General features: G+C 45.0%; 1 protein-coding gene across 2 annotated transcripts; it reads left to right on the top strand.

The window, feature by feature from the left end:
- Positions 1-13,197: 13,197 nt before the first annotated feature.
- LOC130355212 (protein spinster homolog 1-like) lies at positions 13,198-40,502 on the top strand. Of its 2 annotated transcripts, none has more exons than XM_056555192.1 (2): positions 13,198-13,213; positions 38,921-40,502. In XM_056555192.1, the coding sequence occupies exon 2, from the start codon at positions 38,946-38,948 to the stop codon at positions 40,458-40,460; it is 1,515 nt and encodes a 504-aa protein (XP_056411167.1). In that variant the 5' UTR covers positions 13,198-13,213; positions 38,921-38,945; the 3' UTR covers positions 40,461-40,502. The 2 variants fall into 2 exon arrangements, with proteins under 2 accessions (XP_056411167.1, XP_056411166.1); XM_056555191.1 differs by lacking the exon at positions 13,198-13,213 and adding an exon at positions 37,844-37,939.
- The last annotated feature ends 31,587 nt before the right edge of the window (positions 40,503-72,089 follow it).

Here is a 72,089-nt window from a genome sequence, read left to right as displayed (position 1 = left end):
TTGTTGACCGGAGGACATGTATGGATCTAGGCATAGAGATTGAAGATCTTGCTGGAACACAAACTCTATTCTCCTTATTATCTGAAAATGATAGAAATAGTTCTAAAGGTCCTGTTCACCAACCTTAGACTCGAAAATCGAAGATTCCCCCCGGAAGGTAATACAACGAACATCGAAATTTTTTACCAACTAATGTCACAAGATCTTGAAAAGCTAGAGGCTAACGGAAAAATAAAAAACACCAGAATTATACAAGGGATGGAAGCATTATTAAATTTACAAAGAGATAAAGACATCATTATAAAACCCGCAGACAAAGGGAAACATCGTTATCCTTACAGCAACACAATACAAAGATATTTGTTTGACTATAGTTGAGGATACAAGCAATTACGAGAAACTGAAAATGGACCCGACAACCAAATATCAGGGAGAGCTGTATAGAGTCCTGCAAGGGGCAAAAACTGCTAATTTAATTGATGAAAACTAATGTCTTTTTCTTTATCCGAATTGCCCAAATATAGCTACTTTCTATGGCCTGCTCAAGGTCCACAAAGGTTTACATCTGCTCAAATATAGACCCATTGTCTCAGTGGTCAATTCTATATGCCAGAATGTAGACATATATGTGGATCGGATCTTAAGATCCTTTGTGACAGCTCTTCCCTCTTACCTACGTGATACGACTGACCTACTGCTCAAATTGAAAGGACTAACATTGGAAGAAACTTGGTATATGGCTTTGATTGACGTAGAAGCCTTATATACCTCTATTCCACATAGAGTCGGCCTACAAGCTACCGCGCATTTCCTTGATACACAAAGCAGTTATCTACAACAACATAATCAATTTGTTATAGACCTCTTGGAGTATATACTTACAACTTTTTTTGTATTTAATTCCCACTTTTACCACCAGCTCAAAGGAACAGCTATGGGGAGCCCCTGTGCCCACAGCTATGCCAACCTTACTCTGGGCTGGTGGGAGGACAGCAGGGTATTCACTGAAGAATACAGTCAATGGACTAAGTCTATTATTTTATGAGTACGTTTCATCAACTACATTTTTATTGGCTGGTCGAGCTCTAAAAGTGATTTCAGAAACTTTGTCTCTTAAAACAACAGCAGTATTGGCCTATACTTCACCTCAGAGATTCAGAAAGATGTTCTTCCCTTCTTAGAGGGTACCATCAAAAGAGGCATGAATAGGAGGATAATGACCTATCTCTATTGGAAACCAACAGCTGGGGACACACTCCTGAGATGGGAAAGTTCACATCCATAACCACTACAGTGAGGGATACCGAAAGTCCAATTCCTACGATTATGGAGGAATTGTTCCTCGGATGAGGAATTCCATAGAGAAGCAGTCGAATTATCGGACAGCTTCAAAGAAAGAGGCTACCATATCATATGCCTTGAAGAAGCAGTCAGTGAGGTTGAGTCGCTATGGGGTGGAACGACCTGGGGGTTACCTGCCGCTGCAAGTCCATCCCACTTTGCAGCGGGCTCTGGTGAAAACCAGTAACCCCTTAGATTCTGTTCCCCTGGTACGGCCCACGCCATCACCTCACTGACACAGAGGATCCACCACCCGTGCCCTCTCCGCATACCAGTCCGGATCCTGACACAAATAAAATACTTTACAGATAGAGTGGAGCAGGGTTTCTCTGACAAGATAATGGTTCTGCCTCACATTGTTTATTATGTAGATTTCTTTTGCACAGTAATGACTTACAGTATGCAGGTAGGGACCACAAACTATTACTTTTTTTGTAGATTTAGAAATGGCTAAAATCATTGTGAGTTAATGTTTGTATCTATCATCCTTTGCCACTTGCATCTGCCCCATAGTGCCAATCAGCTGCATACATGGCTCATTTAGCACCATAGGGCACAGGGAAGCAACAAAAGATGCAAGCATTAAGTAAGAATCGTTTTAGCTAAGCAGCTGCTGAGACTGTTAGAATAAGTTCCCTTTTGGAGTCCAACAAGCTAGATGTTTGGTGTGCAGCCTCAGCATCTAGTTCAGAGTATACAAAATTACACATTGCTGCACCCAAAATGAGTCAGCACTCATATGCTGGACACCTCTTGGTTTGGGGTAGAGAGAGCTTTGTACATACATATCAGGAGAACAGGGGTCCTGTACCCATTATTCAGCAATGCTTTGTAGCCTCTGTCCCCCACAGATTTGCTTTAGTGCAGCCCTTTCAATTAAAGTCAATAAGAATTATGGAAATAACCAAGCAAGAAGTCTGTAATACTGTTGTAATACAATACCTTTATCCAAGGATGAGCTTTGCTGTAACAATTTGTTTTTTCTGCTCCATCCTGTTAGCGAGTGTAAGGGTATGTTCACACAAATGAATTGTCGCGGAATTCCACGGTGTGAACCACTAATATTAGTGTCAAAGGGTCTTCCATGGACCCGTTCACACTGTGGAATTTCAGCAGCCGCACAGTCCACAAGCGGAGATTCCTCTTAAATTACCCAATGAGAACATACCCTTAGTGGACGGCTTGGCCCTCTGGGCAAGTGCCAAGTGCCTAGTATGAATGATGGTTAATCTGGGTCTCCTTTATATAAAAAAAATATTGCTTAGTGCTATACATAGATTGTAATCACTTGTATCTTTTCCTGTTACAACCTAATTCTTATATCTCATACATATGTTTTGGAAAAATGTAAGGAAAGCAATTTAACCCATGAGTATGTTTTTGGAACAGGGGTGGGAAACCACAGGACCTGAAAAGGAACAAGGACCCTGAAACTGATGGCAATTGTTCTACCCACTAAGCCAGGTAGCCAATGGCTATGTTCACATGGTGTAATGTCTGTCAGAAAAATTCCACTCTGGCATTCCGCAGGCTGCAGGCTATGGCAGAACATGCCTGCACTAGGACCACTCAGAAATGTGCCATCTCCTTAGACGGCAATGCATTTCTGAAAGGATTGCGCAGGAAGAATTCATATATCAATTCTTCCTGCGAAAGCCGGAAATAGAATTTCCACAGAAGGTGTTTCTGCATGGAAATTCTGCCATGTGCACAGTGCAGCAGAATCCCATTGAAAACAATATTTTTTTTTGCCTGATTCCACTTGGAAAATTTGTCACGTGAATGAGGCCAATTGTTTACAAATTTGAGTTGTTTTTTGTTGATGTCTATGGAAGACACTATGGAACCACTACTAAAGGCAAACCAGTACTTGGATTGATGCCTCTTAAAATCTACAATAATTTGTCCACCCTGCACAAAGTCCATTGGTTTCTTAATCTGGCTGCAGATATATAAAGTATAACAGTGATGCATGAATAAGGCAAGGTGGGAATTCTTTTCGGTTATTTCTTGTGAATTGTTATTTATCTATTTTACATTATTCTTCCTATTTATTGGTATAGGCTTGTATTAGATGCACGCTTCACTAACTATATAAAGGATTTCACTCCTTCATGTTAAGTGGTTTATTTTTCAGCCTACAATGGATGGTTCTGCACACAGCAAGCTGTTTTTCTTTTATGGCCTGCACAAACTGTTCTGTGCACAGCATGCCACGGTGTTGCTTTTTTAACATACCCAGCTCCATGGTCCATGTATCACACTGTGAAAAATGTTTCAAGTTGGCAGTTTTGACATTCAGACCATTATTTTAGAACACTAGAGAGGCAATATATGGGTAAAAATCTAGGGGGAATTTAGATATTTTATGTTCACTTTTTATCATTTTAATGTTTCTTCCATGTTTTCATTCTGAGCTGGTAGTCATCTACATTAAATTTAACCACTTATATATATTAGCCAACCACACTTATAATGGAGTACCAACCAAAGAAAGTGTTTTGTTTAATTCATTTTTATTATTTTTATTTTTATTTTTTATATATCCCGCCAACATATTCCATAGTGCTGTGCAGAGATTGTCACTTACATTGATCCCTGTCCCCAAAGAGTGTGGAAGGAAACCCATCCAAACACAAAGAAAACGTACAAACTCAGCAAATGTAAGCCTCGGTTGGATTCAAACCCAGTAAGACAGCAATGCCACTGAGCCATAAGGATTTTAGCTGTACAGCGAATTACCCTGATAATCTGTTGGGCTGACAAAGTATAAGCATCAATCTATTGTCCAATAACTTTATCAGCATAACAAGTACAATGTCTAAGGGGGTGACATTGGTTGTTTGCAAATATTTGAAAGCATGAAAGTAGATAAAAAAATTCAATGACTAGACAACTAGAACGTAATTGACCAATACTAGAATCTTGCGTGAAACAGTCGAGGAACAACCTAACACATACCTGTTTTTAAAGATACATTTTTTAATAGCCTCCTTTTAACCATACATTACATTAAGCACGGTTCCAAACAGCCGCCATGTAACCTTGTCATGTGACCACTTCATTTCTATTGATCTATTGCAGTATTTGTACAAAGTCAGATCGATTACTCTTAACTGTGAAATATATCATGTACAGGTAGAAAAGAAGGCAATGTATGGACTTAGACAGGGCTGTAAAGAGGGTTTAATGATCATAAAGAAAGGAGAACGTTTAATGTAAATAGACCAGAAAGTTAATTAGTTTACCGTATTTTTCACCATATAAGACGCACCCAATTTTAAAGGGTGAAAATCTAGGAAAAAAAAGATTCTGAACCTTCAACCATGCCAGGAGTTGTAGTTTTGCAACATCTTGAGGTCCGCAGGTTGAAGACCACTGGTATAGGAGGTAATACTCATGTGTCCCCGCCGCTCCGGACCCGTCACCGCTGCCCTGGATGTCGCCCTCCATCGCTGTCGCCGCGTCCCCGGGGTGTCCCCGTCGCTCCGGAACATCTCTGCTTCCGGGTATCCTCGCTCTCCGACGCCGCCATCACGCCGCTTCACTCGTGATGACGATGAAGGAGAGCACCGGCATAGAGCAGACACCGAGGAGGCAGGTAAGGTCCCTCCCGTTGTCCTGTAAGCTGTTCGGGATGCCGCGATTTCACCGTGGCGGTCCCAAACAGCCAGACTGAGCAGTCGGGTTAGTGTCACTTTCGCTTCAGACGCGGCGGTCAGCTTTGATCGCCATGTCTGAAGGGTTAATACAGGGCATCACTGCGATCGGTGATGTCCTGTATTAGCTGCGGGTCCTGGCCATTGATGGCCGCAGGGACCGCCGCGATAGGACAGGTTTTAATGTGTATTTGCCGTATAAGATGCACCAACTTTTCCCCCCGAGTTTTGGGGAAGAAAAAGTGCATCTTATACGGTGAAAAATACGGTATATCAACATTACAGGCAATACTAAAATAACATCTATCAAACACAACTCATTTAAAGTTTCCTGTTTCTTGGGATACTTTATTAAGGACCTTTGGGTTACTTTAGAGCGGATTTCTCTGTTCAACATTCTAAAGGAGACAGCGGAAGAAGAAAAAACACTATGGAGGACCTATCCTTCATTGCACAGGTAATTCACACATAGGCATGTGTAATGCTTAAAAGAAACCTGAAACAGGGGTAGCGTGAAACTCTGCCAGCTACCTTATCACAGTAATCTATGATTTACTCTGTTTCAGTGAAACCAGAGTTGCAACTTTATCCAGGAAGGTCAACCGGCCATTATTGTTGGATATCTTTCTCTATACGCCAATAGGGAGAGATCTGTCAATCTGGGCCTGTGGACCGCCCCGATGAGCTGAAGCTGTATTCCTGGCCAAAGTTTCTACCTGATTTGTGGCCGTAGCACTTCACCGATATATATATATATATATATATATATATATATATATATATATATATATATATATGAACGGTACATAGGTTTATATGTAATTCTATAGAAACCATTTATTTCAATAAAGATATATACAGAAGTGTAGTGGACAATGCATTTCTGAGGGTTCCCCCTCCTTCATCAGGTCGAGGACCAACCAAAAAAAAAGTTCTTAACAGTGTTGCGCCTGCATGTGCAACACATAAAGGTGAGCAGTTTCATCTTTCCTTAGGGGTTCTGTAACCACCCGGTAATGGCACTATCAGCACCATCTCTGTCTTTATTTTCTCCTATATTTACTCCACAAAAGGGTCATGGCCTAGGTTTACCCCTTGATGGCCTTGGGGACACTCCCAATAAAAAATGTTTGCATTTTTATTTGTGGGGGAAATTGCCAAAAAAATTCATTTTTCAAAGTTTTATTTTTTTCTGTGGGTCAATATGACTAAAACAATACCCATATTTGCATTTTTTTTCTATTACTATACTGCTTTAAAAATTAAAAAATAAATAAAAAACTTTTTTTTCCACAAAATGAGTGTGCTTAAAATTGCCATATTCTGAACCCTATAACTTTCTTATTTTTCCATATATTGGACTCAATGGGGGCTAATTTTTTGCACCGTAATCTGTAGTCTTTAACGGGACCACTTTTGTGTGTAAGTGACTCTTTGATCACTTTTTATTCATTTTTTTTCTGAGATGTGATGTGGCCAAAAATCACTAATTTTGGACTATGGTATTTTTTTTATGTTTAAGCCATTTACAGTAAGGGATCATTAACATTATATTTTAATAGTTCAGACATTTCCTCATGGGGTGATACCAAATTTGTTTATTTATTTATTTTTAAATATTCTTTTATTTGTAAAATGTGAAAGGGGGGGTTACAATTTTTTATATTTTTAAATATTAGCAATCTTTCAATTGCTATTACTGTTTAGTGCTATGCAATGGCATAGCTCTGATCAGTAATATTGGCAATTTACTTATACAGCCTGTCGGATTGCAGACAACAGAAGAGGATCCCAGAAGAGCAGCATGTAGGGGGGTAAGAAACTTCAGGCCACCATCTTCACTCATCTGACCCCTGCAATCACGCTGTGGGTGGTTTGATGAGTTTCTACAAAGCCCCGGAACTGCTTTAGATGCCATGATCAGCATTGATCACAGCATTTAATGGGTTAACATCAACTTGACCGCTGAAGTGCATTATTAATGATAAGGTCCTTGTCTATGAAGCGAGCGCAGCTCCTGCTCACGGCTTCAGAGGAAAGGGCTTGACTTTAGATGCACCAAAAATGCACCAATATCTGGCACAAATATTGATACTAGTAGTCTAAACTTAATCTGGACAGTCTTCAAATGTGCCAGATTAATCAATCAGCCTCATATATGTGATATGGCAAATATTAAACTGTTTTAGTAAATCTGAGCCTTTGTGTCTGATTCAAATCAATGGGGGCTGAGTTTCCAGTACCAGACACAAACCCATTTACTCCAACTGTGCTGTTTCTAGAACGAAGCAGACATATTTTTTAACTCACACAAACCCTTTAACAATTCGACCACATTTCTGTTATGTAAAATAATAATAATCTTATTTTTACAATCCTAGTAATGCAATTAAATATTTTCTATTCCAATACCACTACAATGGATAGACATACCTTATTAATCTAAAGAGAGAACATTAATATTATTCATACCCAATAGCCGCCTGTTCATTTAAGCATTAAAAAAAAAAAAGGAAAGAAAAGAAGAAAAAGTATGAGATTCCCTTTCTACAGCTTAAAAATAACATGCAAGGATGACTGACAACTCTCATTCCCCAGTCTGTGTTCATTTTTAATTTCTATTTTGGACACAAAACAGCGATAGCCTTGAAGCAACCGCAATGAGCTTTAGTTGAAAAATAAAATCAGTCTTTTGTTACGAAGCAATGGATTAATACTGCCATCTAGTGCTCAGAAAAGAAAGGGTTCATGTTGGGCTGGATCTTTACAGAATGCGTTGCAGAATCTGTTTGCTGTATGTGCTGAGAAATCATCTGGCACATACATATCCATAGGTCCGCATTTACCAAAAATAGACCAGAAGAGTGTCCTTTTTGCCTTTCGTTAGGTATACCTTTTTCTGCTGCAAAGTAAGTGCAAATGATCCAGTATTGTGCATTCTTTACTATACATAATACATAGGCAATTGCTAGCTATATTATATTTCTTTTTGTTTAGAGCCAAAACCCCATGAGGCAAAACAGATTTGCCTATGGGCACAAGATAAGTCAGACCACCAACTACATGCAATCCTGTGTATACAGATCAGGTTTTGCCTCTGTGGCTAACTTCCTGTGCACTACAAACCTTCATCATCACCTATCAGATCCCACCTAGCAGGTCAGATCCCTTGTTTCCCCACCAAGCTTTATCTGTATGTCTGCCATGCATAGATTTCTGCTGAAAATACGGCACTTCTACCTTGTCATAGTGACCAGGAGTACAGTGATATAGTAGGTGAGTTCATACAATGGACAGATGCAAAGTTATACACCTCTATTGGCTACTACTTGTCTCTTTTGTGTAAAGATTCTGTAGTGTGTCCTGTGAGATGCAGCTTCCCACTAATCTTCCTGTCTCTTTTTGAAAAAGCTGATGGGGAAAACACCCTCACAAGGAAACAAATACGGCAACCGTATTGCAAAAACGAGGTGTGAATGCAGCCTAAAACAAGTCAAAACGAGGCTCAGTAGTGTGTGGCCTCCACGTGCCCGTATGATCTCCCTACAATTCCTGGGCATGATCCTGATGAGGTGGTGAATGGTCCCCTGAGGGATGTCCTCCCAGACCTGGACTAAAGCATCCACCAACTCCTGGACAGTCTCTGGTGCAAAGTGGCATTGGTGGATGGAGCAAGACATGATATCCCAGATGTGCTTAATCGGATTCAGGTCTGGGAAATGGGCGGGCCAGTCCATAGCATCAATGCCTTCCCCTTGCAGGAACTGCTGACACTCCAGCCACATGAGGTCTAGCATTGTCTTGCATCATGAGGAACCCAGGGCCAACTGCACCAGCATATGGTCTCACAAGGGGTCTAAGGATCTCGGTACCTAATGGCAGTCAGGCTACCTCTGCAAGCACATGGAGGGCTGTGCGGCCCCCGAAAGAAATGCCACTCCACACCATTACTGACCCACCGTCAAACCGGTCATGCTGGAGGATGTTGCAAGCAGCAGAACATTCTCCATGGCGTCTCCAGACTCTGTTATGTCTGTCACATGTGCTCAGGGTGAACCTGCTTTCATCTGTGAAGAGCACAGGGTGCCAGTGGCAAATTTGATAATCTTTGGTGTTCTCTGGCAAATGCCAAACGTCCTGCACTGTGTTGGGCTGTAAGCACAACCCCCACCTGTGAACATCAGGCCCTCATACCACCCTCATGGAGTCTGTTTCTGACCATTTGAGTGGACACATTTGTGGCCTGTTGGAGGTCATTTTGCAGGGCTCTGGCTGTGCTCATTCTGCTCTTCCTTGCACAAAGGCGGAGGTAGCGGTCCTGCTGCTGGGTTGTTGCCCTCTTATGGCCTCCTCCACATCTCCTGAGGTACTGGCCTGTCTCCTGGTAGTGCATCCATGCTTTGGACACTACGCTGACAAACACAGCAAACCTTCTTGCCACAGCTCGCATTGATGTGCCATCCTGGATGAGCTGCACTACCGGAGCCACTTGTGTGGGTTGTAGACTCCATCTCATGCTACCACTAGAGTGAAAGCACCGCCAGCATTCAAAAGTGACCAAAACATCAGCCAGGAAGCATAGGAACTGAGAAGTGGTATGTGGTCACCACCTGCAGAACCACTCCTTTATTGGGGGTGTCTTGCTAATTGCCTATAATTTCCACCTGTTGTCTGTTCCATTTGCACAGCAGCATGTGAAATTGATTCTCAATTAGTTTTGCTTCCTGAGTGGACATGTTCCCTTCATTTTTTTTTAGCAGTTTATGTCATAGTGATGGGAAAAGCGCTGTGGACTGAACAGGCTTGCACTTTGCTGGGCTGACGATTGAAACAGCACATAGATGGCATGTGATAACTATAATATAGTCAAGCAAAAGTAACTACAAGTCCCAGAAAGGCAACAGGCTCCCAAGGGTTACTCTGCATCTCCTCTGTTCTGATCGGTATTGTGAAGGATTTTATCAACATACCTGCCTCAGTAAAAGATTTTCCATAACCCTGCATTCCAGCGGGTGCAGAAAATGAAAAGAGGGGGAGAAGAAAAGTTTAACAGGTGCGGTTGCTGATGGGACAGCTACAGGAATCAGTACTAGAGGAAGTCCATACCTAGCCTGCAGAGGACAAGGTGATTGTCGACAGAAGCCAGGTGAGAGAGGGATTATGCAGTGGTCCTCCAGAATGCTTTTGACATTGTCCAAAAGTTAGATGAGATACCTCCCCCAGACAGGGGGAACAAAGTGTTAATGGACAGATTCAAAGAAGCTGTCTATGCCAAATGGGATAAGGCCCAACTCAAAAAAAAAAATTCTTCCCTGCGTTTCAAAGACTTGCTGTTCAAGTGATCAATCAGAGACTGCGTCAGAGGGTGTCACTGCTGTTTCTACCCCAAGTCAGGAACCCATAGGGGTTGTTACCACGCCTGTCCAACCCTTTTCTCCTGCTCCGCCCCCAGTTCAGGAGGTACAAACTTCCCCTTCTACCACTGAGATCCAAAAGTATGAAGCAGGACCTAGCAGAACTGACTAAGGCGGTTTAAGGAGCTGGTGATTAGGCCTACCCCACCATCACGAGGGTCCTCCTTGTCCAGAGACTTATTTATAGTGTGTACATACGGTGGTTTACCCATTGTCCCAGAAAACAAAAATACCCTCAGAGTATTCAAGGGCCTTGCCCATGCCGCATGAACTCTCTTATACCCTTTTTCCTCTCTTCAGCCTGTGAAAGACATTATGTACGATGCCCCAGGACTGCTTACGCTACTGTTACTGTTTGCACTAAAAACATATATTCCTAATTTTGTTTATAAATTACCTTGCAACATTCAAGAGATATGCCTGGCATCTTACCAAGAAGTCTTCCTGAAATTTTCAAACAAAGCCTATCCACCTTAAAAATGTTACTCAGGTATAAAGTGTATTTAGTCAGGATTGCCTAATGATAGGAAATGTATAATCTAGACAGTCCTGTTATTTAATCAATAATGTCAAAATTCAGCATTTTTCTTAGTGAAAAAGGCTTCATGCCAGACAGTAAAAATGTTTTCAGTCAAGAACCAGCAAAATGTGATGTAATCAACGCACAATGTCTCAAGAAATGTAATGTTTTTTTAGTCAGAAAATGTATTTTCAGTCAGCAATGCAGTAGTTAGAAATGTCTTAGTAATATAATGCAGTGTCAGGAGGCATCTGGAAAATGTTGTATTTGATAAATGTCTATTGTTGTGCACCCGAGATTTAACCTGTTAAGGACGCAGGGCGTATCCATACGCCCCAGTATTAAAGTCCTTAAGGATGCAGGGCGTATGGATACGCCCTTGGGAATTCCGGTCCCCGCTGCTAGCCGGTTGGGGACCGGATCGGGATGCCTGCTGAAGTCATTCAGCAGGCACCCCGGCACATCACCCAGGACCCCCCACCCCCCCACCCATGTCGGTGATCGGAGAAAATCGCATGTCAACTCAGACATGCGATTTTCTCCAATTCCAGGCTGATCGGGTCTCTGGTGACCCGATCACCCGGAAAATAGGGATGATCGGAGTTGTCAGTGACAGCCCCGAACAGCCTAAGGGATAGGAGTGAGGTCGCAGTGCTGTGAAATCCTCCTATCCCCTGCCATTAGTCAGAACTGAGTTCTGACCAATGGCAGCGCAGGACAGGGGGTTGCCATGGAAACCCCCCATTCCGCCCACCCCTGGATGTCGGGCAGAACGGGAGGAGAAGATGGAGGCCTGTAACTTAGGAGAAGATGTGTGGGGCCTGGCGATCATCGCAGACATCCAGCGGAGATCACGGCTCAGGTAGGGAATCGACAGTGGGGGGGGAGAAATGAAAGTGAAAGTAATGTGATCTTTACTGTGGCAACCACTAGGAAGGCCGGACTGCAACTCCCAGCATGCCCAGACAGCCAAAGGCTGTCTGGGCATGCTTTGAGTTGCAGTTTTGCAAAATCTGGAGGGTCACAGTTTGGTGACCACTGTTACAGTGGTGCCCAAATGGTAGCCCTCCAGATGTTGCCAAACTACAACACTCAGCATGCCTAGACCACCCAGGCATGCTGGGAGTTGTAGTTCTGTAACACCTGTCCCTTCATATTTTGCAATTTTCATGACATTTTTGAAAATTGCTGCTCTACTTTGAAGCCCTCTAATTTTTTCAAAAAGTAAAAACATGTCCATTTTATGATGCCAACATAAAGTGGATATATTGTATTTGTGAATAAAAATAACATTTATTTGGAATATCATTTTCCTTACAAGTAGAGAGCTTCAAAGTTAGAAAAATGCAAAATTTTCAAAATTTTCATGAAATTTGGGGATTTTTCACCAAGGAAGGATGCAATTAACGCCAAAAATTTACCACCAAAATGAAGTAGAATATGTCACAAAAAAACTATCTCAGAATCAGAATATTCGGTAAAAGCGTTTTACAGTTATTAACGCTTAAAGTGACGGTGGTCAGAATTGTGGAAAAAGGGCTCAGTCCTTAAGGTGAAAAAGGGCTCAGTCCTTAAGGGGTTAAGGTGTACCTTGTATAATAAATTTGTGCACAGGAGGAGTCTGTTTGTCACTTGTTGTACCCTTTGGTGTGGCCATAGCTGTACTCATCTTTCTGAATTTCAGGAAGAAGAAGCTATAAGCCAATGGGCCCCGTAGCACAGGAATTTGGAGTAGAAAGCCTCTGGCAGCTTCGGCCCGACATATATCAAGGTGCCTTGTAAGTGAAAAAATGCACACAACTGGAGGAAGGGCAGTGAGTTTGTTCTATGTGAGTCTTGTTCTCAGTGTGTATGTTGGTGCATGTTTAAGTGTCTGTATGTTCTAAATGTTTGTGTGTCCCTATATCCAAAATTCACTTTTACAATGTGAAAAGGTATTCTAAAGAAAAAATGTGATGCTACTCTACAGTGTAATTCATGGCACTTGGAAATAATCAAATGTGGTATACATCAAAGACACCAACTTTCCAGATCAACCTTTTTTCAAAAAGAACTTATGTCTTGTTCCTTATCTCAGGACTCAGGAGATAATATTTGCACTAATGCTATGTTTTTGCATTCTAATACCTTCAGCAACCTTTACACTCCAGGACTGTATGCCGAGGATGGCTTGTTTCAAGAGGGGGAGTTTGTGGTGACCCAATACAGGATCTTGTCCTGTCCAGTAAATGTTCCCTCAGGAACCTCCAGTGTCACTGTTCTGGGCCCCCTGCTCTAGGGTAAATGTTATTTTGTTATGCTGCTGTTTATTTTGTGTTATGCATATGTTTATCAGTGTTAATGTAACCTTAAGGGGGTACTCTGCTGCTCAGTGCTTGGAACAAACTGTTCTGATTGCTGGTATCGGCAGCAGGTGGCTCGAAATGTAATAGCCCGCCCCATCATGATGTCACGCCACACCCCCTCAATGCAAGTCTACAGCAGTCACACCCCTTCCCATAGACGTGCATTGAGGGGGCGGGATGTGACATCATGAGGGGGTGGGGCTATAATGTCACGAGTTTGTTTCAAACGCTGAGCAGCGGAGTACCCCTTTAAAGGGTAATTCCAGTGGAAAACTTTTTCTTAAATCAACTGGTGCCAGAAAGTTAAACAGATTTGTAAATTACTTCTATTAAAAAATCTTAATCCTTCCAGTACTTATTAGCTGCTGAATACTAAAGACGAAAATCTTTTCTTTTTGGAACACAGAGCTCTCTACTGAATCACGAGCACAGTGCTCTCTGCTGACATCTCTGTCCATTTTAAGAATTTTCCAGAGTAGGAGAAAATCCCTATAGCAAACATATGTTTCTCTGGACAGTTCCTAAAATTTATTTATTTATTTAGCGCCTACAGATTCCGCAGCGCTTACAATTATGGGGTACAAACAAAGACAAGTATCAGACATAATATTACACAATAACTATTCAAACAAGAGGTGTGGGGATATATTGAGGATATGTTGGGGATATATTGAGGATATGTTGGGGATATGTTGGGGATATGTTGGGGATATGTTGGGGATATGTTGAGGATATGTTGAGGATATATTGGGGATATGTTGGGGATATGTTGGGGATATGTTGGGGATATGTTGGGGATATATTGAGGATATGTTGGGGATATGTTGGGGATATGTTGGGGATATGTTGGGGATATGTTGAGGATATGTTGAGGATATGTTGAGGATATGTTGGGGATATGTTGGGGATATGTTGGGGATATGTTGGGGATATGTTGGGGATATATTGAGGATATGTTGAGGATATGTTGGGGATATGTTGGGGATATATTGAGGATATGTTGGGGATATGTTGGGGATATGTTGGGGATATATTGAGGATATGTTGAGGATATGTTGGGGATATGTTGGGGATATATTGGGGATATGTTGGGGATATGTTGGGGATATGTTGGGGATATGTTGGGGATATATTGAGGATATGTTGGGGATATGTTGGGGATATGTTGGGGATATGTTGAGGATATGTTGAGGATATGTTGAGGATATGTTGGGGATATGTTGGGGATATGTTGGGGATATGTTGGGGATATGTTGGGGATATATTGAGGATATGTTGGGGATATGTTGAGGATATGTTGAGGCCAATTAGAGACTGTTATAGGCCTGTCTGAAGAGATGTGTTTTCAGGCCACGTTTGAAACTATGGATGTTGTTGTTGAGTCTGAGGGATTGAGGGATAGCATTCCAGATGGACAGAGATGTCAGCAGAGAGCACTGTGATCGTGATGTCAGCAGAGAGCACTGTGTTCCAAGAAGAAAATAGTTTACTCTGTAGTATTCAGCAGCTAATAAGTACTGAAAGGATTAAGATTTTTTAATAGAAGTAATTTACAAATCTGTTTAAATTTCTGGCACCAGTTGATTTAAAAAAAAAAAAAAAAAGTTTTCCACCGGAATACCCCTTTAAGAGAAGTCAGAGAAGTCATGCAGAGTAAACCAGGTGATCTTGAATGGGATACCCCCGCCTTTATCCTTAGAAGGCCTGAGAAGAAGTCTAAAATCTACAGCCTTGCAATTTTTCAAGAACCCCATCGCACACGTACAGTCTCAAGCTTGATGATAAGCTAGAAGCTCTGGGGGAATATTCTTTAGTCACTCTAAAGTCAGCGTGGGTTGTCACAAGCCTAAAGCTAAAGTATGAAGTCTACAGTAACCATAATATAGTCAAGTGAGGGTAACTACAAGTCCCAGCAAGGCAATACGCTCCCTTGGGTTACTCTGCATCTCCCCTGTTCTGATCTGTACTGTAAAGGATTTAACCAACATTCCAGCCTCAGTAAAATAGTTTTCCGTAACCCTGCATCTGTGGTATTGTTCTTAGCGCTTGGCCCAGGAGAACTGTCTAAACCTTGGAATGTGGTTGTTAATGTTACCCTGGCATCACGAACTGTGCATTACATCATTCACACCGCAAGCACCACATCTAAAACATCACATGCATTACAAGTTACAAACATAGATATTGCATTATGGTTTAAGTAATTGTGGTAGCCCAATATGGGATGGTGTTGCCCCGTACCTTTCCTGCCCTGTCAGGCAGTGCCCCTAAGTGTCTCCAGGGCCCCCTGTAGTTTTTTTCTGATTTGTATATATGTTGGATATTAAAAGATGTGTTGTACCTTTAATAAAATGTACCATGTGATTGTTAACCAGGAGGTACCAGTGACCAGCTGACTCCCAGAGTGACCTATGGGCTCTCTGCTAGTCTCCCCCATATAAGCCCTGGGTGGAGCTAGCTTCTCTCTTGCTTCCTGCTGAGGTCCAGTCAAGTGGTGCCTAGAGTGTGTGTCCAGAGTAGTGGAGGCCTCAAGTCAAGTCCTGCCGCCACAAGTCAAGTGCAAGTAAGATAAAGTCACCATCCTGTCAGTCACAAGTCAGTCAAGTCATCCGTCTACCCAGTATGACCTGCACTAAATTCTCCAGTCCAACTACAAGTCTCAACAAACCTGCAAGGTCTCTGTGTCACTGGTCACCTCATTGGTCCTTGGCTGTACTGCATAGACTGTAACAACTGTCTACCCTCAGTAAAGCTACCGTTGTCCGTAACTTGGCATCAGTGTCTTCATTGCCCCCGTGCCTAGCCCAGGATCCAGCGGTATACCTTCGGGTGGTTAAGGATAAACCATGCCCTGGTGTCACAAACACAAGGGGTTAATGCCATCTGCCCCTAGGGTAATTACATCTGCCCTGCTCCTCACACCCTTATAGCAGATTATTTTTCTTTCATGCAATTGCTTTAATTCAATCTCATTTTGATTAACCCGTGGATCTAGTTGTCATGTGATAACACACATCACAATGGGCGTATACTTTCTATTGCACTGATGGGGGGTTGCCTCATCTGGAGTCAGTCTCATGCCCTGCTGTAACTAATATAAGCATGCTCTCTTTTGTATTGTATCTTGTACTATGAGTAAGAGCTCTAAAATCTTGAAACACGTTGGTGTTTTTTTTGTTTTTAATTAGAGATGAGCAAACTTTTCAAAAATTCGATTCGGCCGATTCGCCGAATTTTCCCGAAAAGTTTGTTTCAATCCGAATTTATTCGCGGCGAATCGATGTAAAAAAGGCTATTTCTAGCCTACATACAGCCTCTATAGGGGTATAGAACACTTTGCTGTGTCCTAAAATGCATATGGAGTGTGCTGGGGTAGTGAAATAATACTGTTATTCAGAATAGCATGCAGATTGCCGGCATTGCTCTTAGAATAACTGCCGCACCGCAGCACAATGACAGAGCCTGGTGGTGGCATCAGTGTCAGGAGACCATATAGTGACTGAATGACATAGCGTGGACATGTTGGCAGCAAGAGGAGAGCATTTAGTGGCTGAATGGCACAGCGTGGAGTTGGCTGATGCACTAGTACACTACACACCAGGGCTTCACAATCCCCCCCAAAAAAACAATCCAATATATGAAATTTTTGACAAAGATTTCTCATTGGTAGCACCCGCTATCCAAAAATTTGAAATTAACAGACCCAGGCCCCACCTCTGCGGCATCAGTAACCCATATATTGCCTGAAGGACACATCCTGGAGTTGGCTGATGCAACAGTACACACCAGGGCTTCACAATCCCCCTTCCAAAATCAACACAATGAGAAATTTTTGTCAAAGATTTCTCATTGGTAGCACCCGCTATCCAAAAATTTGAAATTTCCAGAACCAGGCCCCATGCCTGCGGCATCAGTAACCCATATATTGCCTGCATGACACAGCCTGGAGTTGGCTGATGCAAGAGTACACACCAGGGCTTCACAATCCCCCCCCAAAAAAACAACACAATATATGACATTTTTGTCAAAGATTTCTCATTGATAGCACCCGCTATCCAAAAATTTGAAATTTCCAGACCCAGGCACCACCTCTGCAGCATCAGGAACCCATATATTGCCTGAAGGACACATCCTGGAGTTGGCTGATGCACCAGTACACACCCGGGCTTCACAATCCCCTCCCAAAAATTTTGAAATTTTTTAAAGAAATACCTTTGTGTAAGAAAAAGCGCATATCCAACAGTTCACAAGACTCTATAATGCAGGACGGTGAACCACCCAAAGACATTCTTCTCAAAGATAAAAAACCACACAATGTTTGAATTTTTTTTACAAAAACTAATTCAATATGTGTGTAAGCGCATCTGTCTCCAAAAGATCAGATCACCAAAGGACTTTTTTCGCCCAAAATGATGAAGCAGAGTTAATCCCTGTCCGTATTTTTTTTTTTTTCATAAAAAAATCACACGCAACAAGCGTTCCATTGTGTTACGATTAGCATTCTGGAAAATTCTATTTTATTACTGATAAAATTATCAGTAAATAAAAAAAAAAACACTACCCAAGAGTGTTTAATTACCCCATACATTGCACCAGGAGCAGTCAAGAGTAGGCCTCAGCAGTACCCAAGAGGCTTTAATAATATCCTACCATTGCCCGATGAATTGCGAGATCGAGCAATACCAGGTGTGTTATGCCCTCTGATTTCCGGGGCCGCAGGCGCGCTCCACTGAACGGATTGGCGTGTCTCTAACTTTCATCGACCGGTGCTGGTAATCCGCTAACTCCCGTAAAGGTAAGCTGCCGCGAAGCAGGTGGTCTCCCCCGGGCACGTTTGGCTCCAGAATTTCCACTACTGCCACACCACGCTGACTGCCAATCGTGCTACCGCCTTGCTGACTCAAGGGCAACCTGCAACTCTCTTCTCCCGATGATGAACCCCCCTTCTCCTGAGATCGAGAAATAACAGGTTTGTTATGCCCCCAGATGTCCGGGGCCGCAGGCGCGCTCCCCTGAACGGATTAGGGTGTGTCCATCTTTTTTTGTAGCACCCGCAATCCAAAAATTTTTAATTCCCACACCCAGGCCCCACCTCTGCGGCATCAGGAACCCATTTATTGCCTGAAGGACACAGCCTGGAGTTGGCTGATGCACCAGTACACACAGGGCTTCACAATCCGCCCCAAAATCAACAAAATTGTATACATTTTTTATTTATTTACAACTTTGTGTAAGCACAAGCGCATATCCAACATTTCAGAAGACTCTATAAGGCAGGACGGTGGACCACCCAAAGACTTTCTTCACAAAAATAATGAACCACACAATTGTTGAATTTTTTTTTTTTATTGAAATTCCTAGACCCAGGCCCCACCTCAGCTGCATCAGTAACCCATAGATTGCCTGAAAGACAGCCTGGAGTTGGCTGATGCACGAGTACACACCCGGGCTTCACAATCCACCCCAAATAAACGCAAATTTTTTTGAAATTGTCTGACAAAATACCTTTTTGTTAAAACAAGCGCTTATACAGCAGTTCAGAAGACTCTATAATGCAGGACGGTGGACCACCCAAAGACATTCTTCTATAATATAATAAACCACACAATATGTAAAAAAATTTTAAATAATTGAAATTCCAAGACGAAGGCCCCACCTCTGCTGCATCAGTAACCCATATATTGCCTAACGGACACAGACTGGAGTTGATTGATGCACGAATACACACTACACACCCGTCACTCAGGCTTCACAATCCACCCCAAAAAAAACACAATTTTTTTTTTGAAATTGTCTGACAAAATACCTTTTTGTTAAAACAAGCGCATATACAGCAGTTCAGAAGACTCTATAATGCAGGATGGTGGACCACCCGAAGACATTCTTCTCAAAAGTAATAAACCACACAATGTTTGAAATTTGGTTAAAAAAATTACTGCATGTGTGTAAGTGCATCTGTCTCCAAAAAATCAGATGGCAAAAGGATTCTATTCGCCAAAAATGATTAAGCAGAGTTAATCCCTCTCCATCTATTTTTTTTTTCATTAAAAAATCACACGCAACAAGCGTTCCGTTGTGTAACGGTTAGCATTCTGCAAAATTCTATTTTATTACTGATAAAATTACCAGTAAATTTAACAATAACACTACCCAAGAGTGTTTAATTACCCCATACATTGCACCAGGAGCAGTCAGGAGTAGGCATCAGCAGTACCCAAGAGGCTTTAATAACCCCTTACCTTGCCCGATCAATTGCGAGATCGAGCAATAACAGGTGTGTTATGGCCTCAGATGTCCTGGGCCGCACTAGCGCTCCACTGAATGGATTAGCGTGTCTCTATCTTTCAAGGACAGGTGCGTGTTGCACGCTGAAACCAGTTTGTGATAGGGATCTGTGATTGCAATTATTTAATCTTAAAACGAGGAATTACCAGTAAGTGAGGGTCATAAGCTGGCGTTTATTAAGTCCTTGCCCTTTGTACACACCGCCCGTCTCTATAAGCGATTGAATTAGTTAGTGAGTTGGTTAGTGAGGTCCTCGGATCGGCCCAGGAGGGGTAGGAGAAGGCCCTGGCAGAGCGCCGAGAATTTAACGATCATTGTCGAAATTTGCATTAAGCATGTATTTAGCTACTGCTAAACATCCAAAAATGTAAGGCCCAAGGCCAGAGACACCAGGGAGGCAAGTAGTTCCTGAAAGACACAGAATGAGTCTGGAGCATGCATTTGCAGTACCCAAGAGGTTTTCTTAACCCCTTACATATAAAGATCAATGTTTACATTTGCATTAAGCATGTATTTAGCTACTGCTAAACTTCAAAAAATTATAGGCCCAAGGCCTGAGGCACCAGGGAGGCAAGTAGTTTGTGAAAGACACAGAATGAGTCTGGATCAGTCATTCGCAGTACCCAAGAGGGTTTCCCAACCCCTTACATTTAAAGATCAATGTTGACATTTGCATTAAGCATGTATTTAGCTACTGCTAAACTTCAAAAAATTATAGGCCCAAGGCCAGAAGCTTCAGTTTTCCCCATATTAGGAGCATAGTTGTCCCCCAGATTAGGCAGCAAAGATGTCCCCCAGATTAGGACCATAGTTGTCCCCCAGATTAGGCAGCATAGATGTCACCCAGATTAGGAGCATAGTTGCCCCCCAGATTAGGCAGCATAGATGTCACCCAGATTAGGAGCATACTTGTCCCCCAGAGTAGGCAGCATAGATGTCACCCAGATTAGGAGCATACTTGTCCCCCAGATTAGGCAGCATAGATGTCACCCAGATTAGGAGCATACTTGTCCCCCAGATTAGGCAGCAAAGATGTCCCCCAGATTAGGAGCATACTTGTCCCCCAGAGTAGGCAGCATAGATGTCACCCAGATTAGGCAGCATAGATGTCACCCAGATTAGGCAGCATACTTGTCCACCAGATTAGGCAGCATAGATGTCCCCCAGATTAGGCAGCATAGTTGTCCCCCAAGCAGCGCGGGCCGGTCACAGCCAATTAAAGGGCCGTATGTGTCAAGCGGGCCATACAATCCCCAGGTCTGCCCCAGACCACAATAGAGAAAATGTTGTTGTAGGAGTATGGTCAATCTACTCAGACCCATCTGTCATTGGTGGCTGGAAATCCTGGCTGATCCATCCCTGATTCACCTTGACAAACGTCAGTCTCTCCACATTTTTAGTGGACAGACGAGTTCACCTTGGGGTGACTATGGACCCTGCTGCACTAAACACCCACTCTGATGGCACACTACTGGCCGGGCAGGACAGCTTTTCCATGGCAAACTCCGCTAGTTGCGGCCATAAATCGAGTTTGGCTGCCCAGAAGTCCAGCGGATCTTCAACGGTTGTTGGCAGGGTCATGTCGAGGTAAGCCACCACCTGCTGGTTCAGGTCCTGCTCCATGTCCACCTGCTGCTGATGAGTAGCTTCACTATGTGGCTGAAGGAAGCTACTCATCAGTGACTGTAGACTCAGGCTGCTGCTGATTGAGCCGGTACTGCTCCTGCCACCCCTCCCCTCCCCAGTAGCCGTGGCAGTGGAAGGTGAGCGCAGAGGGCCCCCCGAGTCAGACCTGCGAGTGGATGGACCATGTGGCCGATAGGCATCGGCCAACCGACTACGTTGAAGCTCCCTGAAGTAGGTCAGTTTGTCCTCCCTCTCAGTGGGTGTAAAAAAGGCCCCCATTCTGGGCCTGTAGTGAGGGTCTAATAAGGTAGAGATCCAGAAGTCATCGCGCTGACGAATTTTGACAATTCGGGGGTCACTACGCAAGCAACTCAGCATGCATTGTGCCATTTGTGACAGTGACTCGCTGGGACTACCTGCCTCCATCTCCACTGCATACTGCCACGGTGTGTCTGGGTCCTCTGTCTCGCCTCCCTCGTAATAACCCTCCAGCTCCTCTGGCTGCTCCTGCTCCTCCTCTCCTGTCCAATGACCAGAAACACCGGCCATCTCATCCACCGTAAACTGTGCTCCGCTCTGCCCCTCATCATCCTCCTCCAGTTCATCCCCCACAGGACTCATGTAGCCTTCTGATGTAGGCGCAACATCTCCATTGCCGTGACCAGCCATGTTTTCAATCATTTTTTGGAGTAAATCTAGGAGTGGAATTACGTCGTTCATGGCGTAATTCGAGCGACTAACAAAAAATGTGGCTTCCTCAAAGGGCCTCAGCAAACGGCAGGTGTCACGTATGAGCTGCCACTCGTTCACATTGAAGTTACACAGGGGAGTATCATCAAAAAATCCGTGATGGCTTTTCTTTGTTCGTATAGTCTGTCCAACATATGAAGGGTGGAATTCCAACGTGTGGCAACGTCACAAATGAGACTATGTTGTGGGATACCGTTCTGACGCTGCAGCTCAAGCAAAGTGTGCTTGGCGGTGTCTGAGTGGCTGAAGTGCATGCACAGTTTCCTTGCCATTGTCAGGACGTCTTGCAAATGGGGTGAAGACTTGATAAATTTCTTGGCAACCAGATTAAACACGTGTGCCATGCAGGGCAAATGGTTCACACTTCCTTGTCGCAGCACGGCCACAATGTTCTTCCCATTGTCGGTCACCATGGTTCCCAGTTCCAGATTTCGTGGAGTAAGCCATACTCGGATTTCTTCCCTGATGAACTTCAGCAGTTCCTCCCCTGTGTGACTCCGTTCGCCAAGGCAAACCATGTGCAGGACGGCTTGACACCGCTGTGCCCTACACACGTGGTACGATGAAGGGCCACCGAGATTTGGATGTGCAGTGGAGGCCGAGGACACGGGGGAGGAGGAGGAGGCGCACACTGTAAAAGGGCCAACTGCCTGGGAGCGAGAGAGTGGAGGAGGAAGCGGTGTGACCTGTCCAAGTTGCTGTTGTGGCTGTGCAGGAACAACATTTACCCAGTGGGCCGTAAAAGACATGTATTGTCCCTGCCCGTAGTTACAGCTCCACACGTCGGTGCTGCCGTGCACTTTTGAACACACCGACAGGCTCAAGGACTGGCCCACCTTCTCTTGTACAAACTTATGCAGGGCTGGTACTGCCTTCTTCGCAAAGAAATGACGGCTTGGGACTCTCCACCTCGGCTCGGCACAAGCCATCAATTCCCTGAAAGCTGCAGAGTCCACCAGTTGGAAAGGGAGGGACTGCAACACCAGCAACTTGGACAGGAGCACATTCAACTTCTGCGCCGTTGGATGAGTGGGCGCATACTGTTGTCTCTTGGACATGGCTTCGCCGATCGATTGTTGGTAGAATGGCTGACTGCGAGCGGAGGAAGCATGTGCGCAAGAAGGAGGGTTTGACACAATGCTCCCTTCGGCTGAGGTGGTGGAGCCTTGGCTGGATGACGGAGGGAGTGGATGGCCACTGGGTGATGCGGCAGGCTGGACCACTACCTCGGAGCCATGGTTATCCCAGGCCGCTTTATGGTGGCAAATCATGTGTTGACGCAGAGCCGTGGTGCCGAGATTGGGACCCTGGCCACGCTTCACTTTCTGCCCACAGATTTTGCATGTGACTACGCTAAGGTCCTCCGGATTCTTTATGAAGAACAACCACACCGCAGAGTAGCTGATTTTCCCATCCGCAGTCCGCACTATTTCACCGCTATTGGCGCCGTCTTCAGAAACCCCTGTTCCACTACCTCCCTGAATGGTAGCTTGCAGCGAAGCAGGTGGTCTCCCCCTGGCATGTTTGGCTCCTGAATTTCCACTACTGCCACCACCACGCTGATTGCAAATCATGCTACCGCCTTGCTGCCTCATAGACAAAGAGCAAATCTCTTCTCCTGATGATGATGAAACCCCGGCTTCTGCACCCGGCTCCCAATTGCGATCGGCTTCATCATCATCAAAAGATGTGTGCACGTCACTGATGTCCTCCTCGTGTTCCACAACAGTGTCTGCCTCAGGACCCTGAACAATTGAAACACCGCCTCCCACGTCACTCTCCGCATCACTACTTGGCCGCCTTGCGGAGCAAGGGACGCATGTCTCCTCACATTCTTGGCTGCCCATTAGATGCTGACTGTCCTCTATTACATCGTCCTGACTAAATAATGGAGCTGAACCCAAAGCATGAGATACTTCTTTGGGAGAGGGAACAGCATAGGACAAAGGCAATGGGATTACGGGACTGCTCCCTGGCCATGCCAACTCAGGGTTGTGTCTGAGGAACCCACCGACTCTTGACTGGGGTTGTCAGATGTCGCTTGTGATGATGGGGATGAGTGTGCAAAACAATTGACGAAGAGAGATGGGTCGACGACACGACCGCTGGGTGTTAACGGGAGCTCAGGCCTATTGCTGCGACTCCTCCTGCCACTCGCCCCAAGTCTGCTGCCAACTCTGCCTGACGTATGTAGGCCTCTGCCCCTTCTCTGTGCACGTCCTGGCACTTCCCTGCCTGACATACTTAGTGCGTTTATGAGGGTATAGAACAGCAGCAGGCGATTACTTACTGCTGTCCTTTCAAAGTATATAGGCACTAGACAGAATAACAGTTACTAAATAGTACACTCCTTTGTTGTATGTATGCCCTTTGCAATGATGAGCGCACTGTTAAGTGTATACACCAGCAGGTGTATACTAATGTGTGGAAAAGCACTGAATTTAGCACCAAGACAGAAATACAGGTACGAAATAGTACACTACTTGGTTGTATGTATGCCCTTTTTTTTTTCTTTAATACACCGGCAGGTGTATAACGTGTGGTATAACACTTAATTTAGCACAGAGACAGAAAAAAAGGTAGTATATGGTACACTATTTGCTTTGTGTTTAGGCCCTTTGCAATGATAAGGCCACTGTTAAGCTTATTTGTACTCAGGAAAAAAAAAAAATCCTTTAATACACCAGCAGGTGTATAACGTGTGGTATAACACTGAATTTAGCACAGAGACAGAAAAAAGGTAGTATATGGTACGCTATTTGCTTGTATGTAGGCCCTTTGCAATGATAAGGCCACTGAAAAAGTGTATTTGTACTCAGGGAAAAAAAAAATTTATTTAATACACCGGCAGGTGTATAACGTGTGGTATAACACTGAATTTAGCACAGAGACAGGAGTAACAGGTGAAAAATGGTAAAAAGGCACTAAAGTCCACACTGATATGACTTATTTCTGAACAGCAGCAGGACCCAACAGTGCAGCACCACCCAAAAAAAATCCAGGGATTAAACCCTAAATTGCACTCTGTCACACAATTCTGAGAAGCAGAAGATTTGTGGAGCAAAAAAACTCAATAGAGCTGACAAATGAGGAGATAAGATGCTTCAGAAAGTTCAGGCAGCTTGGAGATCTGTATGAGGCAGCTTGGAGATCTGTATGAGGCAGCTGACAGCTATCTGCCCCTCTCTGCTGCAATGCTCAATAACGTGAATAGGAGGTTTAGCTATCAATGATCCTTCTCAGTGTAACAGCACAGCTCTCTGCACTCCTGCCTTTCCCCAATGCTGATGTGACTAGCAGTTGCAGTGTAACGCCGTGGTATGAGCTATTCACACACACGCAGTCCCGTCCTCTCCATCTGAGTGCATAGATGAAATGAAGAGAGGCAAGATAGCCACCGATTATATAGGGGCTGTGACATCACAGGGGTCAGTGAACACTGATAGGCTGCATCTCACATGTGATTCAGGGTCAGCCCGCCTACCTTCATTCCCGCCGCTGTTTCCCACCCTCCCATAATCCCCTGCCCCATGTACTCACATGTGGATCCGCCATCTTAGCTCTACAATAGCCTGGAACGCTGTAAAATGGAGTTTAATGAAGTGATTCGTGCAATAGAATCGCGGCGATATTCATATTCGTTGCGAATCAAATTTTTCATGAAATTCGTAACGAATTAGGGTTTTCAACTTCGATTCAACTTCGATTCGCTCATCTCTATTTTTGCTTTCCATGTTTTAAGATGATCTAATTAAAAGTCTACGATTTAACTACATATGTTGGGGAAGCTGGAAATCCTTTCTTTGTTGCTGTTTGTAATATCAACAGAGCCTTACACTCCTCACCTCATTTTGTGCCCATGGAAGCTGTAAAACTGACATACGAGGACTACCTTGGCAATTCAGAGAGCTGGTAATGATTTGTGCCTTTACCTAATAAAATATGCAAAGCAAAGCCACTGTTCTATCAGGCAAAGGAAATACGTCTGCCCTGTCTAGCTCATTTTACTGCGTAGCACATGGCCCAACATATGAGTGCCATGTGCCATGTGAACTCCCACAATGCACTGTTTGGTGGTGACAGGCGTTGGGGAGACTTCTGAATTTACATTTCTGTCTGATCTACTAATTAGAGATGAGCGAATCGAAGTTGACGAACCTGAATTCGTAACGAATTTCATGAAAAATTCGATTCGCAACGAATACGAATATCGCCTCAATTCTATCGCGCGAATTGCTTCATTAAACTATGCACAGGATAGGGAAAGGAAGTGACTGCACGTCTGCGTGCTGAACGCATACAACGGCGTTATACAGCATATATGCAGCGGTGACATCAGCATTAGGGAAAGACACAGGGCACAGTGCTGCTGCAGTTCTGACCAAGAACGATTCTAGCAAAACCTCGTATTCTCCTTACTCCATATAGCAGGCATAGAGGTGCTGCATAGCAGTCACCTGCGTCATAGATCTCACAGCTGTTTTACCTGTATGGAGCATCTAATCTCCTCTTTTTTCAGCCCAATTGAGTTTTTTCTGTTGCTCCACAAATCTGATTCTCACAATTGTGTGACAGAGTGCAATTTAGGGTTTAATCCCTGTAAAAAAAAAAATTCTGTGGTGCTGCCCAGTTGGGTCCTGCTGCTGTTCAGAAATAAGTCAAATTAGTGTGGACTTTAGTGCCTTTTTACCATTTTTCACCAGTTACTCTGTCTCTGTGCTAAATTCGGTGTTATACCACACGTTATATACCTGCCAGTGTATGAAAAAAAAAAAGGTTTTCCTGTGTACAAATATGCTTTTTCAGTGGCCTTATCATTGCAAAGGGCCTACATACAAGCAAATAGCGTGCCATATACTACCTTTTTTTCTGTCTTTATGCTAAATTCAGTGTTATACCACACGTTATACACCTGCCGGTGTATTAAAGAAAAATAAAAGTTTTTCCTGCGTACAAATACGCTTAACAGTGGCCTTATCATTGCAAAGGGCCTACATACAAGCAAATAGCGTACCATATACCACCTTTTTTTCTGTCTCTGTGCTAAATTCAGTGTTATACCACACTTTAGGCTGGGTTTTGTTAAATACGGCTCCCGTATACGGTTGGGAGGAGGGGGGCGGGGCTTAATTGCGGCGCCCGCACTCAGCCGTATTCGGGAACCGTATTTAATGTATGTCTATGAGCCGACCGGAGTGAACCACAGCCTGCGGTCAGCTTCGTTTTCGGCCGTATGCGGTTTCCCGACCGCAGGCAAAAACGTGGTCGACTGGCCCTTTAAAAACTGGCCCTTTAAATCGCAGAGAGCCGGCGCGCACGCGCCCAAGGGAGCGGGGCGGCGCACGCCGAGACCGTACTGATGGGGAACGGGTCTGGTAAGTGGGCTGGGATGCGAACCGCGAGCAGGCGCGTCCCGCATCGCGGATCGCATCCCTGCTAGGGACACTATCGCAGCGCTCCCGGTCTGAGCGGGTCTGACCGGGGCGCTGCGAGCAGGTAAACGCCGCGAGCGCTCCGGGGAGGAGTGGGGACCCGGAGCGCTCGGTGTAACAGTACCCCCCCCCCCTTGGGTCTCCCCTTCTTTTTGGAACCCGAAAATTTGTGAATGAGGTCCTTGTCGAGGATGTTATCCTCGGGTTCCCACGACCTCTCTTCAGGACCGCAATTCTCCCAATCTACGAGAATTTTTTTTTCTTTACCTCTGACAGTCTTAGACGCGAGAATTTCTTTAACCGAGAAGACATCGGAGGACCCGGAGACAGGAGTTGGAGCGACAACCTTGGGAGAGAAGCGGTTATGGATAAGCGGTTTAATGAGAGAAACATGAAAAGCGTTAGGAATACGGAGAGAAGGGGGAAGAAGGAGTTTGTAGGAGACAGGATTGATTTGGCACTTGATTTTGAAGGGTCCAAGATAACGTGGTCCCAGTTTATAACTGGGGACACGGAAGCGGATATACTTGGCAGAGAGCAACACTTTGTCTCCAGGAGCAAAGACAGGAGGAGTTCTTCTTTTTTGTCGGCATGCTTCTTCATCCGGGATGAGGCCTGTAGGAGGGATTTTTGAGTCTCCTTCCAGATGGTGGAGAAGTCCCGGGTAACTTCGTCAACAGCGGGCAAACCAGAAGGCGTGGGAGTGGGGAGAGGGGGCAGAGGGTGACGGCCGTACACCACAAAGAACGGGGATTTGGCGGAGGATTCAGAGTCTTTGAAATTATACGAGAATTCAACACAGGGTAGAAGATCGGCCCAATCATCCTGGCGGGAGGAAACAAAATGTTGCAAATAGTCACCAAGAACCTGGTTAACTCTCTCTACTTGCCCATTGGATTGGGGATGATAGGAAGACGAGAAATGTAATTTGATTTTTAGTTGATTACAGAGAGCTCTCCAGAACTTCGACACAAATTGAATGCCTCTATCGGAGACGATATGCGTGGGAAGCCCGTGAAGGCAAAAAATGTGCACAAAAAATTGTTTCGCCAACTGTGGCGCAGAAGGAAGGCCTGGAAGTGGAATAAAATGTGCCATCTTGGAGAAACGATCAACGACCACCCAAATGACTGTGTTGCCATGGGATAAAGGCAGGTCCGTTATAAAGTCCATGGCAATCTGAGACCATGGTAGCTCAGGGACAGGCAGAGGATGAAGGAGGCCGGCAGGCTTCTGGCGAGGAGTCTTGTCCCGGGCACAAACTGTACAGGCCCGAACGAAATCAGCAACATCTGCTTCCAGTGTAGGCCACCAATAAAATCGAGAGATGAGTTGGATGGACTTCTTGACGCCAGCATGGCCGGAGAGCTGCAAGGAATGTCCCCACCTGAGGATCTTGAGGCGCTGGCATGGGGGGACGAAAGTCTTTCCAGGAGGTGTTTGTCTGATGGAAGCTGGGGAAGAGGAGATCAGACACTCAGGAGGAACAATGTGTTGCAGGGGGGCTTCCGTTTCAGAGACATCAGAGGAATGAGAGAGGGCGTCAGCCCTGATGTTTTTGTCAGCAGGGCGAAAATGAATCTCAAAGTTAAAACGGGCAAAAAAAAACGACCACCTAGCCTGGCGTGGGTTCAGCCGTTGGGCAGACTGAAAATAAGAGAGGTTCTTGTGATCCGTGTAGATGATAATTGGGTATTTGGAACCCTCCAGCAGGTGCCTCCATTCCTCGAGGGCTAGTTTAATGGCCAGCAATTCTCGATCACCATTGGAGTAATTTTTCTCCGCCGGAGAGAAGGTCTTAGAAAAGAAACCACAAGTAATGTTATGTCCAGAAGAGTTTTTTTTGTAGGAGTACAGCTCCGGCTCCCACCGAGGAGGCGTCTACCTCCAGCAAGAAGGGTTTAGATGGATCAGGTCTGGAGAGTACAGGAGCGGAAGAAAAGGCAGTTTTGAGACGGTTGAATGCCTCGTCCGCTTGGGGAGGCCAGGACTTAGGGTTGGCGTTTTTCTTGGTTAGGGCCACAATTGGGGCCACAATGGTGGAAAAATGCGGAATAAATTGTCGGTAGTAATTGGCAAACCCCAAGAAGCGTTGGATAGCTCGGAGTTCGGAGGGGCGTGGCCAATCTAACACGGCTGACAGTTTGTCTGGGTCCATTTGAAGTCGCTGGCCAGAGACTGAATGCCAATCTCTTCCCTTTCTAGGATATTTAAAGAGACATTTCTCCATCTTGGCATATAATTGATTGTCACGGAGTCTCTGGAGCACAAGACGGACATGACGGCGGTGTTCTTCGAGGTTAGAAGAAAAAATCTAAATGTCGTCCAGGTAAACCACAACACAGGTATATAACAGATCACGAAAAATGTCATTCACAAAGTCCTGGAAGACAGAAGGGGCGTTGCAGAGCCCAAAGGGCATAACCAGATATTCAAAATGTCCGTCTCTGGTATTAAATGCGGTCTTCCACTCATCCCCTTTCCTGATGCGGATGAGATTATATGCACCTCTTAAATCCAATTTGGTGAAGATGTTAGTGCCACATAGGCGGTCAAAGAGTTCCGAGATAAGAGGCAGGGGATAGCGGTTTTTTATAGTGATCTTATTAAGACAGCGGTAATCGATGCATGGCCGTAAGGAACCGTCTTTTTTGGAGACAAAGAAGAACCCCGCTCCAGCAGGGGATGAAGACTTGCGGATGAATCCCCTCTTTAAATTTTCTTGGATGTAATCCGACATGGCTTGTGTCTCAGGAGCTGACAGAGGATAGATCCTGCCCTGGGGTGGAGTAGTACCAGGAAGGAGATCAATAGGGCAGTCATAAGGCCTGTGAGGAGGCAAAGTCTCTGCTTGTTTTTTGCAAAAAACATCGGCATAGTCCAAATAGGCCTTGGGGAGACCTGGTATAGGAGGAGCCACAGGGGTTTGACTGGCGGGACTGGGAGCAGACGTGAGGCATTTTTTGTGGCAAGAAGCACCCCAGTTCTTGATCTCCCCGGTGGTCCAGTCAAGGGTAGGAGAATGGCTTTGGAGCCAAGACAGTCCGAGAAGAATTTCAGAAGTGCAGTTAGGGAGGACCAGAGATTCAATTTTTTCGTGATGAGGTCCAATGCACATTAACAGGGGTTCTGTGCGGTAACGCACAGTACAGTCCAATCTTTCTCCATTAACTGAAGCGATGTAGAGAGGTCTGGCAAGACTGGTCACTGGGATGTTGAACCTGTTAACGAAAGAGGCCAAAATAAAATTTCCTGCAGAGCCTGAATCCAAGAAGGCCACAGCTGAGAAGGAGGAGTTAGAAGAAGAAATCCACACAGGCACAGTAAGACGTGGAGAAGCAGAGTTCACACCTAGAGCTGTCTCACCTTTGTGCGGAATTGGAGTGCGTCTTTCCTGACGTGGAGGACGGATAGGACAATCCTTCAGGAAGTGTTCGGTACTGGCACAGTACAGGTATAGGTTCTCATTGCGGCGGCGTGTCCTCTCTTGTGGTGTCAGGCGAGACCGGTCTACTTGCATAGCCTCCACGGCAGAAGGCACAGGAACAGATTGCAGCGGACCAGAGAAGAGAGGAGCCGGGGAGAGAAATCGCCTAGTGCGAACAAAGTCCATATCCTGACGGAGCTCCTGGCGTCTTTCGGAAAAGCGCATGTCAATGCGGGTGGCCAAATGGATAAGTTCATGCAGGTTGGCAGGAATTTCTCGTGCGGCCAGCACATCTTTGATGTTACTGGATAGGCCTTTTTTAAAGGTCAAGCAGAGGGCCTCGTTGTTCCAAGATAATTCAGAGGCGAGGGTACGAAATTGGATGGCGTATTCGCCTACAGAAGAATTACCCTGGACCAGGTTCAGCAAGGCAGTCTCGGCAGAAGAAGCTCGGGCTGGTTCCTCGAAGACACTATGAACCTCAGCCTAGAAGGACTGTACAGTGGCAGTGACAGGATCATTGCGGTCCCAGAGCGGTGTGGCCCATGACAGGACCTTCCCAGACAGGAGACTAACCACGAAAGCCACCTTCGACCGTTCAGTTGGAAATTGGTCCGACATCATCTCCAAATGCAGGGAACATTGCGAGAGAAAGCCACGGCAAAGTTTAGAGTCCCCATCAAATTTGTCCGGCAAAGATAAGTGGAGGCTGGAAGAGGCCACTCGCTGCGGAGGAGGTGCAGGAGCTGGCGGAGTAGATGATTGCTGTAGCTGTGGTATAAGCTGTTGTAGCATGACAGTCAGTTGAGACAGCTGATGGCCTTGTTGCGCTATCTGTTGCGACTGCTGGGCGACCACCATGGTAAGGTCAGCGACAACTGTCAGCGGGACCTCAGCGGGATCCATGGCCGGATCTGCTGTCAGGATCCGGGTACTGTGAGGATACTGGTGGTGGATCCTCTGTGTCAGTGGGGTGATGACGTGGGCCGTAACAGGGGAACGGAGTCTAAGGGGTTACTGGTATTCACCAGAGCCCGCCGCAAAGCGGGATGGACTTGCTGCGGCAGATAACCCCCAGGTCGTTCCACCCGATAGCGACTCAACCCCGACTGACTGCTGAGATAGGCGCGGTACAAGGGATTAGGCAAGAGCAAGGTCGGACGTAGCAGAAGGTCAGGGCAGGCAGCAAGGATTGTAGTCAGGGGCAACGGCAGGAGGTCTGGAACACTGGCTTGGGACATACAAGGAACGCTTTCACTGGCACAATGGCAACAAGATCCGGCAAGGAAGGGAAGGGGAAGTGAGGTTATATAGAGAGGTGCACAGGTGATTACACTTATTTGGACCAGGCGCCAATTAGCGGCGCACTGGCCCATTAAATCGCAGAGAGCCGGCGCGCACGCGCCCTAGAGAGCGGGGCCGCGCGTGCCGGGACCGTACAGACGGGTCTGGTAAGCGGGCTGGGATGCGAACCGCGAGCGGGCGCGTCCCGCATCGCGGATCGCATCCCTGCTAGGCACACTTTAGCAGCGCTCCCGGTCAGTGGGTCTGACCGGGGCGCTGCGAGCAGGTAAACGCCGGGAGCGCTCCGGGGAGGAGCGGGGACCCGGAGCGCTCGGCGTAACACATATACTCCCTTTGTTTCTGTCTCTGTGCTAAATTCAGTGTTATACCACATGTTAGACACCTGCCGGTGTATTAAAGAAAAAAAAAAGTTTTTCCTACGTACAAATACGCTTAACAGTGCGCTCATCATTGCAAAGGGCATACATACAACCAAGTAGTGTACTATTTAGTATCTGTATTTCTGTCTCTGTGCTAAATTCAGTGCTATTCCACACATTAGTATACACCTGCTGGTGTATACAACAAAAAAAAGAGTTTTTTTCTGCGTATAAATATGCTTAACAGTGCGCTCATCATTGCAAAGGGCATACATAAAACCAAGTAGTGTACTATTTACTACTAGTGTTGCTCGCGAATATTCGCAATACGAATTTTATTCGCAAAATTTTCAGCGATACTTGCATCATTTCTTGGTGAAAAATTCCAAAACTTGATGAAAAGTTTAAAATGTTGCATTTTTTTTAAACTTTGAAATTCTCTGCTTATAAGAAAAATGGATATTCCAAATAAATTATATATTGATTCACATCTACAGCATATCTACTTTGAGTTGGCATCATAAAGTTGACATGTTTTTACTTTTAGAAGACATCAGAGGGCTTCAACGCTCAGCAGCATTTTTCCAATTTTTCACAACAATTTTAAAATCGGAATTTTTCAGGGACCAGTTCAGTTGAAGTGGATTTGAGGAGCTTTCATGTTAGAAATACCCCATAAATGACTCCATTATAAAAACTGCCCCCCACAAAATATTCAAAATGACATCCAGAAAGTTTGTTAACCCTTTAGGTGTTTCACAGGAATAGCATTAAAGTGAATGAGAAAATTCAAAATCTTAATTTTTTACACTTGTTCTTGTATACTCATTTTTTTATTTTTACAAGGGGTAAAAGGAGAAAAAGCCCCCCATAATTTGTAACCCAATTTCTCTCGAGTAAGGAAATACCTCATATGTGGAGGTAAAGGGCTCTGCATGTGCACTACAAGGCTCAGAAGGGAAGGAGCAACAATGGGATTTTGGAGAGGGATTCCTGAAATGGTTTTTGGGGGGCATGTCGCATTTAGGCAGACCCCATGGTGCCAGAACAGCAAAAAAAAATTACCCACAAGGCATTCTATTTTGGAAACTACACCCCTCAAGGAACGTAACACGGGGTACAGTGATCCTTAACACCCCACAGGTGTTTGAAGACTTTTTGTTTAAGTCAGTATGGAAATACCCAATATGTGGATGTAAAGTGTTCTGCGGGCGAACTACAATGCTCAGAAGAGAAGGAGCACCATTGAGCTTTTGGAGAGAGAATTTTGTTGAAATGGTTTTTGAAGGGCATGTCACATTTAGGAATCCCCTATGGTGCCAGAACAGCAAAAAAAAAAAAAAACATGGCATACTAGTTTGGAAACTACACCCCTCAAGGAAAGTAACAAGGGGTACAGTGAGCCATAACACCCTACAGTTGTTTGACAACTTTTCATTAAAATCGGATGTGTAAATTAAATTATTTTTCCACTGAAATGCTGTTTTTTCCCCCCAAATTTTACATTTTTACAAGGGGTAATAGTTTCTCCTATAAAATTTGTAACACCATTTCTTGAGGAGTATAGAAATACCCCATACGTGGATGTAAAGTGCTCTGCGGGCAAACTACAATGTTCAGAAGAGAAGGAGCAACATTCAGCTTTTTTCCTATTTTCCCTGTGAAAATGAAAAATTTAGGTTAACACCGGCATTGTAGTGAAATATATATATTTTTTTTCACATCCAACTTTAATAAAAATTTGTCAAACCCCTGTGGGGTGTTACGGCTCACTATACCCCTTGTTACGTTCCGTGAGGTGTGTAGTTTCCAAAAAAGGGTCACATGTGGGTATTAATTTTTTTGCATTTATGTCAGAACCGCTGTAAAATCAGACACCCCTGTGCAGTCACCAATTTAGGCCTCAAATGTACATGGCGCTCTCTCACTTCTGAGCCCTGTTGTGCACCCGCAGAGCATTTTACGTCCACATATGGGGTATTTCCGTACTCATGAGAAATTGTTTTACAAATTTTGGGGGTCTTTTTTTTCCTTTTACCTCTTGTGAAAATGAAAAGTATGGGGCTACACCAGCATGTTAGTGTAAAAAAAATTTTTTGTTACACCAACAGGCTGGTGTAGAACCCAACTTTTCCTTTCTATATGGGGTAAAAGGAGAAAAAGCCCCCCAAACGTTGCAACACAGTTGCTCCCAAGTATGGAAATATCCCATATGTGACCCTAAATTGTTTCCTTGAAATACGACAGGGCTCTGAAGTGAGAGAGCGCCATGCGCATTTGAGGCCTAAGTTAGGGATTTGCATAGGGGTGGACATAGGGGTATTCTACGCCAGTGATTCCCAAACAGGGTGCCTCCAGCTGTTGCTATACTCAAAGCATCCCTGGACAGTCAGTTTTGGAAACACTGCCGTACGAGATGTTTTTAATTTTTATTGCTGGGGAAGGAGGGGACAGTGTAAGGGGGTGTACATGTAGTGTTTTACCCTTAATTTTTTGTTAGTGTAGTGTTTTTAGGGTACATTCACACGGGCGGGGGTTTATGGTGAGTTTCCCGCTAGGACGCTAGAAGTTTGAGCTGTAACGGAAAATTTGCTGCAGCTTAAACTTGAAGCAGGAAACTCACTGTAAACCCACCTGTGTTAATGTACCCTGACAGACATGAATGTACCCTGACAGACAGACTACCTAACTCAGTATTTTCCAACCAGTGTGCCTCCAGCTTTTGCAAAACTACAACCCTCAGCATGTACTGATCGCCGAAGAGCATGCTGGGAGTAGTAGTTATGCAACAGCTGGAGGCACACAACTACATCTCTTAGCATGCCGAGACAGCCGTTTGCTGTTCGTGCATGCTGGGAGTTGTAGTTTTGCAAGATCTAGAGGGCCACAGTTTATAGACCACTGCACAGTGATCTCCAAACTGTACCCCTCTAAATCTTGCAAAACTTCCCAGCACAGTTCCCCCGCTCTTCCCGGACTACCACCTCACTCCTATCCGTTCAGGGGGAACAGGGCAGTCTTGTCAGCCCCGATCCTCCTTATTTTCCTGGTCACCGGGTCACTGGAGACCCGTTTTACCCGGAATCGTCGCAGATCGCGATCGTTGACATGAGGGGGAGGGGGGTCTCAGGACCACCCCAGGCGTTGACATGGGATGCCTGCTGAACAATTTCAGCAGGCATCCCATTCCGTTCATCGCCCTGTTACCGGTGGTGAACAGAAACGCTGAGGGCCCTTAAGTCCTAGGATGCCCTTGGTCCTAGTTGGGTTCAGGGCCGAACTGGCCTAACGGGATACCGGGAAAATTCCCGCTAGGCCGACCGCACAGAGGGCCGGCAGGGGCCGGCCTGTGTGCGGCTACACAGTGGCTGCTCACTCACACAAGGTGCTGACTCTAAGAGAGAGGCGGAGCAATGAGCTGTAGGCTCCCAGCCCCGCCACTAAACCTAGTACCTGCGCATCCAGAGCGCAGTGATTCCCAACCGTGATTTTTTTTTAAATTTCCCTCCCCGGCGCCACAGGGGGAAGGGAAGTTAGTGTGCGCTGTAAGGCTGTAACAGGACCTGCGATGATGTTACCATCATGTGATCAGTCCATCCCCCCCATCCCTCACCCATGTCCATCCCCCCCCTCCCTCACCCATGTCCATCCCCCCCTCCCTCACCCATGTCCATCCCCCCCCCTCCCTCACCCATGTCCATCCCCCCCCTCCCTCACCCATGTCCATCCCCCCCCTCCCTCACCCATGTCCACCCCCCCCCCCCTCCCTCACCCATGTCCATCCCCCCCTCCCTCACCCATGTCCATCCCCCCCTCCCTCACCCATGTCCACCCCCTCTCCCTCACCCATGTCCACCCCCTCTCCCTCACCCATGCCCATCCCCCTCCCACACCCTTCTTTGTCACCCTTGTCCACCCCTCTGTCATCCCTGTCCATCCACATGTCACCCATGTTCACCCCCCATACTCCATAGAGCCTAATAGATTTGTTTTGCAGGTTTAACAGTGAAGAGTTTTGGCTGGAAGAAATGGTCAGGGCGGTCTGGACCAGACGAACGATGCTGATCAGAGAAGAGGTCACATGTGAGTTGTTGTATAAAGCAGCACTTTAAACTACATACCCACTAATAAATAGATATTGGCATTTGTGTGGATTGCAGCTTTTTTTTGTTATTATTATTATTATTATTTTTTTGCTCGTCAACTTCGGTCAGGGTGCCCCGCAAAAAAAAAAAATTTCGGAGGGGTGCCCCGAGCCGAAAAAGGTTGGGAAACACTAGTACACAGGATTTGGTCAGCAACAGTATGAAGGTAATATAAATGGTGATAATATTCCTCCCTGTATACTGGTATTATTGGTAATATTGGTCAGTATACAGGATTTGGCCAGTAACCGTATGATGGTAATATGTATGGCGATAATATTCCTCATTATTGTTAATATCAGTCTAAGTATAGAGGACTTGGTCAGTTACAGTGTGATGGTAATATTTCCTTTCCTCCCATACTATTGTTACTTGGTAAATGTATGACTGATATAGACATATACAGTATTATAATGCATGGAAAATTGACACATATATAAATTGCTCCAGCATAGTGAAATACAGAAGCAATTTATTTCCTCAAAATATATATCGAGGAAATAAATAAATAAATAAAAAATATATATATAAATATTAGTGTACTGTAAAGGGATACATCTAGGCTGTGGGGCTGGTCTGCAATTATTTCTAGGGCTGTTTTTCATCCCCAGTCCGGCCCTGGTGGGGTTAAAAGGTCAAAAGATTAAAATACATAAACTAAGAAGACACTGTGAAGTACGGCGATATACACGGCAGGCCTGGAGTAATATTTTTCTAAAATGTTTTTATGCACTTGATGTATTTCTAGGTGTATATTAATATATATATATATATATATATATATATATATATATATATATATACACACAAATCAAAAAATTTTACAGTATCTTGTAATACCTGTTTTATTGGACTAACAGAATTTTGTAGAGACAAGCTTTCAGGATTCCTCCCTTTATCAAGTCCAATAGTCAAGGACTAATGATCAATGGACTTGCTAAATTATCAGGGAGGAATCCCGAAAGCTTGTATCTACAAAATTCTGTTAGTCCAATAAAAAAGGTATTACACTCTGCACTCACATTTACTATATATATATATATATATATATATATATATATATATATATATACACATATATATATATATATATATATATATATATATATATACATACACACACATACCTGAAGATGGTTTAGAACCCTGTGATGTCACACATGCTTGTGATGATGTCACCGTAAGCTGTACAAGGAGGTGCGCGCCGGCTGCAGTCTCTTCAGTGTGTTTTGCATTCACAACCTGTGGTGCAAAGTATTGTTAGAGAGTTTCTATTTGCAATAGAGAATTCGAGATTTTGACCGTTCCTTGTCTGAAGAGAGAACCACAAGGTAAGTCTCAGCCTCTTCTATTCATATATACATAACAAAAGTTATATTTCTCATAGCATTGTGATAATACTTGGCTTAGGCATTAAACATAATAAAACGCACAGATAGTATCATGACCAGAGCTTTTTCTTGCAAAAGTGCTAAAATGCAATTATGCCCAAAAAAGGCCCCAAGAAAATGAGTCCTAATTCATGAAGTTCTAAAAGATATAAGTCTATGAGAAAGATTTGGTGGTGTAGTAAAAGAATGACAGAAAGATTAGGGCAGAAATATAAGAGTATATAATAGTATTCTGTGTGTATTAATAATAGAAATACTCCGAGTACTCCGAAAGGGAAAACATTTTTCAAATCAACTAGTGGCAGAAAGTCATATAGGGTACGGATAGATCCCAATGAGGTGGGGGTAGGTTCATTAATAGTAAATGTATATAGCAGGATAGCCCAATTGTATCTACAGTATAAACTTCCCATGACCCAGTGACCATACAGCCAAGCCCTTATAATCCGCCATTACTAGGACCGGACAGGTTCAGGGTTATCAGATAATACTAGGACCGGACAGGTTCAGGGTTATCAGATATTACTAGGACCGGACAGGTTCAGGGTGATCAGATATTACTAGGACCGGACAGGTTCAGGGTTATCAGATATTACTAGGACCGGACAGGTTCAGGGTTATCAGATAATACTAGGACCGGACAGGTTCAGGGTTATCAGATATTACTAGGACCGGACAGGTTCAGGGTTATCAGATATTACTAGGACCGGACAGGTTCAGGGTTATCAGACATTGGAAACCTCAGGGAAGACGTCTCCATATAAAACACTTATAGAGAAGCGTCTTCTTCTGAGGCTGCGATGGTCTTAGTGTTATCTTGTGGTTCTGTGCTGGACATTTCTGCTCTGTATGAAGGATCTATTGTATAATGACAGGAATGATGACATGTTGTCTAATGTGTTCACTTATCTCTCTCTCTAGTGTTTTCAGGCTCTGACCTGTGACCATGGCCTCTCCACAAGACCCATTGCTGAAGGAGGAGGAAGAAGCAATGGAGGACTATAGTGATATGGATGTAGAAAATGGCGATATCCCTGAGAGGCAGAACCTGCCATCTCTAAGCGTGATGTCCACCGCACGTTCCATCATCACCGTAGTGATCCTCGCCTTTGTTAATTTGCTGATCTATGCAAATCGCTCCAGCGTGGCGGGGGTGCTGCCTTATATACAGAAAGCTTATGACACCAATGCTAGTCTGTCCGGCTTATTGAATACATTGTTCATTGGAAGCTATGTGCTGGTTGCACCAATTGCCGGATATTTGGGCGACCACTGTAATAAGAAATATACTGTTTGCGCAGGAGTCATCATTTGGCTGAGCATGACACTTACCCTGTCATTCATCCCCGACGGGTATTTCCTGCTCTTCCTGCTGACCAGTGGACTGGTTGGAGCCGGAGAGGCGACTTTCTGCACCATCGCCCCCTCCATCATTGCAGATCTTTTTACAAGTGACCAGCGGACCCGCATGCTGAACGTGTTTTACTCCGTCATACCTGTAGGCTGCGGACTAGGATACATCATCGGGCCCAAAGTTACTGATGCAGCAAGGGGCGATTGGCACTGGGCGTTTCGGGTCACCCCTGGCCTGGGCCTCATAGCTGTGGCTTTGATGATTTTGGTCACAAAGGAGCTTCCAAGAGTGACTACAAACGGGAAGAAGAACAACAAATCCCCGAAGTTTGCCAAATGGATGACAGATCTGAAAAAACTATTTAAAAATCGAAGCTTCATGTTAACCACCCTGGGATCAACGGCTGTATCCTTCATAGTGGGAGCCATAGGTGTATGGGGTCCATCATACCTGACCCACGCACGAACACTCCTACAAGAGAAGGACCCTTGCCGCGCTGAATCGTGTGACTATCACGACATCCTAATATTTGGTGTGGTCACAGTAGTCTCTGGCATTCTGGGAGTTGTAGCAGGGACGGAGATAAGTAAAAGATATCGCAAATCCAACCCACGGGCGGACCCGCTTGTGTGTGGCTGCGCGATGATGCTCTCCGCCCCTTTTCTTCTGTTGGCATTGACTTTCGGCAACATCAGCCTCGTTGCCACCAACATCTTCATCTTCATCGGAGAGACGCTTCTGTCAGTAAATTTCACCCTCATATCTGACATTATACTAAAAGTAGTAACTCCGTGGAGGAGATCTTCAGCCCTGGCCGTGCAGATGACAATCTATCACCTCCTAGGTGACGCCGGCAGCCCGTACCTCATCGGCCTGATATCTGACACCTACGAACGAGGATATGCCAAATCCCCTCTTCTGAAATACCGCAGCCTGGAGTATGCCCTCATGACCTGCACCATCATGGCAGTCATCGGAGGGGCCTTCTTCATGGCCACGGCCCTATTTATAGAGAGGGACGAAAAAGAAGCAGAGATGGAATCAGAACCTCCGTCATCCTCCTCCTCCTCACTGCTTCCTGCCGATGAGGACCGCGCTTCAGACTGAGGAAAAGTCATTGCTAACCTTTATCTCGTTTACTTCATTAAAAAAATTAAGAAAAAAATAGCTGCATTTGTTCTATGTTCCACTTTACCCCTTAAAAAATATTCTCTACCTACCCAACTATGTCCAAACCCCAAATAGAAAAATGTAAACCTCCTCCCAAGACCTAAAAAAGACTATTAATAACTAGAGGGATATATATGAGTGTGTATGTGTTTGTGTGTATGTGTTTGTATATGTGTGTATGTGTATATTAGGGCTGCACGACATGTGTCATTGTGTTTATGGAGGTAAATATTGTGATTTCGATATTACAAACAAACGGTGAAATTCCCCCTTTTTAATTTCCAATCCCCCTATTTTATATAGCCATCTCCCCCCAATTTCATGTTCACTGACTAAACATAAAATGGAGGGAATTGGATATGAAATGGGGAGAAATTAGCTTTACCCCTTAAGGACGCAGGACGTACATTTACATCCTAAGCATAGCCGCGAGCATCAGAGCGATGCCCGGATCATGCACGGCAGGTCCTGGCTGCTGATCGCAGCCAGGGACCCACCGGTAATGATGGACATCAACAATCCCGCGGATGTCCGTCATTAACCCCTCAGATGCCGTGATCAATACAGATCACAGCATCTGTATCATTGCAGTCACTAAAATGGATCGCCCGCAGCGCTGTCGCGGCAATCCAATCATCCAGCACGGCAGACGGAGGTCCCCTCACCTTGCTCCAGCCGTCTCCCGGCGTCTTCTGCTCTGATCTGCCTTCCCGCAGACCAGAGCAGAAGATGACCGATAACACTGATCAGTGCTATGTCCTATACATAGCACTGAACAGTGTTAGCAATCAAATGATTGCTATAAATAGTCCCCTATGGGGACTATTAAAGTGTAAAAATAAAAGTAAAAAAAAGTAAAAAAAATAAAGTACCGTATTTATCGGCTTATAACACACACTTTTTAGGCTAAAATTTTTAGCCTAAAGTCTATGTGCGTGTTATACGCCGATACACCCCTAGGAAAGGCAGGGGGAGAGAGGCCGTCGCTGCCCGCTTCTCTCCCCCTGCATTTCCTGGGGTCTAGAGCCCTGCTGCCGGCCCTTCTCTCCCCCTGGCTATCGGCACCGCTGCCCGTTCTGTCCCCCCTGACTATCGGTGCCGACGCCCCACTGCCGGCGCCGATAGCCAGGGGGAGAGAAGCGGCGCCGACAGCCAGGGGGAGAGAAGGGGCAGCGGCACCCATTGCCCGCGCCGCTGCCCCGTTGCCTCCCCCCATCCCCGGTGGCATAATTACCTGTTGCCGGGGTCGGGTCCGCACTGCTGCAGGCCTCCGGCGTGCGTCCCCTGCGTCGTTGCTATGCACGGCGCGGCGCACTGACGTCATGCGCCGTGCAGCGCATAGCAACGACGCAGGGGACGCACGCCGGAGGCCTGCAGCAGCGCGGACCCGACCCCGGCAACAGGTAATTATGCCTCCGGGGATGGGGGGAGGCAACGGGGCAGCGGCGCCGGCAATGGGTGCCGCTGCCACTTCTGTCCTCCTGGCTGTCGGCGCCGCTTCTCTCCCCCTGGCTATCGGCGCCGGCAGTGGGGCGCCGGCACCGATAGTCAGGGGGACAGAACGGGCAGCGGCGCCGATAGCCAGGGGGAGAGAAGGGCCGGCAGCAGGGCTCTAGACCCCAGGAAAGGCAGGGGGAGAGAAGCGGGCAGCGACGGCCTCTCTCCCCCTGCCTTTCCTGGGGGTGTATCGGGGTATACACGCGCACACATGCACCCTCATTTTACCATGGATATTTGGGTAAAAAACTTTTTTTACCCAAATATCCTTTGTAAAATGAGGGTGCGTGTTATAGGCCGGTGCGTGGTATACCCCGATAAATACGGTAATAAATTAAAGTGGAAAACCCCCTCCCCCAATAAAAATGTAAATTGTCCCATTTTCCCTATTTCACCCCCAAAAAATGTAAAAAAAATATATTTTATATACATATTTGGTATCACCGCGTGTGCAAATATCTGAACTATTAAAATATAATGTTAGTGATATCATACGGTGAACGGCGTACATGTAAAAAAAAAAAGTCCAAAATAGCTGCTTTTTTATAACATTTTATTCCAAAAAAATAAATAATAAATGGATTAAAAGTTTAATATAAGCAAATATGGTATTAATAAAAGGTACAGATCCCGGCACAAAAAATGAGCCCTCATACCACCGCTTATATGGAAAAATGAAAAAGTTATAGGTCTTCAAAATAGGGGGATTTTAAACGTACTAATTTGGTTAAAAGGTTTGCAAGTTTTTTTAAGCGCAAGTGTAATAGAAAAGTATGTTATCATAGGTATAATTTTAATCGTATTGACCCAAAGAATAAAGAACACATGTAATTTTTAACGTTAATTGTACGGCGTGAAAACGAAACCTTTCAAAATTAGCAAAATTGCAGTTTTCTTTTTAGTTTACACACACAAATAGTATTTTTTGGGTTGCGCCATACATTTTATGGTAAAGTGAGTGATGGCATTACAACGGACAACTGGTCGTGCAAAAAACAAGCCCTCATACTAGTCTTCGGATGAAAATATAAAAGAGTTAGGATTTTTTGAATGCGAAGAGGAAAAAACGAAAACGTTAAAATAAAATTGTCTGAGTCCTTAATGCCCAAATGGGCTGAGTCCTTAACCCCTTAAGGACTCAGCCCATTTTGGCCTTAAGGACTCAGACAATTTAATTTTTACGTTTTCATTTTTTCCTCCTCGCCTTCTAAAAATCATAACTCTTTTATATTTTCATCCACAGACTAGTATGAGGGCTTGTTTTTTGCGCGACCAGTTGTCCTTTGTAATGACATCACTCATTATATCATAAAATGTATGGCGCAACCAAAAAACACTATTTTTGTGGGGAAATTAAAACGAAAAACGCAATTTTGCTAATTTTGGAAGGTTTCGTTTTCACGCCGTACAATTTATGGTAAAAATGACGTGTGTTCTTTATTCTGTGGGTCAATACGATTAAAATGATACCCATTATTTTATACTTTTATATTATTGTTGCGCTTAAAAAAAATCACAAACTTTTTAACCAAATTAGTACGTTTATAATCCCTTTATTTTGATGACCCCTAACTTTTTTATTTTTCCGTATAAGCGGCGGTATGGGGGCTCATTTTTTTGCGCCATGATCTGTACTTTTTTTTGATACCACATTTGCATATAAAAAACTTTTAATACATTTTTTATAATTTTTTTTTTATAAAATGTATTAAAAAAGTAGGAATTTTGGACTTTTTTTTTTTTTCGTTCACACCGTTAACCGTACGGGATCATTAACATTTTATTTTAATAGTTCGGACATTTACGCATGCGGCGATACCAAACATGTCCATAAAAAAAAATTTACGCTTTTTGGGGGTAAAATAGGAAAAAACGGACGTTTTACTTTTTTATTGGGGGAGGGGATTTTTCACTTTTTTTTTACACTTGAATAGTCCCCATAGGGGACTATTCATAGCAATACCATGATTGCTAATACTGATCTGTTCTATGTATAGGACATAGAACAGATCAGTGTTTTCGGTCATCTCCTGCTCTGGTCTGCTCGATCACAGACCAGAGCAGGAGACGCCGGGAGCCGCACGGAGGAAGGAGAGGGGACCTCCGTGTGGCGTTATGAATGATCGGATCCCCGCAGCAGCGCTGCGGGTGATCCGATCATTCATTCAAATCGCGCACTGCCACAGATGCCGGGATCTGTATTGATCCCGGCACCTGAGGGGTTAATCAGCAGCCGGGATCAGCTGCGCATGACACGGGCATCGCTCCGATGCCCGCGGTTATGGTTAGGATGTAAATGTACGTCCTGGTGCGTTAAGTACCACCGCACCAGGACGTACATTTACGTCCTGCGTCCTTAAGGGGTTAAGGGGTTAAAGGGGAACTGTGCCCCTAGACATGTTATCTCCTCTCCAAAGAATCGGGGATGTCTGATCTAGGAGTAGCCGGCCCCTAGTACACAGTCATCATGCCTCCTCCCATAGACATGAATGGAGGGTGTGTGGTGGCTGTGATCACTAGTGATCTGGCATGGAGTGGAATTAGCTCTGTCCACCGGATGACTGGGGTGTCGCGGCGGAGATCACAGGTGTCCCCAGCAGCTGGACCACCATGATCAGACATGTTATTCCCTATCCTTTGAATAGGAGATAATGTCAAGCGGTGGAGTACCTGCCTGGTCTAGTGTAGTCTCCACCGGCTCCGGTGTTGTTGAGTTGCTCTATGGTGCAGCACAGCCACGTAGGAGGGAGCAGGAAGGGAGGAGGGGTGTAGTTTTTATCCTCCTCACCTTCTCATAGCCATAACACTTTTATACTTTTTAATGACATCTCTCATTTTAACACCAAATAAATCTAAAGTGGAACAAAAAATAATTTTTTACAATATAATTTTGGGGAGAAATTGGAAAAAAAGCAATTTAGCAACTTTTTTGTTTTGGGGGGGGGGGGTAGATTCTAGGCAGTGCACTTTTTGATAAAAATGACATTATCTTTATTCTTTATTCTGTTTTTATGTACTACCTAAAAATGTTATCTTTTTGTGAAAAAAAAATTGTATGATTAAAATTGTGCTCTTCTGACCCCATAATTCTTATTTTTCGACATCAAGGGATGTATGTGGCTCATTTTTTGCTTCGTGATCTGCACTTTTCATCGGTGCCATTATTGTTTTTATGGGACTTTTTTTTAAACCACTTTTTAATATATATTTTTTTATCATTTACGCCATTTTTTATCATTTACGCCATTGACCATGTCACATATACATAGATTCACTTGCTTATACATACACACACACATACATAGATTCACTTGCTCACATATATAGACATGTACATAGAGATAGACACAGACACACACACACAAACACACATATATATATATATATATATATACACACACTGACATACAATCACTCACATATATACACAGTCACTTACACTAAGGCCCCAGCCATCCCTCTCTGCACATACATAGAGAGAGACACACACACACAGGGACGTGCACAGACATTTTGGAGGGCAGGGGCTCAAGTAAAAAAGAGGGCACTTCTCATAATTAAAAAAACGTCTGCCAGACTTTATGGGCAGATGTGCTGCGGCCCAGGGACACAGTGGACTCCCGCCAGGCCTCCTCTACATTCCTATCCCCCATAAAAGTTGGTGCTTTTGTAAAATAAAGTCAAGAACAGTTTCTCTGAGGTCTGCCATGTGTATATACACTTTGGCTGTGCTGTCAGTCTTATTTACAGAAAACATGTGACAGCTGCCCTATAATATACTGTATTATAGAGGAGATTCATCAAAACCTGTGCAGAGAAAGAGCGGTGCAGTCACCCATAGCAACCAATCAGATTGTTTTGCAGAAGGCTTTTCCTCTGCAAAGGTTTTAATAAATCTCCCCCTATATGCCCCCACCTGAGCTCTATATGAGAGAACGTGCACTGTACCCGGCCTCACCTATCCCCAATCACCCAGCACCCTTCACCCATCCCCAATCACCCATCCCCAATCCCCCAGCACCCATCACCCAGCACCCATCACCCAGCACCCATCACCGAGCACCCATCACCAATCACCCATCACCAATCACCCATCATCAATCCCCCCATCACCCAGCACCAATCACCCAGCACCCATCCCCAATCCCCCCATTCCCAATCACCCAGCACCAATCACCCATCACCCACCTTATGCAGGAATCTCCACACAGCTCTTGTTCTTACACTGAAGAGATGGACACCACACTAATATATGCTTACATGCTGCAATATACAAGTCGGCAAAAAAAAGAATTACAAATATACAAAGCCGGCCAGGCATAGCACAGCATACAGGATGGAGGCAGGGAAGCTCCACCTCCATTGCGCACAAGACTGACTTCGCATACTAGCAATGTGGGGAAATACCTAGAAAATGGAAAGACCAATTTTTGTATACATGCATTGTAACCTAGTGTATTGGGTTTAGTGCGAGTAAACAGCCTGTTAGTTTCCCTTTAATTATATACCGTACCCCCCTTTATGAACTATATACTGTGCCACCATTCATCTATTAATTCTCTATATACTGTGCCACCATTAATTCCCTATATACTGTGCCACCATTCATCTATTAATTCCCTATATACTGTGCCACCATTCATCTATTAATTCCCTATATACTGTGCCACCATTAATGAACTATATACTGTGCCACCATTCATCTATTAATTCCCTATATACTGTGCCACCATTAATGAACTATATACTGTGCCACCATTAATGAACTATATACTGTGCCACCATTAATGAACTATATACTGTGCCACCATTAATGAACTATATACTGTGCCACCATTCATCTATTAATTCCCTATATACTGTGCCACCATTAATGAACTATATACTGTGCCACCATTCATCTATTAATTCCCTATATACTGTGCCACCATTAATGAACTAAATACTGTGCCACCATTCATCTATTAATTCCCTATATACTGTGCCACCATTAATGAACTATATACTGTGCCACCATTAATGAACTATATACCGTGCCACTATTATTTAACTATACTGTGCCACCACTAAGGGTACGTTCACACGTGCGTATTTTCTGCTGCAGATTTGCTTTAGCAGATTTCTCTTCCCATTGTCAATGGAAAGCAAAATCTGCAGCAGATCTGCAGCAAAAATAGGCACATGTGAACGCACCCTAAGGATCTATACACAGTGCCAGCATACATAAAAAATATAATGTTCCAATATAATGAAATGTATACTGTGCTTCCATAAATTCCCTATATACTGTGCTTACATTCCTCCAACAATTCCCTAATAATGTGCTTCATACAATACATACAAGCACATAACATAAAGGCATATACAGTACATAGGTAATATCCACACATACAAAGAGACACTTTGACACATACATACAGGCCCAAATATACATTAAGAAACATAAATACACAGACACACATATAACATGGAATATATACAAACAGATATAGCCAATAAGCACATCATACATACAGGTACACACATACAATCACTTACAGATATATACACACATACATAGATTCACTTGCTCATATATATACACACACACACAAACACACACATAGATAGATAGATTCACTTGCTCATATATATATACACACATACATACACATATACACACACACATATATACATACACACACACACACATACATACACACACACACATAGATTCACTTGCTCACATATATAGGCACATACATAGAGATACATATATACACATATATACACCTCACACTGACATACAGTCACACTAAGGCCCCCGTCACCCCTCTCTGCACAAGCACATACATAGAGATACACACACATATATACACACACACACACACACATCTATACATACATACACACACACACATTGACAGTCACTCACTTATATTTTCAGTTACTTACAGTAAGTAAGGGCACCACCCCCCTCTGCACAGGCTGGAGTTTCTGGCCAGGACATGCTGTGGGCGGGGCTTCTCTCTGCCTCCTCTGCTCCTGTCTCCTCCGTGTGAGAGAAGCAGCGAAATGGCAGATAATGACAGGGTGAGTGGCGCCCCCTTGCTGCAGGGAGGGCACAGCACCCTCCATTAAACCACATACAAATCTCCCCAGCAACGGATCCTTTTTACTGCATCACCCTGAGTCTGCAGCTCCTTTTGTGAGGGCACTAGAGGGGCAGGTGAGGAAAAGGGCAGGGGCTCCAGCCCCCTTTCACTCCTATGTGTGCACGTCCCTGCACACACACACATATATATGTATACATACACACACACTGACATACAATCACTCACATATATACATACACACACACTGACATACAATCACTCACATATATTTACAGTTACTTACAGTAAGGGCTGCACAGGCTGGAGTTTGTGGCGGACATGCTGTGGGCGGGGCTTCTCTCTGCCTCCTCTCCTCCTGTCTCCTCCGTGTGGAGAGAAGCAGAGAAATGGCAGATAATGACAGGGTGAGTGGCGCCCCCTTGCTGCAGGGAGGGCACAGCACTCTCCATTAAACCACATACAAATCTCCCCAGCAACGGATCCTTTTTACTTCACCTGTCACCCTGAGTCTGCAGCTCCTTTTGTGAGGGCACTAGAGGGGCAGGTGAGGAAAAGGGCAGGGGCTCCAGCCCCCTTTCACTCCTATGTGTGCACGTCCCTGTTCCCCGTATTTTCATTCTCAGCCAGATACCAACCAAACAGCAACAGCCTGACGTTACCAGGGTGGGTGAGGACCATTGTTACTGGCCCTCCCCAGCCTAAATAACGCCAGCCTGTTACCGCCTAGGCCCAGGAGCGCCATTTTTGATGCTCCGGGCCTGTTGGTACCGGCTCTTCCCAGCACCCCTGTGGCGGTGGGTACCGGGGGTTAGCGCTAGCTGTTTTTGGGGCTAGCACTAAGCCCTGGCGTAGTAATGGATTCAGTCAATAAGACAGCTTCCACTACTAACCCTGAAAATTCAATAAAAAAAACCACAACACATTGGAAAAATTATTTTATTTAAAAAAACACTCCCCCACAGCCCTCGTTAACCATTTTATTAAAAGAAAAAAAAATAATCCGCCGTAATCCATCATAGCCGCAGTAATCCTCTGCATACACGAATCTGAAACAAGAAGAAAAAAAACACAAAAAATTGGTTATGACATTTCTGGCGCTGTCCGCTGGGGAGAGCACCCATGATGCAATGTCTACCCAATCAGGGAGCCACCAATTGGTGCAAAACTACAACTCCCAGCATGCCCAGTAGTACTTGTAGTAAAGGAAAGATCACTGCGGGTATCACTCCTGACACCCGCTGCGATCCTCCAGTATAATGTATGGATGTGGCAGCCACTCTCCTATGGTCCCCTGCACAGCCGTATATATACACATATTTCTATTTCTCACAGAGAGCTGTGATTGGCTGGAACCATCTGGCCAATCACAGCTCTGCGGGAAATATGAATATGTGTATATATACGTGAGTGAAGGGGACCATAGAAGAGCGGCCGCCGCATCCATACATTGCAAGGGACCCCTGCAATCTGTCAATTAGTACAGGTAACTACTACTCCTATCATGGAAGAGTGTGTTCCATGCTGGGAGTAGTAGTACTACCTAAAAAATGTTTTAAAAAAAAGTGAAAAACACGCACACACTACATTTTTATTATTGTCGTCTACATTTTTAGTGCTTTACCCGCTCACATAAATTGATCCCTGTTTAAAAATGAATAAACATTTCATAATAAAAAAGATACATTTTGTTAGATACAATTTTTTCCATCACTACTGTATCTTTTTTATTATGATTTTTTAATGGTACCCTACGAAATTTTAATAAAAAAGGTATCTCCATAATTTTTTAGGATCGCTACAGTCCCAAAAAAATTAAAAGATTTACCGAATGTACCCGAATACCGAATGTATCCGAAAAATCAAACTGTATCTGTATCCTTTTTATTATCTTTGTTATCAGAATGAATTCTTTACGTTCGTTTACGGATAACGAATGCATTCGTTATTTACAGCATGTGGTCGGGAAATAACGAATGCATTCGTTACTTTGCTATTCGTATTATTGTGGCTATTCGGGAATGTTCAAAATATGTTTTCGTGCATTTGGATCGGTCCGAATGCCCAAAAACGGTAAAATTCGGTAAATTAGACATTCGTGCCGAACCGAATTGCACATGTCTAACATTTATCCTACATACGCACATGTCATACATACACATACATCAATTATACATACACATATCTATCATGCAGACACACAGCTATCGTATATACATCATACACACATATCATATACACACACATCTGTCATACACATCTATCATACATACTCACATTTATCATACATACACACACATCTATTATACACATACACACATCTATCACACATGTACATCTATTATACATACACACATTTATCATACATGTACATCTTTTATACATACACACATTTATCATACATACACACATCTATCATACACACGCACATCTATAACACTCATCTATCATATACATCCATTTATCATACATACATCATTCATATACACACACTCATCTATCATACATACACACATCTACCATACATACGTCATATACACACGTCTATCATACACACACATCTTGTGCACAGCCATAATTGGACTATAGTGATCATGTGTGTTGACTGCAAAAAAACAAGACAATCATAAAGAAGAAAAAACAAGTAGTCATAGAATGTCCCACACCAACCAAGTTACAAAAATAAAAAAAATCTTTATTTTACACAGGAACACAAACATTTAAAATAGAATGTATGCAGTGGAGGCTCACACATCTCCAGCCTGCTACACTCACTGCCGTGGGGATATTGGGGATCCTCAGTTGTCATCTATCCCACAGTGGTGAGTGTAGCAGGCTACAGTTGTGTGAGCCTCCAAATTGTACATTCTATTTTAAATGTTTCAGTTTTTCCTGTGTAAAATAAAGATTTCTTAATTTCTGTAACCTAGCTGGTGTGATATTCTATGACTGCTTGTTTTTTCTTCTTTATGTACATATAAACATCTATCATACATGCACATTTATCACACATCTATCATACATATACATATATATCATACACACATGTATCATACATACACACATCTATCATACATATACACATCTAAAATACATACACACATCTATCATACGCACACATCTATCATACATACACCAGTCATATACAGAACTATCATACATACATATACTGTACATTAAAGGGGTACTCCACCCCTAGACATCTTATCCCGGGGGGCCCGCCACTGGGGACCCCCGCGATCTCGGCTACGGCAACCCCTGTCATCACTGCACAAAGCAAACTCGCTCTGTGCGATACAGGGGCCGGAGCATCGTGACTTTGTGGCTCCGCCCCCTCGTGACGTCATGTTCCTCCCCCAATACAAATCTGTGGTAGGGGGTGTGGCAGCCGTCACGCCCCCTCCCATAGGCTTGCATTAAGGGGAGGGCAGTGATGTCACGAGGGGGTGGAGCCTTGACATCACGATGCCCCAGCCCCTGTATCGCCAGTCATTATGCACAGAGCGAGTTTGCTCTGTGCAGTGATGACAGCAGGGTGCCATAGCCAAGATCGCAGGGGTTCCCAGCGGCAGAACCCCCGAGTTCAGACATCTTATCCCCTAACCTTTGGATAGGGGATAAGATGTCTAGGGGCAGAGTACCCCTTTAATGCGGAGTGGTGGGGTGCCTGGGGGACGGTGATGTAAGGGTCAGCAGAATGCAGCACAATACTAAAATTCCCCACTAATGAGTTGGGGAATATTGGCCATTTCATTCCCACTTAATCCCCCTGTGCCACTTTATTCCCATGTGTCCTGTGCCTAATCATCCCCTTTTACCCCTTCCACCACATCACTTTTCCCCTTCGTTTCTTCCCCTGTTGTTCTTCTTACCTTGTCAGCAGGCTCAGGTGCAGGAGCTCTTAGCAGGTTTGGCGTTCTCCTGACGTCCTGTGCTGACTGTGCTGCACTTACTGAGAGCAGCTGCGGGCACTGACGAGTGACGTTAGGAGCGTCACTCGTCACTACTGCCAGCCACTGCTGCTCACAGCCTTTCAGTGAGTGCAGTGCAGAGAAAGTCAGGGAAACGTCAAACCTTCTGTGAACCCCTGTACTGGAGCCAGCAGGCCAGGTAAGAAGAACAACAGGAGGAGGATTGAAGGGGGAAATTGATGTGGCGGGAGGGGTAAGAGAGGATTTGGCACAGGACACAGGGAATAAAGGGGCACAGATGGATAAAGGGGGATGAAACAGCACGGGGGATAATGGGGGAATGAAGGGGGATGTCAAGGGGAAAAATGTGGCACAGTGGGTAAGGGGGGAAGGTTTGATACAAGGCACAGGGGGAATAAAGTTGCACAGGGGATTCAATGTTGGAGGAATGAAGTGGCATTGGAGCGATCAAGAAGGGGAATTAAATAGCAATGGGATGATGAAATGGTACATGGGGGTTGGTAAGGAGAGATTAAATGGCTATCCTTACATATAAAAGTAAGAAAGAGCTGCTGAAAGCTATTATCACTGTCTATGTAGAGGACAGGAGCTTCTTCAGGGTCCTGTACAGTACACACAGTGTCCTAAAAATGTAAAATAGAGCCGCCCTCACCTGGTGTCCAAAGGAGCAGCTAACCCTGGCCTAGGTAAAGAGTAGTATAGAACGTGTAGTACCTCCCTGTATTATAGGGGGCGCTACCAGAGAACCAGTCATTAAATAGTGATGAGCGACATAGACCATATTCGAATTTGCGATATTTCGCGAATATATGGACGAATATTCGTCATATATTCGCGAAATTCGCATATTCATTATACTCGGTTTTTTTTCGCATATGCGAAAATATATTCGCATATTTGTGAATATTGAGCCCTCCCTTCTTTAGTGGTATAGGGAACTGTGACTAGTGCATTAACTCTGTGATTTTTCGCCTTTTGAAACCAATAGGCCCATTGTGGTCTTTGGGGATCTCATGGCATGTAAAACAGTAAGCTAAGCTAGACTGTCTCGGCAGCAGTGTGGATGGGAGACAACCACGGGTTCAAGTCCCGGGGTGGGACTGAGTTTTACAGTGTTGTGGTTTAACTTTATTTTCCTGGAAACGCTGCTGAGTTGCCCATAGCAACAAACCAGATTGCTTCTTTCATTTTTCCCAAGGCCTCTGCAAAATGAAAGAAGCAATCTGATTGGTTGCTATGGGCAACTAGAAACTTTTCCTGGAAAAGTTTCTAGTTGCCCATAGCAACCAGATTGCTTCCTTCATTTTTCAGAGGCCTTTTCAAAAATGAAGGAAGCAATCTGGTTGGTTGCTATGGGCAACTGCACAACTCTTCCTCTACACTGGTTTTGATGAATATCCCCCATAGAGGGAGATTTATCAAAACCTGTCCAGAGGAAAAGTTTCTGAGTTGCCCATAGCAACCAATCAGATCGCTTCTTTCATTTTTAGAGGCCTTTTCAAAACTGAAGTAAGCAATCTGATTGGTTGCTATGGGCAACTGCACAACTCTTCCTCTACACTGGTTTTCCGCATATGTGCATATTCGCGAATATTGAGCCCTCCCTTCTTTAATGGTATGGAGAACTGTGACCAGTGCATTAACTCTGTGATTTTTTGCCCATTGAAACCAATAGGCCCATTGTGGGCTATGGGGCTCTCATGGCATGTAAGGTAAGCAGGACTGTCTTGGCAACATAGTGGATGGGAGACCACCGCTGGTTCTAGTCCCGGGGTGGGACAGAGTTTCACAGTGTTGTGGTTTAACTTTACTTTCCTGGAAAAGTTGCCCATAGCAACCAATCAGATCGCTTCTTTCATTTTTCACAAGGCCTCTGCAAAATGAAGGAAGCGATCTGATTGGTTGCCATGGGCAGCTCAGAAACGTTTCCTCTGGAGAGGTTTTGATGAATCTCCCTCTATGAGGGAGATTCATCAAAACCAGTGTAGAGGAAGAGTTGTGCAGTTGCCCATAGCAACCAATCAGATTGCTTCTTTCATTTTTGAACAGGCCTCTGAAAAATGAAGGAAGCAATCTGGTTGCTATGGGCAACTCAGAAACTTCCAGGAAAAGCTGCTGAGTTGCCCATAGCAACCAATCAGATCGCTTCTTTCATTTTGCAGAGGCCTTGTGAAAAATTAAAGAAGAGATCTGATTAGTTGCTATGGGCAACTCAGAAACTTTTCCTCTGGACAGGTTTTGATGATTCTCCCTCTATGGGGGAGATTCATCAAAACCAGTGTAGAGGAAGAGTTGTGCAGTTGCCCATAGCAACCAATCAGATTTCTCCTTCATGTTTGAAAAGGCCTCTGAAAAATGGAGGAAGCAATCTGGTTGCTATGGTCAACTCAGAAGCTTTTCCAGGAAAGTAAAGTTAAACCACAACACTGTAAAACTCTGCCCCAGCCTGGGACTTGAACCAATGGTGGTCTCCCATCCACTGTGCCACCAAGACAGTCCTGCTTAGCTTACTGTTTTACACGCTGGTAGATCCCCATAGCCCACAATATGCCTATTGGTTACAATGGAAAAAAAAATCACAGAGTTAATGCACTAGTCACAGTTCCCTATACCATTAAATAAGGGAGGATTCAATATTCGCGAATATGCGCATATATTTTCAAATATGCGAAAAAAACGAATATTTGGAATTACGAATATATAGTGCTATATTCGCAATATTCGCAAATTCACGAATATGCAATGTTCACTAATAAAATTTGAATTGCGAATATTCGCGAGCAACACTAGTCTTAATATATCTTTTATAAATACATTATTATATGCATTGTGTAGTAATTATACCGTAGCTGGTGCTGCGCCTTCACAAGGGCCCTCTGAAACGCAGACGCCACTATTTTATTTCAATTATTTTATACATGGTCATGATATATCAATAAAAAATTTTAATCTAACTTCTTGTCCGTTTGTCCTAAACCCTGAGCCCTAATTATATATATTTTATAGATAAACTACTTTATGACACCTTGGGTATAGGTGTTAAATTGGGTAGCCCGGGTTTATTTGGCAGATAGTTAGACAAGAGCCTCTCCAACTCTTTTTATATAATTCACAAATCTGTTTAACTTTCTGGAGTCAGTTGATATATAAAATACAAGTTTTTTCCCTGGATAATCCCTTTAAGAACCACTGCTGTAAAAGAATGGCGGGTGCAGCAGGGAAATCGCGAGGGTCCCCAGCGGCGGGACCCTCGCGATTAGAAATCTTATCCCCTATCCTTTGGATAAGGTATAAGATGTCTAGGGGTGGAGTACCCCTTTAACCCCTAGGTGTCTTTCTTCACAGGAACCTGCTGTTTACTGCTTGTTGTTGGGCTTAGTCCGTCTCTAGTAACAGAAAAACTTTTATGGAACACAGGAAGTGGGGGTGGGGCGTAGCTTCTGCAGGAGAGTGACAAGGCTGTTTCCCTTACGTCCTAACCAGTAGCACAGATGGGGTATTCCACCCCCCGCGAACTGGTTAGGACAGATGGAAGTTTTATTGAACCTAATTAAACAATCAGTGAAAACACACCCACAACACCCTGTATAAGTAAGAGGGTCACCCTCTGTCCCATTGTGTTATTTTCTGTCCTCCCGGACAGTGGGACAGATGGTGACCCCCTTACTTCTGTTATATGAGTAGGGGGGGGGGGGGTTCTTTCTTACTTGCAAAGTTGGGCATGTTTTGCGCCCATCTGCTTCTGTACTCCCGGAGCCGCGACTCCAACCGCGGCCCCGGCCGGAAGTGCGTCAGCGGCGTCTGACGTCACTTCCTGATTCTCTCTTCACTCCCCGGCTCGGTTTTTGCGCAGTTTTACTATCCATAATGCGGCGAAACCGAGCGGGGAGCCTCTTTCTATAACCCTCTAACTTAGGGTTCCTTTTATTTCCTGTTTTACGCAAAATTTCTTTATGTCTCCTGTTAATCCGCCTTGTGGGTGGAGTCTTGTTTTGGCGCCAGCTAGGGGGATATTTAAACTCCCCCTAGGCTGTCATTCAGCCTCCTAGAGCGACAGTCCTGTTTTTTTGAGTTTAGTAGTGCATCCTTGCGGATACTACTGTTTCCCTATCTCTATCACTTTCCTGGTCTCTTGCTGAGAACTTTGGGTATTTTAAATTATATTTTAGCTAGCCGCAATTTTTTTCTTGCCGCTACATTATCTAATCCTCCTCTCATATTTATCTAGATATGTCGACCGAGGGCTCAGGGGATCGTGAAGGCTTGGCAAAAAGATCCGCCAAGCGCAAGCACCTTTCTTGCCATGACTGCAATATTCCCCTTGAGGATAATTATGAATTTTCCAGGTGCCCTCCTTGTAGGGCTAAGTCTCTACCTTCCCACCACACTGAGCCTACAGTCCAAGATATGTATGTGTGGGTCTCCTCTAACATGTCGGCCATGCAAGCCTCTATTGAGGAGCTGAAACGCGTTGTCTCTCAGAAACGCGCCAGACCTTCTTCACCTCCCAGAATGGAGACGTCTGTGGATCAAGAGAGAGAAGATTCCAAGTCCTCCTCTTCGGATGAGGAGGTCGCTGCCTCCTATTTATTTTCGCTGGAAAAGACCTAGCGTCTTCTGAGATCCATCCGGTCGGGGGACCAGGATGTTGATCCCGGGGAAGCCTCTTCCTCCGCCTCTAAGGGACCTAGGGTCTTTAAAGCGGATGATACCCTTCTGTCCGTACTTAGAACGGAATGGAAAAAAACAGAAAAGGGTCCGGTCTTAACCAAAAGATTTAAGACCATGTTTCCTATACAGGAATCTCAGCTTTCCTCCTGGGGCCCGGTCCCTAAGGTTGACATGGCAATTGCCAAACTATCCAAGAGGACAGTAGTCCCTGCTGAGGATGGGTCTTCCTTGCAGGATCCAATGGATCGGAAGGCTGACTGTGCCATGAGGCGCTCCTACTCCACTGCTTCTGCGTCTGCATCAGTGGCGATAGCTTGCTCAGAGGTAGCAAACTTTTTAAAGACCCGCCTTTCTAACATCCAGTCGGATTTGGACCAGGGGGTTCCTAGGGATGAAATTCTTTCATCCTTCAAGACGACCAATCTGGCCGTTGATTTTTTGTGCGATGTTTCCACCCAGCATCTTAAGTTGGCCTCCAAGTCTATGGCCCTGGCTTCCGCTGGACGACGTCCTCTGTGGTTAAAACCTTGGAAGGTCGACAATTCTTCCAAGAACACCTTATGTGCTATGGCTATGCCTTACGAACCCGGCATTCTTTTCGGAGCTGAGTTGGACCGCATTATGGAGGGACTTTCTGACAAGAAAGGCAAGTCCCTTCCTTATTCCTCCTTTCGTGGTCGGGGGCAGCGTTCTGGGGGCGGATCAGCCCCCCAGCCTAAGCCTCAGAGAGACTGGGATAATCAACGCCGGGGCGGAAAACGCTCCCGTGGCCCCAAAGACAACAGAAAGCTCTGACTGCGGGCTTCTACGAAGCTCTGGGTTCCTTGCCGAGGTGACCTTTCCAGTTTCCCATCCTGCCCCCCAGATTCCAGTTGGTGGTCGTCTTCACCATTTTTTAAGCGCCTGGTCCCTCCACATTCAAGACCCTTGGGTCCTGAGATTAATCTCGGATGGTTATTCGATAGACCTCGAATCAATTCCCTCATCCAATTATGTGGAGACAAGAGTTCTTTCACCAATCAAACAGGGGGCGCTAGAAACTTACATTCTGGAATACATCCAGAAGAATGCCTTAGAGGAAGTCCTTCTTGCAGAGCGGGGGTCAGGAATTTATTCTCCAGTCTTTCTAGTTCCCAAGGTAACAGGAGACTGGCGGATGATTATAGATCTGAGATATCTCAATCAGTACGTAAAGCACAAACGCTTTCGTATGGAAACTATTCAATCTGTGGTCAACCTCATCTCGCCAGGGGATTACCTGGCTACTCTGGATCTAAAGGATGCTTACCTTCATATTCCTATTCATCCGGTATCCAGAAAGTATTTAGGATCGCAGTTCAGGTAGGGGGAGTTCTAAAACACCTCCAGTTTGTAGCCCTCCCGTTTGGAATTTCTTCGGCCCCACACACATTTACCAAAGTGGTGGTAGCGGTAGTTGCCGCTCTAAGGCTCCAGGGACTCAGCATTGTTCCCTACCTAGACGATTGGCTCCTCAGAGCTCCTTCTTCTGCGATCCTGTCCCAACATCTGCAACTAGCAGTATCCTTCCTTCACCAGTTAGGGTGGATAGTCAATTGGGCCAAATCCAATTTCCTCCCAACGACCTCAGTGAGGTTCCTCGGCTTCAGAGTCGACTCAATCTCCATGACACTTTACCTCTCTCCCGAGAGGAAATCTCGGGTTCAAGAATCGGCCCTTTTTCTCTCTGTACCCCGGAGAGTATCCATTCGCATTCTCATGCGGATGTTGAGACTTATGTCCGCTACCGTGGATGCGGTTCCTTGGGCTCTTTGGCATCTATGCCCTCTTCAATCAGAGGTGATCGCCACATGGAATCTCAGGCCCTCGGGCCTAAACAAGTGCCACTCCCTGTCTTATCGAGTCCGGTCCTCTCTCAGATGGTGGTCTCACCTCGAGGACGGCAAGTCAATGATCCAACCCTCTTGGATCATACTTACCACCGACGCGTCCCTTGTAGGTTGGGGAGCGCATCTCTTGGATCTGACAGTGCGGGGATCTTGGTCTCCACAGGAGAGAGGGTTAACCTCCAATCTCCTCGAGATTCGAGCCATCAGATTAGCACTCCTCCATTTTGCTTCTCTTCTTCAAGGGAAAGCAGTAAACATCCAATCCGACAGCATGACGGCTGTATTGTACATCAACAAGCAGGGAGGCACTCGATCACAAAGCCTCCTCAGAGAGGTGGGTCTGATCTTGGATTGGGCAGAGAGGAACCTAACCCATCTGTCGGCAGTTCACATTCGGGGATCTCTCAATGTGATCGCCGACCGCCTGAGCAGAGGACTTTTAACTGGAGAATAGTCTCTCCATCCAGAGATATTCAAACAAATAACACTCAGGTGGGGTATGCCGGAAATAGATCTTTTAGCAACGAGGTTCAACACCAAAGTGGTGAGATTTTGCTCCCTGTACAGGGAAGACAACCCAGTAGCAATCCATGCTCTCTCAATCCCATGGAGGTTCAGGCTGGCCTACATCTTCCCTCCAATTTCCTTGATCCCAAGGGTATTGATGAAAATCAGGCAGGACCAAGCCTCTGTCATAGCCATAATTCCATTTTGGCCCAAGAGAGCTTGGTTTACCCAACTCTTGCAAATGAGTCGGGGACAATTCTGGAGGCTTCTCCCAGAGCAAGCACTAGTGTCGGGGGACACTCTCAGCTGCTCAAATCTTCAAATGTTCAACCTGCCAGCCTGGAGGTTGACCAGTCCCTTCCACATCTAGAAGGGCTTTCTAGTGCGGTCTTGAATACCCTCTCGCATTCCAGAGCGGAGTCCACTAACAGAGCCTATAAAAGAATTTGGACAACTTTTCAGTCTTGGTGCTCCAAGAAACAACTACCTGGACAGAATCCAGCTGTTGCCACAATCCTCAACTTTCTCCAGGAGGGATTAGACAAGAATCTATCTCCTTCCACACTCAGAGTTCAGGTATCAGCCATCTCTGCCTTTCTCAATAAACCATTGTCTCAAGACCCACTAGTCAAAACATTCTTGAGGGGATCCTCAAGGTTAAAACCTACAATTATACAACCTGTCCCAGCATGGGACTTATCGGTGGTGCTCAAGGGGTTGGCATCTTCCCCCTTTGAGCCCTTGGAGGAGGTGGACATGACATTTGTTACCATTAAAATAACTTTTTTACTGGCAATCACATCAAAAAAGTGAGAACATGAGGTTCTCCGGATGTGCTTAAAATATAACTTTTACTAGTAGCAATTAAAATTATTAAACTATTATAGGTGTTGGTTATTGAAATAGCCAAATGGCAAAATTAAACAGAGAAGAGTGCTGTTTTATGGATAGTTGCTGAGCCCAGCCAACATCCCTATTGCACAATCACTGTTAAAACGTAAGATAAATAGACAGCCAGCGCAATCACTGGACAAGGTACATAACAATAACTTGATATTATGATAGAATTTCCACCAACGCGTTTCTGCCACCGTTTATGGTGGCGTCATCAGGGAGGAATATATAACTATCTTTCTATTATCCAGATAGGTACCACAAAATATATAAAAATCAATTAATGTATATGCCAAAGAAACCTAAAAAGGAAAGCATAATAACGATTTTATATAAAGACAGTGGAATAAGGCATGTAGCATATTGCCCCAGGTAGCTTATGGTCAGTATCACCGCCTGTAATGAAAAGAAATATGCAGATCCACTGTCTATATTCAGAATCCTGCGATCCACGGTTTCAACGGATCAGTAGAGTAACTACGTGAGACACCTGCAATCCTGCAGGGAGCCGGAGATTAACGGCTCACTCGCGGGTTCCAGCGAGGAGACGGCGTCTCCTCGCTGGAACCCGCGAGTGAGCCGGTAATCTCCGGCTCCCTGCAGGATTGCAGGTGTCTCACGTTGTTACTCTACTGATTGCCATTTCCCCATCTGTGCTACTGGTTAGGACGTAAGGGAATCGTTAATTTCTAACGATAATTTGTTTTCCCTTAGTCCTAACAGTAGCACAACTTTCCCTCCCTAGTTAAGTTATTTTTTTCTATTCTTAGTTTTTAGTTCTTCTTGTTACTACACAAAGGGACAGAGGGTGACCCTCTTACTTATACAGGGTGTTGTGGGTGTGTTTTCACTGATTGTTTAATTAGGGTCAATAAAACTTCTATCTGTCCTAACCAGTTCTCGGGGGGGTGGAATACCCCATCTGTGCTACTGTTAGGACTAAGGGAAAACAAATTATCGTTAGAAATTAACGAATACCTGCAATCTGTGAGCCTGACTGTTTCCTTCAGAGGATTTGCACTGTGTCTTTAAATCAGTGTTTCTCAACCAGGGTTCCTCCAGCTGTTTCTAACTTACAACTTCCAGCATGCCCGGACAGCCTTTATTTCTGCTCATGTGGCACCTTGCAAATTGATTGTTTACCAGAAACCCCCATCTCCCCCCTATATGCCATCTTTAGTAGTGTACTGCAAATCATCCCTCAGCACAGTGCCAGCTATCTGTCTTCTTTCCTGGTACATTGTTAACCCTTGATTGGGACGAAGACAGATAGCTGAGTTATACTATATTTCTTATGTTTCCTCCTCCCCCTTAAAAATTCAAATTAGACCAGTGTGTCTCCAGCCGGGCATGCTGGGAATTTTAGGTTTGCAACAGCTGGAGACACACTGTTTGGAAAACACAACATTAGACCTTCTGGCATGTGGAGAACTTTTTAGGAGAGGACTTCTTCACCGCTTTTCAAGAGAAAAATGTTGCAGCCCCTAGTGTTCATCAGAGGAATTGCAAGATGGTCACCTTTGTATGCTCAGACATAGGGAGTAGAGATGAGCGAACTTACAGTAAATTTGATTCGTCAGGAACTTCTCGGCTCGGCAGTTGATGACTTATCCTGCGTAAATTAGTTCAGCCTTCAGGTGCTCCGGTGGGCTGGAAAAGGTGGATACATTCCTAGGAAAGAGTCTCCTAGGACTGTAGCCACCTTTTCCAGCCCATCGGAGCACCTGAAAGCTGAACTAATTTATGCAGGAAAAGTCATCAACTTCAGAGCCAAGAAGTTCGTGACAAATTGAATTTACTGTAAGTTCGCTCATCTCTAATAGGGAGCGTCATTCACTACTACTATTTTTTCTTTTTTCCTTTTTAAAATATGGAGGATAGGTTATAAGATGAATCCCATACAGGACATATATGTTGGGGATTTACACAGGTAACAATAATCCATTCTAATAATAATGGAATAGCTGCATCTTTTTATGCAATTGGATTTGAGAAATAAAATTATGGGATCAAAGTATTAGGAAAAAGACTGAATATATTCCAGATGTAGACGCAGCTCACATACATGCAAGATGTATTAGAGACATTTTATTTGGAACACAGAAGGTACAATTTTTGGTCTGAGTAACAATACATTTTTTCTTAATTTACCCCCACTTAAAGGGATACTCCGCTCCTAAACATCTTATCCATTATGCAAAGGTTAGGGGATAAGATGTCTGACCGCGGGGGCCTGGCCGCTGGGACCTCCACGATCTCCGGGCCAGTGACTGCGGCATTCAGAACATGGAAGCTTGGAGTTTGCGTTTTCGTGACGTCACTCCACACCCCCTCTATTCATGTCTATGGGTGGGGGCATGATGGCTAGTACATAGCAATCACGCCTCCTGGCATAGACATAAATGGAGGGGTGTGACGGCTGTGGTCACCCGTAATCCGCCACGGAGCAGAGTTTGCTCTGTGCACCAGATTTCCAGGGTGCCCCGCCAGAGATCACAGAGGGTCCCAGTGGCCAGACCCCCGCCATCAGACATCTTATCACCTATCCTTTTGATAGGGGATCAAAGGTTTAGGAGCAGAGTACCCCTTTAAGGTTAAAATTGGCATGTCAGGATAGGTGCTTTTGCAGACAACATTCTCCTCCTAGTCTCCAATCCCCGACAGTCACTCCCCGTCCTCTGAGCTGACCTGCAGATGAAGGGGCCTCTTTTTTGCTACACGTTAAACCTGGAGGAGTGAGGCACTGTTACTGAAGGGTCCCAGTAGGTACCTTTCCACTTCCTCCATCCTGCTATACTGGAACGCCAAGCAGGGACGTCGAAAGGGGGGGCTAAGGGGGCCAATAGCTCCAGGTCTCATCCAGGTATAATATTTTTTTAATTATTGCAACCGCTGCTTTAAGAGCGGGGCAGGCCGTCGTCTCATGGCATGCCTGAACGAGGCACGGCAGAAGATGCTGGTCCACCACCCTGTTTAGCACCACTGAGAAGCAGGGCCGGAGGCAGAGGAGCCGGAGGCAGAGGCTAAAGCCGCTCCACCTTCTGCTCTCATTTATTAAAACGCCAGGCAGTAACCTTATCACAGATACCTTTAGCTGCTGGGCAGAGGCCCCTCCACCGGATAACGAACATTGTGTACAGATACGATGGCCGTGTAATGACATTACCAGAATAAAAGTGCCGTTGTCACTAGGTTCTACATCATTACGCTGCTGCTGTATCTGTGCGGCAGCTGCATCACTCGTTATCTGCAGGAGGAGCCTCTGCCTAATGCAAGCCGGCCTGGGGGAGCGAGGCCACCATATCTGTTGGGCAGCATCATCTTCTGGAGGAGCGGCCTTTGCCCTGCAGCTGCAGCTCACTCCTCATGCTGGGTAAATGAAGGTGACTATTTGCCTAATGGGCAGAGGGGGGGGGGGGATCTTCTGAGGGGACTATGGTTATGGGGAAGATTATTAGGGGAGCTATCTGCCTACTTGGGGGGGTCCCACGGGGGCGGGATGGGAGGCTAATCTGCGGTAGACTAACTGCCTACTGGGGGGTAAAGGTTTAGAGCCGCATCGGGAGCTCTTGACAACATCATGCCCCACCCCCTCCATCACGCCCCCTCCCATAGACTTGCATTATTGAGGGGGCGGGGCGTTACATCATGAGAGGGTGTGGTTATTACGTCCCGAGCTCCCGGTGCCGGCTAAACTAAACTTTTAATATATTGTTCCTTATGTAATTATAAGACATTTTGCTATTTACTTGCTGTTAAAATTCTCATCCTTTCTATGTTTTTAATGTGATTGAAAAAATGGCCACTAGGTGGCTCTGTTCTGTTCTCTGTGCAAGTGAAACAGTTAGCTTGGTCTCCACCCGGCCTGGCAGGAGACCAAACTCAGGAAGTGGGTGTGGGGCATGGGGAGGCACAGCTCTCACAGGCTTCAGTGACGTCATGCCTGCTGGGGAACACCCACTTTCTCCTGAAGGGAGCCCACACAATGTGAGCAAGGGGAAAGGTATGATACAGAGCTCTTAAAAAAAAAAATTAAGGGCAGAATGGGGTGTTAGGAGTAGTTAGAGAATATAATCTGAGTTAGTTATGAAAATATGGTTTGATGACAGATTCTCTTTAACCCCTTAAGGACTAAGGACGTATGAGTACGTCCTAAATCCAATCCCTGTCTATAAAGCGGGGTCCCGGCAGGACCCCGCATCATAGTGGGATGGTCCCAGCGCCTGTTCACAGCCGGGACCAACGGCTAATAGCGCGCGGCCACGATCGTTCGGCCACGCGCTATTAACCCTTCAGATGCAGCGCTCAAAGCTGAGCGCCGCATCGAAAGTGAAAGTAAATGCTTCGCGGCTGCTCAGTCGGGCTGATCGGGGTCATCGCGATAAAATCGCAATGCCCGATCAGCTACCCGGAGAGAAGAAGGTCCCTACCTTCTTCCGTAGGCGTCCCGGCTCTGATTGATTGCTCCATGCCTGAGTTACAGGCTGGAGCAATCAACCGCCGATTACACAGCTTGTTGCCATGCAACGGCAAGGCAACAATCTGTGTATGCAATCAGCCATTGCAAGCTCATAGGTCCCTATAGGAGCTATGAGCTCGCAAAAATAGTGAAAAAAGTTAACCCTTTCAGGTATTCCCTTCTGAATTAAAAGTTTAAATCACCCGGCATTTCCTAGTAACAAAATGAAACAGTGTAAATAAAAATAAAAATAAACATATGTGGTATCACCACGTGCGGAAATGTCTGAGTTATAAAAATTTACCACTTTTAAAACCACACGTTCAATGGCGTACGCGCAAAAAATAAAAAAATAAAAAGTGATCAAAAAGTCTGATCAGAACAAAAATTGTACCACTAAAAACTTCAGATCAGTGCGCAAAAAATTAGCTCTCATAGCAACCTGAACACAGAAAAATAAAAAAGTTATAGGGCTCAGAAAATGATGATTTTAAACATATAAATTTTCCTGCATGCATTTATGATTTTTTTCTGAAGTGATACAAAATCAAACTTATACAAGTAGAGTATTATTTTAACCGTATGGACCTACAGAATAAAGATAAGGTGTCATTTTTACCGAAAAATGTACTGCGTAGAAACGGAAACCCCCAAAATTTACTAAATGGCATTTTTTCTTCATGTTTGTCGCACAATAATTTTTCTTTCCGTTTCGCTGTGGATTTTTCGGTAAAATGACTAATGTTACTGTAAAGTACAATTGGTGGCACAAAAAATAAGCCATATTACAGATTTTTATGTGCAAAATTGAAAGGGTTATGATTTTTTAAAGGCAAGGAGGAAAAAACAAAAATGCAAAAACGTGAAATCGCTCAGTAGCTCCCACCATCCTATTTTTTTTTTTTGCTAGCCCGTTAAACCCCCCCCCCCACCCGCTACGGCACTAGCCCGTTCCCTCCTCCACCCCCCACCCCGCCCCGCATACCCCATTCCCTCATTACACTTGCAGTTACTGCAGAGTCCGGCAGCGGGCGTGCAGGGGCAGCGGCGGCGATGTGCGGGAGGAGTGGCCTCCCAGCCAGTGGCCGGGGAGCCAATGCACTCGCTCCCGCCTGTCTGATTAGGCTGCGAGTGCAGCCTAACTGAAAAAGGACTGATTGCCACTCCAAAATCAGTCCTTTTTCAGTAGCCGGTTTTTAAATGTAAATTAAACCTTTTTAATGAAAAAAAAAATTTATAAAAGTATATTAGAGATATGTTGTAGAACATAAGTACTACAACATATCAAAAAATAAAGTTGGTGACAGTGCCCATTTAAGGGGTTAACCATACGAGCTCCTCGGGTACTATCATATATCCTAGACTTTGATACACCAGATTGGCATCATACAAAGCCCCAAACTAGAGGGCAAAAAGACCAACTACCAGACATGAAGGCCTTGTTTATGGAGTTTATTTCAGCATTTTGGTTTTTTGCAATAGGAATTGTGGATTTGAAATCTGTATCATGAAAAATAGAAGAAACTTGTCACTTTATTGACACAATTGGGTAGCCTGGATGGGAGTTGGTACAATTCAATAGGGCAAACCCGCTGCCAAAGCCACAGCCAGAATACAGAATACATGCTACAAATCCATGGCAGGAATTCAGGTAGATATTTTGGATTCCTGTTGTTATTACCTCAGTGGACTTTTCTGATGGAAAAATCCATTGTGTAATGATACCCAAATGAAAGATCAGGATTAAGGCAATTTGGTACTTTAGGCACCTTCTCTACCCCATCATAACCCTCTGAAGATCAATTATTTCACTTTGTTTCCAAGCCTGTTTCCCACCACCACAGACATATGTGGAGACTAAACACTGGGCATTCCATGTGTGGTACCTAACCACTATGCTATGAGGGGAGTGCAGAGTGTCAATGACAGGCATTTACTAAGGGGTTTAGTCATTTTTTTCTGACTATTTTTGGCGCAAAATTGTCGCAATTGCGCCTACCCTATAAATTGTGCGACTTTCCCTAGCAAGAGCTAGAAAGTCAAAAAAAAAATTCCCGCTTAATTTACGCAAGTTTTCAGTTTTTACTTGCAGTGGTCAGGAATTTATTAACTGAGACAGTCGCAGTTGCGCAATAAACTGTCGCAACGGCCATAAAAATTGACTAAATTTACTCCAGCTCCAACATGGAGCAGGAAAAGCTACTGCCGCCCGGGCTCCGACATACTTTCTCCCCGCTGCCCTCACTGCGCTACCGGGACACTACAGTGATTTATATCCCCCCCTCTCACCTGCCAGCGCCACACAGCTCCCATCTGTCTGCTGTTGCAAGACTACAAGTCCCAGCATGCCCTTACAGTGAGGACATGCTGGGAGTTGTAGTCTTGTAGCAGCGGGAGCTGAGCGGCGCGGGCGGGAGACAAGGGGAGGGGGGGTAGCGGGGAGGCCGTATGAGGAGCCCGGGCGGGAGACAAGGGGGGGGGTAGCGGGGAGGCCGTATGAGGAGCCCGGGCGGGAGACAAGGGGGGTAGCGGGGAGACCGTATGAGGAGCCCGGGCGGCTGCACTGTAATGTCAGCCCGGGCTCCTGCCCTGAGAGCCATAGGCTTTGGCTGTCAGGGCATGCTGGGTGTTGTAGTTTTGCAACAGCTGGAGGGCCACAGTTTGCAGACCACTGGTGTGTGGTCTGTAAACTGTAGTCCTCCAGCTGTTGCAAAACTAAACAGCTGAAGGGGACCGGCGAAGAAGTTCACTTACCCTTCCGAGGCTCCAGCGACGATCGGTGACGGAGATCGTCGCGCGGCACTGTCGCACGGCAGTGTCGCGCGGCAGTGTCGTGCAGCGCTGGATCCTACGGAAGCCGGTAAGTTGCGCAAGCTTCCCAACCAGGGTGCCTCCAAATGTTGCAAGACTACAACTCCCAGCATGCCTGGACACCCTTTGGCTGTCCGGGCATGCTGGGAGTTGTAGTTTTGCAACAGCTGGAGGCACCCTTGTTGGGAAACACTGGCCTAAAACAGTGTTTCCCAACCAGGGTGCCTCCAGATGTTGCAAGACTACAACTCCCAGCATGCCTGGACACCCTTTGGCTGTCCGGGCATGCTGGGAGTTGTAGTTTTGCAACAGCTGGAGGCACCCTTGTTGGGAAACACTGGCCTAAAACAGTGTTTCCCAACCAGGGTGCCTCCAGATGTTGCAAGACTACAACTCCCAGCATGCCTGGACAGCCATTGGCTGTCCAGGCATGCTGGGAGTTGTAGTTTTGCAACAGCTGGAGGGCCACAGTTTGCAGACCACTGGTTTGTGGTCTGTAAACTGTAGTCCTCCAGCTGTTGCAAAACTAAACAGCTGAAGGGGACCGGCGAAGAAGTTCACTTACCCTTCCGAGGCTCCAGCGACGATCGCTGTCGGAGATCGTCGCGCGGCAGTGTCGCGCGGCAGTGTCGCGCGGCAGTGTCGTGCAGCGCTGGATCCTACGGAAGCCGGTAAGTTGCGCAGGCTTCCCAACCAGGGTGCCTCCAGTTGTTGCAAGACTACAACTCCCAGCATGCCTGGACAGCCTTTGGCTGTCCAGGCATGCTGGGAGTTGTAGTTTAGCAACAGCTGGAGGCACCCTGGTTGGGAAACACTGGCCTAAAACAGTTGGGAAACACTGGCCTAAAACAGTCACCCTGGTTGGGAAACACTGTTTTAGGCCAGTGTTTCCCAACCAGGGTGCCTCCAGATGTTGCAAGACTACAACTCCCAGCATGCCTGGACAGCCTTTGACTGTCCAGGCATGCTGGGGCTTGTAGTTTTGCAACATCTGGAGGCACCCTGGTTGGGAAACACTGTTTTAGGCCAGTGTTTCCCAGCCAGGTTGCCTCCAGATGTTGCAAAACTACAAGTCCCAGGTTGGGAAATACTGTGCCCGGCCTCCGCCCCACCTTACTGTAAGGGCATGCTGGGAGTTGTAGTCCTGCAGCTGGGGGCAGGGGACAAGCTTGTCACTTGCCCACACATCTCCTGCACCACACAACTACAACTCCCAGCATGTCCTTACTGTAAGGGCATGCTGGCAGTTGTAGTCGTGCGGGGCGGGAGATGTGTGAGCAGGTGATAATAAATGTACTAACCCATTTTTTTTGTTTTCTTCTCATTTCAGATCCGTGTATCCTGTGGACTCCTTCGGATTCGGTGGACTACTTCGATGACCAGCGTTTTTCTTTATTTGATTTTAATAAAATGGTTAACGAGGGCTTGTGGGGGAGTGTTTTTTGTAATAAAAAATTTTTAAAACCTGTTGTGTTTTTTTCTTACTTTACTAGACAGGCTTAGTAGTGGAAGCTGTCTTATAGACAGAGTCCATTACTAACCTGGGCTTAGCGCTAGCCACAAAAACAGCTAGCGCTAACCCCCTATTATTACCCCGGTACCCAACGCCACAGGGGTGCCGGGAAGAGCCGGTACCAACAGGCCTGGAGCGTCAAAAATGGCGCTCCTGGGCCTAAGCGGTAACAGGCTGGCATTATTTAGGCTGGGGAGGGCCAGTAACAATGGTCCTCGCCCACCCTGGAAACGTCAGGCTGTTACTGTTTGGTTGGTATTTGGCTGAGAATGAAAATAGGGGGGACCCTATGCGTTTTTTTTTTAAAATAAATAATTAAATATATTAAAAAAACGCATAGGGTCCCCCTATTTTTATTCTCAACCAAATACCAACCAAACAGTAACAGCCTGACGTTACCAGGGTGGGCAAGGACCATTGTTACTGGCCCTCCCCAACCTAAATAACGCCAGCCTGTTACCGCCTAGGCCCAGGAGCGCCATTTTTGACGCTCCGGGCCTGTTGGTACCGGCTCTTCCCGGCACCCCTGTGGTGTTGGGTACCGGGGTAATAATTGGGGGTTAGCGCTAGCTGTTTTTGTGGCTAACGCTAAGCCCGGCTTAGTAATGGACTCAGTCTATAAGACAGCTTCCACTGCTAAGCCTGTCTAGTAAAGTAAAATAAAAATAAAACACAACAGGTTTAAAAAAAAATGTATTACAAAAAACACTCCCCCACAAGCCCTCGTTAACCATTTTATTAACATCAAGCAAAGAAAAACGCTGGTCATCGAAGTAGTCCACCGAATCCGAAGGAGTCCACAGGATACACAGATCTGTAGAAGAAGTAACCAAAAAAAAAAAAAAAGTGTAAGTACATTTAGGGAGAAAAAAACTGTGTTAAAAAAATGTAATAAACACACACACACACACTAAACGCCGTTTACCACTTCTGAGCCATGACTACAATTTACAGTGATCCCTCAACTTACAATGGCCTCAACATACAATAGTTTCAACATACAATGGTCTTTTCTGGACCATCGTAAGTTGAAACCAGACTCAACATACAATGCTACAGACAGTCCAGATCTGTAAAACGTGTCAATGGCTGGAAGAACCAACCAATCAAAATGGGCATTCACTGGTAAAACCCCTGTATTACTGAAGTGTATGCACTGACTGGTGTCTGGTATTACATGTTCTGTACTCTTTACCTGTATCAGGGTTAGCTGCTCTTTTGGACACCAGGTGAGGGTGACTCCATTACTTGTTTGGGACATTGCCTGTACTGTACAGGACCCCTGAAAAAGCTCCTGTCCTCTACATAGACCAGTGTTTGCCAAGCAGGGTGGCCCCATCTTTTGCAAAACTACAACTCCCAGCATGCCCGGACAGCCTTTGGCTGTCCAGGCATGCTGGGAGTTATAGTTTTGCAACAGCTGGAGGCTCCCTGCTTGGGAAACACTGACATAGACAGTGATTTACAGCTCCCAGCAGATCTTTCTTACTTTTATATGTAAGGATTTGCTTTATCTATATTAGTTATCTACTTATTTTTCTTTGTCACTTTTTCCTATTTTGGATGACATTTTGGTGCCTTTAGAACCAATTACCACGTTTCCATAGAGTTATGGTCTCAACATACAATGGTTTCAACTTACAATGGTTTTCCTGGAACCAATTAATATTGTAACTTGAGGGACCACTGTAGTTATTGAATTATTTAGATGTGGTGAAAAAGCTAAAAAAAAACTCAAAAACAAAAGATCCAGAAGGAAACCAGCAGCCAAACCTATTCAGACAGCAGAAAAAACAGACTATTTTTTTCTACTACATGAAGTAAATTTCCCACTTTTGCCTATGTGTGCCAAATTTATTAATGCCGTGCAACAATTTAGTAAATTTGTCGCACATAGTCAAAAATGAAGTAGAAAAAAACAGGGTAAAAACCAGACTACATAGTAAAAGATTAGTAAATGCCCCTCATTATGTTTTTAATGGTTTCAAAACCCACACGGAATAATTGCACTGTAATCACTTATAGCCAGACTGTCCAACATTCGGTCCATGGAGAAGGCAGCTGCGGCCCCCAGGATGAATTGTTGGTGAGGCCGCCGGGTGGGCGGTGATGGATCATACAGCAGATGTCTGTATCCCGCGACTAATGAGTAGTGAAAAAATAATCTCTAATTGGTCATTATGTCAAATTTAAGTAATGACAGAATAAAAGGGATTTTTTATCCGGCATTATTAGGAAACAAGGCCATTAGTTTGTCTATTGTCTAAGGCGGGGTGTTGTGGGCTCCAGTGATGGGCTGGATGTGGTCTTGACCTCCTTTCATTGATCTCTCCTCAGTGACCAGTAAAGAACATGGGACATGGCTCACACACTTACAAGAAAAATGTTGCATGAGCCGTGTTCCATGCTGTTTACTGGTCACAAAGGAGAGATCAATGAAAGGAGGTCGAGGCAGCATCCAGCCTGTCACTAGAGGCTTAGCTGGGGATACAGCGGTCTGCTGTATGCTCCATCATCACCCACCCGCAGGGTGGAGATGCCAATGGCCAACCAGAAGATACAGGGTTTAGCTGCTGAGGGTTCTGCCCAGACAGCTGGTGATTGTCCCTGTGAAGGAGGTGGAGGCAGAAGCAGAATCCTGGTGATGTGGTTGTGTATTCGGTGGAAGGGGAGCTTGAGGGTGGTCTTATGGAGGTGGTCTGTGCTTTCTGTGGGTGTCCTGTGGAGGTCTGTGCTCTGGGTGTGCTATGATGGTTGTATGTACTTTAGGGGGTGTCTTATGGTAGTGGTCTGTGCTTCGGAAGGTGTTTTATATTGGTGTTCTGTGCTTCAGATGGTGTCACGGGGTAGTCTGCACTTCATGTGAGTGTGTCTTGTGGTGGTCAGTGCTTTGAGGGGTGTCTTATAGATGTGGTATGTGCTTCTTCAGGGGAAGGGTGTCTTATGGAGGTGGTGTGTGCTTGGGGGTGCCTTATGATCTGTTCTTTTGGGTTGAGGGCAGGTGGTGTATGTGTGTGGCCTATGCATACATGCATTTCTGATAAAGTGGCCCAAAACTATACAGTCAGAAGGGCACCTGTTTATAGTGTTTTTTAATTTAGAAACAGTATGGGGGCATTGTTCGGTCACTATTAGTGGTAATATTGGTTGTTTTAGGGGTTTGTTTTATTCAGTAACAATGCAATATTTAAAAAGTACTTGTCACCAAATAAAGTTTTCTAAACTAACTAAGGCTATGTAAGGTGTAAGGTGTAAGGTGTAAGCATTTTCATACATCGGAAAACTCCTTTCAATCTTCTGGAGAAGCGTGTAGACGCCCAGG

The sequence above is a fragment of the Hyla sarda genome, chromosome 1 (assembly GCF_029499605.1).
Source record: "Hyla sarda isolate aHylSar1 chromosome 1, aHylSar1.hap1, whole genome shotgun sequence".
NCBI lineage: Eukaryota > Metazoa > Chordata > Amphibia > Anura > Hylidae > Hyla > Hyla sarda.
The sequence above is the reverse complement of the archived record's forward strand: the minus strand, read 5'-3'. Positions and strand labels throughout refer to the sequence as shown.

What these genes read in the sequence shown, in the direction of transcription:
- LOC130355212 (XM_056555192.1), top strand. Translation starts at nt 38,946, where the DNA reads ATGGCCTCTCCACAAGACCCATTGCTGAAGGAGGAGGAAGAAGCAATG.